The 72,089-nt window shown below is 40.6% G+C and overlaps 1 protein-coding gene across 2 annotated transcripts; it reads right to left on the bottom strand.

The window, feature by feature from the left end:
• Nucleotides 1-15,526: 15,526 nt before the first annotated feature.
• On the bottom strand, nt 15,527-59,096 carry LOC128572972 (zinc finger protein 91-like). 2 transcript variants are annotated; one of them, XM_053573142.1, is made up of 4 exons: nt 58,932-59,096; nt 23,762-23,888; nt 22,866-22,961; nt 15,527-20,241 (listed from the first exon to the last, which is right to left on the bottom strand). In XM_053573142.1, exons 1-4 carry the CDS (start codon nt 58,932-58,934, stop codon nt 17,288-17,290), a joined length of 3,180 nt encoding a protein of 1,059 aa, XP_053429117.1. In that variant the 5' UTR covers nt 58,935-59,096; the 3' UTR covers nt 15,527-17,287. The 2 variants fall into 2 exon arrangements, with proteins under 2 accessions (XP_053429117.1, XP_053429118.1); XM_053573143.1 differs by lacking the exons at nt 23,762-23,888; nt 58,932-59,096 and adding an exon at nt 21,060-21,134 and having other exon boundaries at nt 22,866-22,949.
• Nucleotides 59,097-72,089: the final 12,993 nt, after the last annotated feature.

Raw genomic sequence — 72,089 nt, 5'->3', positions numbered from 1 at the left:
GGTAATTATGACAATGTTACATAGGATGTGTTGGATATTCTGCAAAATCTTCTTTGTATTATTTGGAGTACACGTTTTATACATTTAACTTTTTTTTGTTTGTTTTTTTTGAGAAAGAGTCTCACTATATCACCCTCAGTAGAGTGCCATGGTGTCACAGCTCACATCAAATCAACCTCAAACTCTTTGGCTTAAGTGATTCTTTTTCCTCAGCTTCCCAAGTAGCTGGGCCTATGGTGCCTGCCACAATGCCTGGCTATTTGTTGCTGTTTAGCAGGCTTTGGCCAGGTTCGAACCCAACAGCCTTGGTACTTGTGGCCAGCAACTTAACTACTGAGCTACGGGCACCAAGCACATTTAACTTGTTTTTGATGAATTGGGAACTGTTAGATAAACTGAAACAGTATATATTTTGAATATTTTACATCTGTGATTGTGTTTTAATAATAAATAATAATGGCTACTTGACTTTTTGGTATACCTTCTTATAGTCGTTTTAATTCAATGCTCAGAGCGTTTATGGCTTAAGAAGTTGTATTAAGGGCCTTGACAATGGCACAGACCAATGGACTAATTTTCAGATTGAGTCCAATAGCTAGTGTTGGTATGACACAAATGGCTAAAGTGGTGTATTTACAGGGTTAAAAAGGTGTAGTTGGCTATGATAGTTTTCAGGGAGGTTAATATCTTAAGTTACTTTAGACGGGTTGGACTTACAGTTTTGTGCCCAGGGTAGAAAAGGGGTTAATCTTAGCAAACAAGGTTTCTCTGTGTTGTAGCAGGTATACAAAAAGCCTGCGTGCCATATAGTTAAGCGCTATCTTTGGGGTAGCTTGGTGTGTCTATTGGCTTAAGGTACAAAGGCAATTAAGTTACTTTTAAGTAGGGAGTTATTAAGGTTAGTGTATCAGAATGGGCACCTTTTAAACTTAATGTATTTATCACAGCTCACAGCAACCTCCAACTTTTGGGCTTAATCGATTCTCTTGCCTCAGCCTCCTCAGAAGCTGGGACTGCAGGAAAATTGACCTACTTTTAAAATGTAAAAAGAATTATCTCAAATTACAAAATAAAATTAAAAGAAAATTTCACCTCTACAATTCTGGAAGAAGATAGTACATTACTAAAGTATTCTAGATAACAGTCATGTTTTTCTTTTCTTTATTGTTAAGACATAGTCACACTCAGTTGCCCCAGGATAGAATACTGTGCCATTACAGCCCACAATAACCTCAAAATTCTGAGCTCAGGAGATCCTTTTCCCCAAGCATCCCAAGTAGCTGGGACTACAGGCTTGTATTATGGCACCCAGCTATTATATCCAGCGATGTCTCACTCTTGCTAATGCTGGTCTGGAATTCCTGAGTTCATGCTATCCACACACCTCCACTTCCAGAATGCTAGGATTACAGTCATGAGCCACCACACCCAGCCTGTAACTGCCACCTTCAAGGATGACTGTACATCCATAAGAAACACAAATTCTGAATCTTTAGCATACAGTTAGGGAAATAACACTTTACAAAAATACATGAAAATCTGATGAAAAGCTTTGATAAGAAAATATTAAGGACTAAGGACTTAAATGACACTAGAAAAACTTTCTTTTAATGTTATCAATATACTGGTGATCTCCTCTTACCAAAGAGAAAGGCTGTAATTCAGCTTTCAGAATTAAAGAAAAGCCTTCGTTCCTAAATACAGCAAGACATGGATATTGTAATAGATTCTGTGAAATTGATACATAAAATGAACAATTAGAAATAAATTATATTCTCATTCAGTTTAAGGTTGATAATAGTGAATGAAAATTCTATTTGCTTGCAATAAGCGAAAACATACAAAACCAATCATTTTAATAAATGTGGGGTACATGCTAATTATCTAATTCAGTTCTTACAAAGTATATACATTCAAGCATATTACTTTAGAACTTCTGAGATGTCTCTATGAATACATGCACAATATAAAATGATATAATTTATCATGTTAATAGGAAAATGGGAAATGTAAAGCGTTATGGGTTTTGCATTCAATTGAAGTTTGCTGGTTATGAGAGTGAATTATATTCTTATAATTTTAAGGTGTTTTTATAATTTCTATTTTTCAAGGTGTTCAGAGGGCAAATATCTATACAATTAGTGTGAAAGAAACTAAGGAAGTAATCAAAGGAAGTAAGTACAAAAATCCTAAAAACAGAAATGGAGGCAACAGGAGAAGAAATGAGGGATTATATATGTAGAAGAAATAAAGTAATAGTAAATTAATTATATTAAATATAAATGAGTTAAACTCCTTAATCTAAAAAGATAATATGGCTGGATCAATTTAGAATGAGTGAGTTTCTACAATAGTAGGTCTACAGAAGGCTGCTTGTAGCTTTAAGGACTTAAATAGGCTAAAAGTAAAAAGACAAAAAAATCTGTACGTCATGGAAAAAGTAACTAAAAGTCAGTAAAGTAGCTATAATTATATTACACAAATTATACATGAGGTCAAAATAGCCAGTAGAAAAATACTGAAATTATATAATGATAAAAAGGGCCCATCTACCCAGGATCTATAATATCTATATGTACTCACAAACACAGGTTAGATGTATAATATATGTTGAAAAGTGAATGTTGCCTAATTTTGTCACTTTTTATGGTCACTAGTTTGTACATGCTTGCACAGAGTGTAAATGGCTAAGGAACTCTTGAAGAACAATTGAGAAATATATATCAAGACTTGAAAGTTGCTTGCTCTTGTATATAGGATTCTACCTTTTATAAGGCATATGATAAGAACACTTGAAGTGAAATGCCCACACTGGCATACTTTTGGTTTATATGTGAACAACAGCAAAGAAGGAGAAGAAGAAGGGGAAGGAGAAGGCAGAGGAGGAGGAAGAGGAAGGAGAAGGGGAAGAAGAGAAAGAGGGTGAACAAAAGGAAGAAGGAAAAGAACAAAACACATGCATGTATATGTGAGAAATATTTTTGGTCATCTTGTGGTTTTAGGATAATTCCCCTCCCCAAAAAAGGTCTGAGAAATAAAAACAAATCAGAGAACCCATAAAGATCAAGAGTCCACTTTCCTTCTGTCTGCTGATGCCACAGTTGAGGTCCCCTGGGAATCTTCTGCAGTAGCATCTTTCTCTTTTCTGCAGCTCTTTCTGCCTGAAGAACAATCTATGTTAAATATCTAGATCTGTCTCAACTTGCTGTTTCACTTGGGGGATGGGAAACAAGGAGAGAGTCATGGATTATATTTTGGAATGAAGAAGGCATTGAAGATCTTGCAAATTTTTCCAAGGCTCCTCAACCCTCCTGGAGTATCCACCTTCAACTGCATGTAGCTCTTCAGCTTCTGATGTACAATCAAGATACTTACACTTAGGCTTCATTGTTACTCTACCTGCCATTCATAGTTTCAAGATAACCCCACACACCTGCCCAAAATCATCATCCAGGAGTGAGGAACACCTGAGTGAGAAACACTGACATCTACTTCACCCTCTGTGTACTTCCATTTGGTTCCTCCATCTATGCTTGGAGAAGGCTGTAGACACGGAGTAAATGGGAGATGCTGAAATTTTAATGTCCAATGATGGCTTCAACTCTGGAGATCTGTCACCTTTACCTTTGTTCCTTCTTTCAGTTTTGCTATAAGGCCCTGGAGTCAGAAGTTGCCAGGACTTCTTTGGTTGCATATTCTGTTTCTTCCCATTGTTTGAGCCCACCTACGGGACAGGGTCCTCTAATCACTTGAGTGGGGACCTTCTGATCTTCACCTTACCATTCTTCCACATTTCTTCCGAGTTCAAAGGAAGGAGGTCAGTGAATCTGTATCAATCACTGGCAGCTTCAGAAAATTCATGATAGAACAGGTTGTGTTTTAAATATGGTATTTTTATTATTATGATGATTTTATTATTTGGCATGACACAGGCAAGTGGCTCATTAGTGGCTCATTTCATGACTAGAAACTCATGATGAATACTTTTATCCAAAATACATTTTAAATGAAAATACAAGAAAAAATTATCAAAAGGCGTAAGAATGATGATAATGAACTAGATGAATTTATCTGCTGAGATTGTGTATGGAGCATAAATTCTACAGAACACAGTGGAGCTCTCAGGTTGACTGAGGGAAGCCCAATCTCTCCAGCTGAAGTTTTTCCTGCCTCTAGAATCAGCAATCACTGTGGTTTGCATTGGTTCTAATCACGTCAAAGCAATATCATGTGATCTAATCATCTCTGTTGGTTTCTAGATGGGTAAGGACATTTTATTTGTTTTCATTTTTTGCTCTATCTTTGTTTTCCTACATATGTGCATATGCAATATAATTTAATTTAATATTTGTCATTCCAAGCATTTGAAAATTATAACAGCTATGTAGACAACTTTTTTCTCTTTTAGAGGATCAAGCTGTCATCCTGGGTAGATTCCCATGATGTCATCATAGCTCACAACAACCTTCAACTCTTAGGGTCAAACAATCCTCTTGCCTCAGATTTTCTTTCTTTCTTTCTTTTTTAATTGTTTTCTTTTTTTTATTAAACCATAGCTGTGTACATTAGTATGATCATGGGGCACCATACACTTGGTTCATAGATCGTTTGACACATTTTCATCACATTAGTTAACATAGCTTTTGCAGCATTTTCTTAGTTATTTTGCTAAGACCTTTACATTCCACATTTACTAGGATTCACATATACCCTTGTAAGATGCACCGCAGGTGCAGATTTTCTATTTTTACTAGAGACGGGGTCTTGCTCTTGCTCACACTGGTCTCAAAACTGTGAGCAATCTACCAGCCTCGACCTCCCAGAGTGCTAGGATTACAGGCATGAACCACTGTGCCTGGCTTGTCTAGACAACTTTTAACACTAAATATTTGTTTCACATGCAATGTATATGCATGTGTCCATAGATAGGCTGCTTAATTCTGCATCTTGAAATCTGGGAAGTTCTTAAATACTTCTATGGGAGAACTGAGCCACCAATTTGATGGGAATGAATCCACAGATTTTTCCCCCTCTGTCTCATTGCTACTTTACAACACTGTAACAAAACCCCACAAAAAAATCAACCCTTTATGTTTGTAAGTCCTCACTGCAATCACAGTTGGTAACATTTTTTAATTGTTTTTATTGTGTTATGGTGAGTAAAGGAAAGGAAAAATGTCTCAAACAGACCTGCTTTCTTTTTGAGACAGTGTCTCACTATGTCACCCTCGCTAGATTGCTGTGGCATCACAGCTCACAGCAACCTCAAACTCTTGAGTTTAAGTGATTCTCATGCCTCAGCCTCCCAAGTAGCTGGGAGTACAGGTGCCTGTCACAACGCCTGGCTATTTTGTTGTTGTTGTTGCCATTGTTGTTTTTTAAGCTGGCCAGGGTGGGCTTCAAACCCACCAGCCTTGGTGTATGTGGCTGGTACCCTACCCACTGAGCTATGGTCGCCGCCCAAGATCTGCTTATTAAAGACCAAACCAGGAGAGCTGCCCACGCCCTGAATCTGGATGTGTAAAAGTAAGGATGTTTTACTTGAGCTTCTACATGAAATTGGGAGGTGAAGATCCAGATCCCTAATGACCCTTTTTAGCAGACTCGCTTTTGGAAGAAGGCCCAGATAAACACAATCAATCAATCAGTAAGACACGATTGAAGGGTGCAAGTGTGAAGACCTAAGGAAGGAGTTATATCTTGATATGCTTGCATTGCTAGTAATAATGACTTCATAAGTTTGAAACTAATACTCAATTATTAATTGTTAGTAGATTAGAAATATTATTAGGAATAGGGAACAAAATCTGCCTCTGAGCACAAAGTATGAGATCCTATCTCTTTAATATTTCTGCAGCCTGAAATGGTGTCTGTCCCCCATCCCCTTGCAGCTGTGGCACAGCAGCTGGCTGGAAGCTTCGAAGCTGCTTTCTGCCAGGGCAAGGCTGTGTGCTCTGAGGTAGTGGTTTTGGGGAGTTAAGAATGTGAATTCTTTACACTTTCTCCATCTCAGGAAGACTTTCTCCAGACCAGATAAGGAGAAGAAAGATTTATTTTCTTCTGTCACCTTGATTGGTCCAGAGGAGTCTGTTTGGACACAAGGCTGTCAGAGTATGAAAACATCACATCTGTGGTGTGTGACTGTGGGTCAGCTGGGATTTGATCCTTGAGTCGCCCTCTGATTGGCTTTCTTATCAAGACTTTGTTTACGTTAAGACCATTATACTTTGAAGCACTAAAAAGCAACAAGTAAATCCATGCAATTAACATTATCAGCTGTAGAGTTAGTCTAGTTAGTAGGAATGCAAGCCCAGCAAGAACCATGGTGGGATTGTTTGCCTTGCTTTCCTGAGATTTATGACTGTAACACTGCTGTATGAAATAAATACAGAGCTAGCCTGACACTCGAGGTGACATACTGGAAGCCTCACGAAGAAGTGTGTGCCGCCTCCCGAGACTTGTTGCTCTTAAAACTATCTCTTTGTCTGTGTCTATTATTTCTCTATATTAATATTCTATAACTCCTACTAATAATTCTCGGGTCTCCTCACCCCACCAGGCCACTAGGAAGTAAACCCATTGCATGTCGTGGCTGGTCCGTGACAACTATTATTATTCCAGTAAGAACCACATCCAAAGGCAAGATAAGGGCTTGGACTCTTCATATGGAGCCTGGAAGGAGAGTGGGAGTCAGGGATACTGGGTGTGTGTCTTTCATAGTGTTTCATTTTGAGATTGCAAATGGGAAATGGCCTACAGCCATCAGGGGGCTTTGAGGAATGCAGCAGTGATCCCCTGCATGAGTATTCTTCCTGTTTACTTTGATACAGCTGAACAGATTCAGTTGAGAGAATAACCCACAAATATGCCCTCAAGATAGACTATGGGGCTGGAGGCTTCATGACAGGGGAGTCTTCTAATCTTGCTTTTGCACAGGATCAGAGGACAATGCACAAGACAAAGAAAATTTTAAAAATATAAGCCCAAAGCCAAACCCAGCACTGCTAGACTCTATTAAATTTGATTGTTCCATGTGAGAGGTGACAGGGAGGGATTAACACAGTAAACCCTGGCAAGGGAACTGGGAGCTCTTTGACAGCCAGGACCTCTCAGACTCTGGACTCTGGAAAAGGAAGAATTATCTTTTGTTGACCAGAGCAGCTCCTTATTATCCAGGATGGACTAGGACTTCCCTTAGAGGTGCTCACTCAAACACTCATTTTATCCACAGAATCTGATTTCACCACAAATGTGGGAATTCCAGAAAAAACAAAATTATTTCCATGGGTAGCTTCCAAGATAAAGCAGGAGGTAGAATTTTGCTTCTTTGGCTTCAAAAACAGACAAATAGCTGACACAGGGCTTTGGCAGAAAGTATGTTCCTCAGTGATGAGAGGATTTTAGTATCCTGCACTCCAAGAGCATTGGCAGGGACCAGCCTTCTCGAGAATGAGGGGGTCAGAAAGGAGGAAGACAGACAAGTGTGGTTCACCTGAAGGTGCATGGGAAGGTTACAGAATGAGCAACCTTGGAAAAACTGTTATGGTGAGTCTCTTACTCACATGATTCCTACACAGAGTAGCATCTATAAGAGAAGCGCAGCTTGACTGTGGAAAAGAAACCAAAGGTCTCTGACATTATACACAGAGGTGACATGAAGAAGGCCTGAGAAGCCTGTGGCAGGGTCCCTTTTCAGGCCCACACTGGTTTCAGCAAGTGGCCTGGATTTCAGTTTCAAATGGCCTAGATTGCAGTTCCCAAAAGGTCACCTGCTATGCTGACAAAATAGCCTGGTGACCTCTCTCAATGCTACGTCTGAGGCAATTTATCAAGACATAGCCTGGGTATGGTCACAGCAGATACATTTTCTCCTAACCTGGGAGCAGCTCTCTGAGCTCACCTGGCTGCAGGGGCCTGTGAGCACAGCAGTGCAGACCTATGCCATGGACACCCACATGGACTTTCCCTTCTCTGCTGAGGGCTGTTCCCCTACACAGCTCCTCCTAGGAAGGACATGGGTACACTCTATCCCTGGACAGGAGGTCACAGCCTGTCAGTGGATCAGATGAGACTTGACCTGGGGGTTCCCGGGCCCTCTTCAGCAGAGGATGCAGCTCTGGGTGCAAAGTTAAAGACCTTCTTCTTCTAACGTTTTTCCAGATGATCAGCTGCACAATTTTGGACACATATTTAAGAATGACAGAAGTAGGCTCGGCACCTGTAGCTCAAGTGGCTAAGGTGCCAGCCACATACAAGAGAGCTGGTGGTTTCAAATCTGGCCCAAGTCTGCCAAACAACAACAAGTACAACCAAAAAATAGCCAGGTGTTGTGGTGGGCACCTGTAATCCCAGCTACTTGGGAGGCTGAGGCAAAAGAATCGCTTAAGCCCGAGAGTTAGAGGTTGCTGTGATATGTGACACCGTGGCACTCTACCAAGGGCAATAGCTTGAGACTCTATCTCAAAAAAAAAAGAAAAAAAAAAAGAATGACAGAATTAGTGGAGACCTTAGTAAAAGAATTGGAACAATATAATCAGAAAGTTGAACCCTGAGTTTCCTTGAGGGCTATGATGAGTGACAAATGTTATATTCATGTAACACAGTTTATGTCTTTTGGCTGTTTTATGACACTTATACCATTCTTTCTAATTAAAAACTTATGAGGGTTTCATTATTCATGCATTTCTGTATATTATTATAAGAAGCAACAAAGTAAATGCATGCTATTAACCTTGTTCTTTAATTCAGAAAATGATGAAGATTTTCACTTTTCTAGTCTCAGTACATGGAGGACCATTATCTACTAACCTTTGCTAGCACTTTTTTGGGAAAAATGTTTAAAGTTTTGTTTTTTTCTGTCTTAAGAATTCGTGGTGAAAGCAGTGCCTGTGGCTCCATGGGTAGGGCGCCGGCCCCATATACCAAGGGTGGCAGGTTCAAACCCAGCCCCGGCCAAAGAAAAAAATAGCCTGGCGTTGTGGGAGGCACTTTTCGTCCTAGCTACTCGGAAGGATAAGGCAAGAGAATTGCCTAAGCCAAACAGCTGGAGTTTGCAGTGACCTGTGACACCACGACACTTTACCATGGGCCATTAAATGAGACTCTTTCTCTAAAAATAAATAAGAAATAAATAAAAATTAAAAAAAGAATTCATGGTAAAAAAAGAATTTGTGGAGAAATAATGTTATCATCATTTACATTTTCTTTGTGTAAAATCTCAAAGTATATTAAATGCTTATTGATAATATGTATTCCCTCTATAATTTTAATATTGATTCCTAACAAAAAGAAAATATATTCTCTGCCTGGTTAATATTTTTACCTAATTTTTCAAATTTCTTTTATTTATTTTCATTGATCTCATTTTATTGTAGTATATTAAATCTAATATAAGTATTACTATCTGTAAGACATTTGCCATATATATTGCTTGGAGATAGAGTCTCACTCTGTCAGCCTGGCTAGAATGCTGTGGCATCATAGCTCTCAGTAAACTCACGTGGTTGAGCTAGAGCAATCCTCTTGCCTCAGCCTCCTGAGTATCTGTGACGACAGGGGAGCACCACCACCCTTGGGTAGTTTTTCTGTTTTTAGTAGAGAAAGGGTCTGGCTCTTGCTTTAGCTGGTCTTGAACTCCTGGGCTCAAGCAATCCACCTGCCTCAGGCTCCCAGAGTGCTAAGATTATAGAGACAAGCCACCATGAGTGGCCACATTAGTTTTATTTCATTTACATATTTTTATTGACATTTTACCCTGGGGTCATGCAATATTTCATCATATAAATGTACTGAATTTTTATGTAGGAAAAATAATAGTACTTGGCTTTCTTTTGTGCTTTGACAAATATTTTCATATCATTGACCATGAGATAAATGTTAATGGTTTTGAGCATTTTAAATTTTAGATAATTGTGAATTTTATCCAATAAAATTCAATTTAACTTCATGTGTGGGCTACAGGTCTGAGTTTTCTTTACTTCTTCATCCCCATCTTGAGCTTCTCAAACCCACAGCTCTCATTGCAGCTTTAACAGTGCATTTTGTCATCTCGGTAAATTAGAAAAATTTAATGATAAAGTAGAAATAAGTTTGAGAGCAGAACAGTATGTCCACTAAAACTTTTAATTTACATGTTACAGTTCTGTTTGGACAAGAAATTTAAAAGTAATAATTATTACGCTACAATATAGACCACGGCTGACATTTTATGAAATAGGCCTCAGTACTGATCTGAAACTGATATAGACATCAATTAAGTATAGCTTGGAAAACGTTAAATAAAAGACCCATGGAGAATGGTATAATCTATTCTTTAAAAAAATGTGTGTACTTATAAATTCATAGAAAATGAGTATGCTCCAGAATAATGAACACTAACTTAATTAATAGTTTCTTCTATGAATTAAGTGACATTGGAGGAAAGGGGAGATTTCTCCTCATGAAGACCTGTAGAACTTGACTTGTCTTGGTACCAGGACTGTGCTACACACCTCATTCCTGAATATCACTACAGTCACACTCAAAGCACTCCCCTGGGGAAGCTATGTACTGATGCCAGTGCCTAATCTACCCTTCAAAGCAGTTTTGGAACTCTTTACTTTTCTCAAATGCCCATCAAACTGTTGTATTAACGTTGACATTCTGCATGTCAGTAAAATGCCTTTGTTTTTTCAATTTTTCCTTTATCTTCAGGGAACAAAAATGTCATAGGGGGCCATATCAGGTGAGTAAGAAGCGTGTTCCAATACAGTAATTTGTCCTCTGGCTAAAGACTCCCTCACATACAATGTCACGTAAACCGGTGCATTGTCATGATGCTAGACCCATGAGGTGGTGGCCAGGATTTTAGGTTAAAATTATCCTAACTCTTTCCCTATTGACATTTCCATGGTTTGCTATGCTTCTCATAGTCAGCCAAAGATTTTGACAGCCCTTTACATGAGTTTTTGCCATGTTTTCATTAGTTCTGCTCACTACTGGCTGCCCTGACTAATCTTCATCAGTGATGTTTTCTCTCCTCTCAGAAAAATGTTCGATCCATTTGTAAACTGCCATTTTCTTTATGGCCTTAAGAACATAATCTTGTACTAACTTGTTCCTGATTTCACTTCTGCTCTTGTCAAGTTGAACAAGAAATTTCTGCAAGTTTGTTCATTACTCTAATTTAAGCCATGATATTCTCACAACAACACACAAAAGCACACACAAAAATAAACATCATCCAGCAAAACACCAACACATGTCAATGAGAACACCGCTGTGAGGAACTGATAAACCAAGGTTAGAAAAGCTTGCTGAGTTGTTTGTACAGTGCAACCACTGTAAGTGCACAGCGGCAAGTTCACAAACATAACTCTAAGATCTCAACTAAATTCCTTTATGATTAGAAAAAGATTAAAAAGTATTCTTACCACGCAGTATTTGGTTAATAAATTGGCTTTCATCTGTATTTGTAGCATTTATTATTTCACAACACAAATTCCTTGCAAGCCAAGCAAAAAAAATGAACACAACAAAATCACTACTGCTAAATATGAGACGATCATCTTTACAGGATAAGAAACATTATTGGTGAAAACTAGTCAGAACCCACCACTGCTTCAGCTTACTTTAGGAAACTTAGCGTCTGCCAAGTATTACTTCTCTACTCCCCCAAGCTCCTATTTGTGCAAGTTTGTAATCAAGTGGAAAATGGACTCAGAATGGAACATGTATCCCTGGGATACAGGCAGAGAGACACAGAGTACAACAAAAAGTAATTGTCCATTAAACATACAATAATCAAAAGAATATAAGGTTAAGTACCATCAGATAAATGTCCAATACTACTCCATTTACAACCCTTAGGTGTTGGACAAGTATTCATCTGTTCAAGGCTTTTCAATGAAAAGAATACAAGTGTTATTTGCAGATTGGCAGGGGCTTATTGGCCCAATCTCCTAAATTTGTTGATCAAGAGGGTGATGTCTATTAATGCTTCATGTTTAAGATGGTACATAATTTGTTCTGGTGGTTGAGCTTCTGTTTTGAAGTGGACCTCAGAGTGGTCCTGAGGCCCTTCCTAGTGGGACCTTCTTCCCAGATAGAGAAGTTTACCTGGGTATTGATTTCTGCTGGCCATTTGTCCTCATCCTGGACATGGAGTAACTCATGCTGGAGTAACACCTACCAGGCATGTTCTTGCAGTACCTTCTTTGCAACGCCATTGTTTTCTGGAGAAAGGTAATCTGAGTATATAATTTAGACATGTCTCTCCCCAGTAAGAATAAGGAAATCAGGCATCTAAAGGAACCAATGAATCATTTTTTTCCTGATCAGCATGTAAGAAGTTTAAGAAAGGATTTGTATTCCAGCTGTCCTGTTACTCCTGCTACAGAACTAGTTGTTCAGTAACAGGAGACAGTGGAGTATTAAGCATTAAGTACGTGGTCACAGCATTTATTACAAATTCTTGGTCTACAGCTTTCTGTAGGGAGAGGGTGTCAACTACCCATTGGACTGGGCATTTCTACAGACAGTGGGCCAAATTGTTGCTGTCCAGAAAGGCATCATTGTAATAGACTAAGTGTTACCTGCAAACAAAGCTGTGTGCATCTCAGGTGGACTGGACTCTGCATTTTCCCATCTAGAATTACAAGGTAAGAATCCAGGGCCAGGTTCATCCCTTAGCAAGCATGTACTGACCTTGTACCATCAATTCCTAGCTTCAATGCTTACATGTGTTTGGGTACCTCATTTTATCCTTTGTCTCACCAAGTCCTCTTGCTCAGATGACCTCCCTGTCTGCCCTGATTATTACCAATGACCACAGTGAAAGAGCTTCCCACTGATTTAGCCTGAACAGAGTCTGGAGTATATTCCCAGGTCTTTTTCAAGGAGTCTGTGAAGAGGTTTAATACAGACCATTCGCCTCCACTTGAGGGGTGGCTAACTAGAGCTTTCTTAAAGCCAGGAGCAGAGCAAGGCCATAAGTATATAAAAGATCATCCAGTGATGCAGCAGGTGAAAACTCAAGTGGAACCAGTTTCTTTGACTGAGGTCACAACCCAAGGGAACAGCAAGAAAGGCATGGAATGCCCAGTTTGTCCCACAACCAGAAATAGTCCAGTGTGACCAGACTTCACAGTAACAAAAAGCAAAGAGGTGTGAGGAGTGAAGGAAAGACCCAGAGGAAGGAGTGAAAATGTCAGTCAGCTGAGCAAAAGAGGCTGGTGGTTTTGTTTGTTTGAGATAGTCTCACTAAGTCGCCCTCAGTAGTGTCGTGGCATCAAGGCTCACGGCAACCTCAAATTTGTGGACTTAAGCCATTCTCTTGCTTCAGCCTCCCAAGTTATCTGGGACTACATCATCCTGCCACAATGCCAGGCTATTTTTTGTTGCTGTTATTATTGTTGTATTAGTTGCCCTGGGCTAGGTTTGAACCCGCCACCCTCGGTGAATGTGGCCAGCACTCTACCCACTGTACTACAGGCACTGAGCAGAGGCTGGCGTATTAAAGGACAAAGTTGGCTCCTTTTTCTCTTTACTTCAGTTTCAAGAGAATTGATGACCTTGAGTAGTGATAAAATTTTAATAATCTTGATGTCAATACCCATAACTAAGCAGATGCAGCTTCAGGCAGGCAGAAGAAAATCAGAGCTAGTTTCTTTTTATTTTAACCTCATAGTGGTTAAAATAAAAAGATTCATGTGGAATATTACAACAAATATACAAATAATCTGTAGAAGCATTAACAAAGTCTGGGGCAGCGCCTGTGGCTCAGTGGGTAGGGCGCTGGCCTCATATAAAAAAAGTGGCAGGTTGGAAGCTGTCCCTGCCCAAACGGCAACAAAAAAATAGGTGGGCATCTGTAGTCCCAGCTACTCAGGATGTTGAGGCAAGAGAATCGCCTAAGCCAAGAAGTTGGAGGTTGCTGTGATCTGTGACGCCACAGCAGTCTCTGAGGGTGATAGAATGAAACGCTTTCTCAAACAAACAAAAAAAAACAATGATAACAAAAAGACTTCGTTGTTTTAATTATAGATTCCCTTTTTAGTCAGGCCAACTTGTTCGCATGCAAAATGTTTATTAATTCACCTTTGTAAATATTATGCCTTACATGGACTACTTTAGACATACTGAAGCGCTACGTTTAACCCAAATTCTTAAACCATGACTTACTTTAGGACAAATATCCTTATATTAGATTTTGTTCTACAGAAAATCATTCTCTTTCCTCTTAATGTTCCTCACCACCTGTGTTTCTTCATGTTCATTTTTTCTTCACATCACTCTCCTACATATTGGTTCCTTCTTGCCTTAATTTTTCTCTTTTGACAGAAAATTCTATCCCACTTAAGTATTTTCTTTCTAAAGGACTAAAACAGGAGGCCTGTGGATTTAAAGACTTTAGGTCTCTAACCTAAAGTTAAGACTTTATCCAAACAGAGGTAGGGCAGTTGGCCTGCACTTTCCTGCAGTTGGAAAGCACTAAGAGGGATAAACAGAAACACCGTCAGCTAGTGATGGACTTTAGAACACACAGGGGGTTGGTATTTTACCTTCTGTTCTTATGACAGACTTAGGAGAGGGACACAGAGGCCCTGAGTATCCAGGGAGAGCATTAGAGTGGCTGTAATGTTATAAACATCGCTTCTTTTACTGTGACAGATGCAGACAGCTCCCAACAATCAGCCATCCCAGAATCAGAAAGTAGACCTGTACAGAAGCTAGAGAATATCCATCAGACTGAGCTCCAGATGGTAAATGCTGGTTCAGGGATTTCACAGGGTCTGGAAGAAGAGTGTGATGCCCTGTCTCGAGGAGAGGGCAATGTCATTATCAGTGCATCTCTCTAGAGGAGACTCCAACTCTCAGGCGGAATTAATGACAAATGCAATGAGAGGGCATGGTCCTAGCAGAGTCCCCTTCCTGAGCCTTTTCTTGCTCCAGGAACCCACATAGTGAGGGAGGGGTTAGGCCTGGTTTCTTCTCACCTGAGCCTCTAGAGGAACTCTGTCCCTGACAACCTTTTTCCCTAGTGGTGGCAACCATTTTAAAACTTCCTTCTGCTCTTGGGACCTGCTCCTGGCCTGGCTTTCTCTCACTGACTCTTCCTCCCCACTCTGGTTATCAAGACCTAAAAATCTGGTTGAACATTCTGGTTGTAGAGCCTCAGGCACTTTTTAAGCTTTTGAATATCAGGCCTAACTGGGGGATGAAGTGAATTGTGGAGATGAAGATAAAAAGAGATGAAGCAGGGGTAGGTAAGGAGCTACATTACCTGGAAAGCAAAGACAGTGTGAGACCTGTAGGTGTAATAAGTCATATGAGCCAGCAGAGTGGATCAACAATGGTTGTTGTTCTATTACCTTATTTGGCGAAGATGTGTATTTCCCTCCCAAATTTTGGCACCAAATATCACATATGGGGACCAGATGTCAGGTATATGTTCCCTGTGTTTTTGTTCCAGGAGCCAAAGAATGGTTACTGGTACCAAGACAGTGGAATAAATGAGCAGAATAAGGACATACATGTACACAAAAGATCAAACTTTATTAGAGCACAGTACACTCCACAGAATGAACACATCTTTCAATTGGAGAAAACTGTGGGTTTAGTAAGATGCTTTTTCTTTACATACACTTTCCAATTCTATGTTAAGTGGTGTGGGGGTAAATATTTATGATTTTTCCTGAAAGGAGGGAAAACTTCCAGAAAGGAGTGTCTTCCCATTTCCTATCCCAGTAAGGCAATTTTCAGCAGTTATCATTGTATTTGTGTAGTGTGATAGAACTGGTACAAATAATACTATGTTAATAAAAATAGATCACTTGAGCTTACAGTCACATTCCTTGAACCCATGATCCAAACATCCCTTTTTGTGGCTTTGGCTATATGTCCACAATGTGGCCTCTCAACCTCTGTGACTTATTTTTGTAGAGCAAACATCAGTTCCCTTTTTGGAAGCCTTCCTAAAATGCCAGCTTATCTTTCGTGGAAGCCCCCTCTGGTCATTTTTTTCCTCTTATGATAGACAAAGGATCTCCTAGTATTATCTGACCCTGTCTCTCCTCAGCCCTACCTAACAGGATAAACAGAACTTTAAGGCTTTGACACATGATTGACATTTGTAGAGTATTTCATTCATATGAATTGTGATTAGAAAAGCATGAGAAACATTTAAAGACATTGTCACATTCTTCACATATATACAATTTCTTTATGAATTCTGCTATGGACTGAAATGTGTGAGTAGTGGTTATAGGATTCAAAACTCTCCTCACATTTGTAGGAGATTTCTCTGTTATAAAGTTTTCATTTATACAATGGTTTGAGCAAAAGTTAAACATCTGTCAAGTTCTTCACATTTGTAGTTTCTCTTCCACATGAATTCTATTGTGTTCTGAAAACTTGAGTATTGGCATTAGGCTTTACCATGTCTTCATGTTGTTACATTTTTTCTCTGGGATGATTTCTCTTATGTCTAATAAGGGCTGAAGACGAGGAGAAACCTTTGCCACATTATTCACATCTGTAAGATTTCTCTACAGTATGAATTTTGTTATGTGTAGTAAGGTTTGAGTTCCAATTAAGGGTATTACCACACTGTTCACGGTTGTGGGATTTCTCACTAATGTGAATTCTTTTATGCCTAGCAAGTTATCAACACCAGGTAAAGGTACTACAACATTCTTCATATTCTGAAGATTTCTATCCTGTATGGTTTATTTTATGGGCAGTGAGGTTGAATGTGAGTTAAAGGGTTTGCCACACTGTTCATATTTATAAGGTTTCTTTCCAGAATAAATTATATTATGTACAGAAAGGTTCATATACTGATTAAAGGTTTTGCCACACTGTTATTTATATGGTTTCTCTCAAGAATGAATATTTTATGCACAAGAAAGGCCTGAGTATTGGTTAAAAACTTTGCCACATTCTTGGCATTTGTAGGGTTTGTCTCAAGAAAGAATTCATGTACAGAAATGTTTGAGTACTAATTAAAGGGTTTGCCACATTGTTGACATTTGCATGGTTTCTCTCCAGAATGAAGTCTTTGATGTTCAGAAAGGCACAAATACTGGGGAAAGGATTTGGCACATTCTTAACGTTTCTAGGGTTTCCCTCCAGAATGAAGTTTTTGATGTCTAGTAAGGGTTGAATTAACATGAAAGGCTTTGCCCCATTGTTGACATATGTAGGGCTTCTCTCCACAATGAATTCTTTTATGTACAGAAAGGCCTGAGTACTGGTTAAAGACTTTGCCACATCACTGACACTTGTAGGGTTTCTCTCCAGAATGAATTCATTTATGTTTAATAAGGGCTGAAATATCATTAAAGGCTTTGCCATATTCTTGACATTTGAAGGGTTTCTCTCCAGAATGAATTCTTTGATGTCTAGAAAGATTTGAGTACTGGTTAAAGGCTTTGCCACATTGTTGACATCTGAAGGGTTTCTCTCCAGAATGAATTCTTTCATGTTTAGTAAGGGATGACCTAAAAGTAAAGGCTTTGCCACATTCTTGACATTTGAAGGGTTTCTCTCCTGAATGAATTCTTTGATGTACAGAAAGATATGAGTTATGGTGAAAGGCTTTGCCACATTCTTGACATCTGAAGGGTTTCTCTCCAGAATGAATTCTTTGATGTCTAGAAAGGTGTGCATGACGGTTAAAGGCTTTGCCACATTCTTGACATTTGAAGGGTTTCACTCCAGAATGAATTCTTTTATGTTTAATAAAGGCTGAAATATCATTAAAGGCTTTGCCACATTCTTGACATTTGAAGGGTTTCTCTCCAGAATGAATTCTTTGATGTACAGAAAGGTGTGAGTGACGGTTAAAGGCTTTGCCACATTGTTGACATTTGTAGGGTTTCTCTCCAGAATGAATTCTTTGATGTACAGAAAGATATGAGTTTCGGTGAAAGGCTTTGCCACATTCTTGACATCTGAAGGGTTTCTCTCCAGAATGAATTATTTTATGTTTAGTAAGGGCTGAATTATTATTAAAAGCTTTGCCACATACTTGACATTTAAAGGGTTTCACTCCAGAATGAATTCTTTGATGTACAGAAAGGTCTGAATTATGATGATAGGCTCTGCCACATTCTTGACATTTGAAGGGTTTCTCTCCAGAATGAATTTGTTGATGTCTAGAAAGGTGTGAGTAACGGTTAAAGGCTTTGCCACAATGTTCACATTTGTAGGGTTTCTCTCCAGAATGAATTCTTTGATGTACAGAAAGGTATGAATTATGGTGAAAGGCTTTGCCACATTCTTGACATTTGTAGGATTTCTCTCCAGAATGAATTCTTTTATGTATAGAAAGGCGTGAATACCAAGGAAAATCTTTGCCACATTCTTGACATTTGTAGGGCTTCTCTCCAGAATGAATTCTTTGATGTATAGATAGGGTTGAGTACTGGTTAAAGGCTTTGCCACATTGTTGACATTTGTAGGGCTTCTCTCCAGAATGAATTTTTAGATGTCCAGAGAGGTTCGAGTATGTGTAAAAGGCTTTGCCACATTGTTGACATTTGTAGGGTTTCTCTCCAGAATGAATTCTTTTATGTGTAGTAAGGGCTGAACTATTATTAAAGGCTTTGTCACATTGTTGACATTTGTAGGGCTTCTCTCCAGAATGAATTCTTTTATGTGTAGTAAGAGCTGAACTATTATTAAAGGCTTTGCCACATTGTTGACATTTGTAGGGCTTCTCTCCAGAATGAATTCTTTTATGTTTAGTCAGAGCTGAATTATTATTAAAGGCTTTGCCACATTGTTGACATTTGTAGGGCTTCTCTCCAGAATGAATTCTTTCATGTATAGAAAGGGCTGAGTTCGTGTTAAAGGCTTTGCCACATTGTTGACATTTGTAGGGCTTCTCTCCTCCAGAATGAATTCTTTCATGTATACAAAGGGTTGAGTATGTGTTAAAGGCTTTGCCACATTGTTGACATTTGTAGGGTTTCTCTCCAGAATGAATTCTTAGATGTCCAGAGAGGTTTGAGTAGGTGTAAAAGGCTTTGCCACATTGTTGACATTTGTAGGGTTTCTCTCCAGAATGAATTCTTTTATGTTTAGTAAGGGCTGAATTATTATTAAAGGCTTTGCCACACTGTTGACATTTGTAGGGCTTCTCTCCAGAATGAATTCTTTCATGTATAGAAAGGGCTGAGTACGTGTTAAAGGCTTTGCCACATTGTTGACATTTGTACGGTTTTTCTCCAGAATGAATTCTTTCATGTATAGAAAGGGTTGAGTACTGGTTAAAGGCTTTGCCACATTGTTGACATTTGTAGGGTTTCTCTCCAGAATGAATTCTTTCATGTACAGAAAGGTTTGAGTACTGGTTAAAGGCTTTGCCACATTGTTGACACTTGTAGGGTTTCTCTCCAGAATGAATTCTTTTATGTTTAGTAAGGGCTGAATTATCATTAAAGGCTTTGCCACATTCTTGACATTTGTAGGGCTTCTCTCCAGAATGAATTCTTTGATGTACAGAAAGGGTTGAGTAGTGTTTAAAGGCTTTGCCACATTGTTGACATTTGTAGGGTTTCTCTCCAGAATGAATTCTTTGATGTACAGACAGGTTTGAGTACTTGTTAAAGGCTTTGCCACAATGTTGACATATGTAGGGCTTCTCTCCAGAATGAATTATTTTATGTCCAGAAAGGTGTGAGTATTGCTTGGTAAGTTTGTCACAGTGTTCATAGTTGTAGGGTTTTCCTCCACTATCAATACTCTTTTGTTTATGATATTTTGATCTGTGGCTAAGATTGCCCTCATTTTCACACTTGTACAGTTTCTCTCCATTATGACGTCTCTTATGCTTAGATAGGCTTGAACAAGATTTGAAGACTTTGCTACCTTCTTTACATTTGTATTGTTTTTCTCCAATATGAATTATCTCATGTGTAGCAACAGAGCATGGGTTAGAGGCGTTCCCATACTTTATACAGTGAAACGTTTTCCCTACGGTATATATCATCTTATGTCTTCTTAGATTTGACAATTGTGTGAAGACTTTCAAACATTTGCTACATTGGAAGATTTTGGTTTGGGTAGACATTAAACAGTGGTCAAGTCCACTGTCACATACTTTCTGGTGCTTACATGCAGACATACTCGCCCAGTCTTTTGTTGAGTTTAAACTGTCAGGTGCACAGCTTCGATATCTCTTCAGGATTATCTCTGGAAATAAAATATTTATGTCTAGATCTTGCAAATGGTCTTGGTCAGGATGGTTAGATATGGCTGAAAGAAATTTAAATAATAGCAATTTTAGCCACTGAGTTTTTATCAGAATTGAGTAAATACACATTACATGTTTTATCTGCAAAATCATGCCAAGAACATAGGAAGATGGCATAATACAGTACACAGGCATGAATTATCTCAAAGGTAAATAAATATTGCATGTAGAAACATGCAGCACAGCAGGTGAACAGAAGTTGTAGAGACACCACAGAGTCTGGGTGCATTGGCTCATGTTTGTAATCCTAGAACTCTGGGAGTCTGAGGTGAGTGAATCAAGAGAGCACAGGTTTTCAAGATCAGACTAAGCAAGTGGACACCATTTCTCCCATAAATACTAGTCAGGCATGGTGGAACATGCCTATAATCCCAGCAATTCGTGAGGCTGAGGCAAGAAGAAGTCTTGAGCCCAGAATATTGAGGATGCTGTGAGTGATGACAACACAGCACTCCACCCACAGTGACAGAAAGTCAGTTCCAAATAAATAAATAAATACATACATACATAGACAGATAAATAAATTTGTGTGTGTGCACATACATAATATAAAATATAAAAAAGAAAAAGATAGTAAATATTAACAATAACATAGCCAGGTGTTGCGGTGGGCACTTGTACTCCCAGCTACTCAGGAGACTGAGGCAAAAGAATCACCTTAAGCCTAGGAGTTAGAGGTTGCTGTGAGCTGTAACATCACAGCAGTCTAACATGGGGGACAAAGTAAGACTCTGTCTCAAAAAAAAAAAAATTACGGGAAAAAAATATATATATAAACAAAAAGAGACAAAGAGAGTAGAAAGAAGTTTGTCATATTTACCCACAACAGATTTTATACACCATCGTAATAGAGCATGATGAAAATGGAAGAAAACTCCCAAATCCCAGCTTTATCCTCAAAAGAAAAAGAGTGACACCAGTGTTAATTCTTCTTGTTTGCAGGGCCTTTCCAGAGAAGAGTTGTCATCTCCCATGACCTACTGGGGCTGGCGGGGCCTGCCAAGCAACAATGACAACTGCAACCAAAAAATAGCCAGAGCTGTGGCAGGCTCCTGTAGTTACCAACTAATTGGGAGGCTGAGGCAAGAGAATAGCTTAAGCCCAAGAGTTTGAAGTTGCTGTGAGCTGTGATGCCACAGCACCCTACTGAGGGCAACATAGTGAGACTGTTTCAAAAGGAAAAAAGAATTGCGAGACAGAAAGATATTTAATTGAAATATTCATCAAATGAGAGCAAGGGAGATTATAATAATAAGATATGTATTTTATATGTACATATATGTGTGTGTGTCTGTATATGTATATACACACGTGTTGAGACAGAGTCTCACCCTGTTGCCCAGGCTACAGTGCCATGGCATCAGCCTAGCTCACAGCAACCTGAAACTCCTGGGTTCAAGCAATCCTCCTGAATCAGCCTTCTGAGAAGCAGGGACTAATGGTGTCTGTAATGATAGTCAGCTAACTTTATCTTCTATTTTTAGTAGAGATGGGGTGTTGCTTACTCAGGCTGGTCTCCAACTCCTTAGCTTAAGACATCCTCTCATCTCAGCCTCCCAGATTGCTGTCCATATAGACATATGACCCTGTGCCCAGCCAGGGCACAATATATTTTGAGGCAAAACCTGTCTTATTTCATAAAATATAGTTTAAGTCAAAATTTCCAGGAAAGGTAAAGAATACAAAATAATTATATAAGGGCTTATTTGGTAGAAGCATATAATTCCTTTTAAATATTTTGTGTATATATAGAAAATACATAATGAAACAAAATTTAGGACAGATTTACAACCCTCACGTACACAGTCAAATGAAGAGCCATTTGCATACATTTATTGCAGCATTATTCACATAATTCATTAGGTGAAAGAAATCCACATCTGCCTCAAAATGCAAATGAGGAAATATAATTTAGTATATATAAATAATAGAGTATTACTCAGCTTCTGACAATCAGGAAATCTTATAACATCTCTAATAAAGATAAATTTTCACATTATGATAAATGAAATAATACAGGTTTTCTGCAAAAACAGATCCATTTGAATAAAATTATATAAAATAATGAAAGTAAGACCAGGCACAATGGCGCATGCTTCCAATACTACCACTCTAGGATGCTGAATCTGGTGGATTGTGTGCACTCAGGAGTTCAAGATCAGCCTAAGCAAGAGTGAGACCCTGTCTCTAAAAATAGCCAGGTATTGTGATGGGCGCCTAGTCCCAGCTACGTGGGAGGCTGAGGAAGAGGATTGCTTGAGCCCAAGAAACTGAGGTTGCTGTGAGCTATGATGCCACAGGAAAAGACTTAGGGTGACAAAGTGAAATACTGTCTCAAAAATAAAATAAAATAGGCCATCCCTGTGGCTCACTGAGTAGGGTGCCAGCCACATACACCCAGGGTGACAGGTTATAAAAACCAGTATAGAAGTGCCCTTATGTAAGAACAAGAGAAAGAAACCCAGGATTCTCAGAAATCATTCCCAATTAATCTGAAAGAAAACCAGGATTGGCAGAAATCATTCCCAATTAATCTGACCTTCCCTAATCATATTATATAGTATGTTTTTCTCTCTGAACTTTGGACCTCTGAACACTGTTATCTGTTGCATTCACTCCAACCTACCTGGGAGCTTGACTACTTTCTGGTGTGTCTTCACATTCCAGGGTTCTTTGCTTTTCTCCAGACAGGTGATGAGGTTGGGCTTAGGGAGTGTAAGACCTGTTTTATCGAAAAAAAAAAGGAACACGACTCTTTTTGAAATTCTTCAGTGGTCATCTACTACCTTGCTAAAGTAGAGAAAAGAACAGTTCAGAACATCCTGAAAGAATAATCACCAAATACACATTCCTTACAGAAATTTTAGAATCTTTGGAAGATTTTTAACTCCACGACCCAGTACTACTGAAATAAAAATTGGTGCTAGAAATCAGACTTAATGGTGTGGGCAAAAATCTATGCCACTACATTTCTGAAATTACCATTAATGTAGTGAAGATTATAAATCAGGCAGAAAAAGGGTAATATTAATGTCACTTTAAGTCATCTTCGATATTTTCTTTTCTATACCATGACATACCTAAATTTTCCATTAACAACAAGAAACTGAGCTCAGTGCCTATGGCTCAAGTGGCTAATGCGCCAGCCACATACACCTGAGCTGGTGGGTTCGAATCCAGCCCAGGCCAACAAACAATAATGATGGCTGCAACCAAAAAATAGCTATGAGCTGTGACGCCAAGGCACTCTACCCAGGGTGAGAGCTTGAGGCTATGTCTCAAAAAAAAAAAAAAAGAATCTGGGGCGGCACCTATGGTTCAAGGAGTAGGATGCCAGCTCCATATACCAGGGGTGGCAGGTTCAACCCTGGCCACGGCCAAAACTGCAAGAAAAAAAAAAAAAAAACCCTCCAAGAAACTGATACTCATGTAGCCAAAGAAGACTCAATAAAAACCTTCTACAAAGAGAGAATATGAATTGTGTAGTGTAGACCAGGAACTGTTTATTTCAGTAATACTCGCCTAGGAAGACCAGGTGCCTGTAATTCTCCAACATGACGTCCTGGTACAAAGTTTGCTGAGCAGGGTCCAGGCAGGCCCACTCATCCATAGAGAACTCTATAGACACGTCCTTGAATGTGAACAGTTCCTGAAAAACAAACATATTTACCAAGAAGCCAGGAGGAGTTGAAAAATCGCTTTTAGTTAAATGAGTGAAGAGAACTTATTCTGACTTATATGAAAGACTGGAGTCACCTAATAAGGTAAGTATAGAAGAGACATATTCCCTCAGGTGTTGTCTAACACGGAGGAAAGGGGACGGCATAACACCCACCAAACCAGTGGACACATTACACTTTTTTTGTTTGACACAATAGAAATGAAAGGTCACCAGTCCTGGCATGTATACTTTTGTGCTTGACACAATAGAAATGAAAGGTCACCAGTCCTGGCATGTATACTTTTGTGCCTTATTAACCTCATACAGTATAAGTTTTGTATGTTTTTTATATGAAAATGTCATGGTGAGGCTCAGCACCTGTAGCTCAGCGGCTAGGGCAACAGCCACATACACAGGGGCCAGAGGGTCGAACCTGGCCCAGGTCTGCCAAACAACAATGACAACTACATGAAAAATAGCCGGGACTCAACTGTAGCACAGTGCTTATGGTGCCAGCTACATACACTGCGGCTGGTGGGTTTGAACCAGGCCCAGGCCAACTAAACAACAATGATAACTGCAACAAAAAACAGCCGGGCATTGTGGCAGGTACCTGTAGTCTCAGCGACTTGGAAGGCTGAGCAAGAGAATCACTTGAGCACAAGAGTATGAGGTTGCTGTGAGCTGTGATGCCACAGCACTCTATGGAGGGTGATATAGTGAGACTCTGTCTCCCCCCTCCAGAAAAAAAGTCATGGTGAGTTAAATGGTACGTGTAAAGTTTAAACATGTGCAATAAAGAACTGGAGATCTTGAAGAAATGTAGAAATTTATTCAGAAGATAGGGAGTGAAGATTCAATTTCTAAATTTCAAACAAGCTGAACAGGAATGCCAATGCTCCTGGTCCCATGATAATATTTTTGTCAAACATGCAGTGAACTGTAGACACTGGATTTATCCCAGTTGATTTCTGAACCAATAAACAAAGATGGCACCAATTCACAAGTGCAGACAATATTACTGCTGTGATAGGGCAGAAAAAGTTAATCATAATCTGATAAAAAAACATTTTAAAACAAAAAACTAGTTTTGGGCAAAGTTCATGGTACAGATATCTGGCATATTTTCTAGTCTCTAATCATGTCTTTAAATATGTCCTTTTTAGCATTCTGGAAAGCCAGGCTTTTCTAATTATTCTGGTGTCCAGAACATTGAGTTACTTCAGGCAGTTAATGCTGTCTTCTGTACAAGTGCATGTGCTTCATCTTATTCTATGTAGAACTGATGGAACTTCCAGATGGAAGCTAAATAGCACATATTCTCCTTCTTTGTGAATATCCAATGACCCGAACTCATCCACAATGGGAATCTTGGGCATCCACATTTTCCCATTTCAGCAGAGAGAAAGGGAACATTTTCACCATTTCAGGATATAAAAGAGCATATGAGAAGCTTGGATGAAGAGAATAGGAAGAAGACTCTGCCATATATGTAGAGGAGAAAGATTTTTGGAACCCCTTGGTTCCAAGAAATAAACTTGCATTGGAAACAAACTCATTAGGCAGGAATATCACAAGAGACAGAAAGGTTTCCAAACTCTAAGAACAAGATACTGTAGGAGAAAAGGTGGGCACAGCACTAGACCTTGGACACGTTTACCCGAGGAGCAATCATTTCTTTCTCTTTCTACTCCTTGCCTTGACTTCCTTCCCAGGGGAGATTATCTGGACATATTACTCCTGCATCTTGATGACATGCCTTTAAGGTATCACCCTAACCCCTTCACTACTACCACCTACCATATCCACAGGCAGAGGGACCCTGAAGTACAGAAAATATTTCACCCTTTTCTGTTCTTTATCACAGGAGTCAGGGAGAAGGAGATTCCACATAAAGACCAAAATATACGTTTCTTATTTCTTAGCCTCCAGTGCCCTCCCCTGCCAGCAATTTCTGCTATGGGAATGAAAATATGGGCCCTGTGACCTCTTTCTGGAAAAAAAATAAACTCCACTCTCTTAAATGTATTGGAAACCCTCATGCTTGATACTTGCGTAACCTTAGCAGCACATGCGGACACTTAATAAAAACCATAGGATGACACATCTCAGACTCATAGAATGTGTGGGAAGGCAGAGTCACAGATGAGGTGCTTCTTCTGGCCATGAAATCCTGACTGGAAGCCTGGGCTGAGGACCACTTAGTTAAGCATCACTTCTCAAGGTTTAATATGCATACAAGTTATTTCCCATTATGCCCACTCTAAGTACCTGATTCTGCAACAGCAGCACCTACTCTATTTTCAAGCAAATACTCACTTTATATACACGATGCCTATTTATGTCCTTGCTTACAAATTTCAGGAAGAAGGCTGGGCCCCTGGCTCACACCTATAGTCCCAGCACTCAGGAGTTCCAGACCTGCCTGAGCAAGAGTGAGACCCTATCTCTAAAACTAAGCAGGTGTTTTGGTGGGCACCTCAATTATCAGCTACTCAGGAGGCTAAGGCAAGAAGTTGGCTTCAATCCAGGAGTTTGAAGTTGCTGTGAGCTGTGATGCCACACCATGCTATGGAGGGTGACAAAGTGAGACTCTGTCTCAAAAAAAGAAAAATTTCACCAATCATTTTGAGCCACTAACTAAAGAACGAAGATTGCAGAATCCCTATAGGAATTTCTTTTTTTTATTTGAGACAGAGTCTCACAATGTCGTACTTGGAAGAGTGTCGTGGCATTACAGGTCACAGTAACCTCCAATTCTTGGGCATAAGTGATGCTCTTGCCTCAGCCTCCCAAGTAGCTGGGACTATAGGTGACTGCCACAACACCGGGCTATTTTTTCATAGCAGTTGTGATCATTGCTTAGCTGGCCCTGGCTGGGTTCAAACCTGCCAGTCTCAGTGAATGTGGCTGGTGCCATGATTACTGTGCTATGGGTGTCAAGCTCCCATAGGAATTAAGGAAGGAAAATAGTGAACAGTTAACCCCTATTTCAGTTTTGGTCTAACTCAACCAGCCAGACTGCCAGATGGCAAGAAACTGTTTCTATGAGACATCTAGACCTGCACATACAAAGCTCCCACACAGTGTTTCCCAAGCTCCTTTCCCAATCATTTTCTATTGGGAAATCATTTTCACTACCTTCTGTCAGCTGAGGAACATCAGGTGGTTTTTCCAACATAATTCAGCCATCTCCCCATGTTGCTTTTTTTTTTTTTCAATCTTTTTTTTATTATTAAATCATAGCTGTGTACATTAATGCGATCATAGGGCACCATACACTGGTTTTATAAACATTTGACACATTTTCATCACACTGGTTAACATAGCCTTCCTGGCATTTTTCTTAGTTATTGCATTAAGACATTTACATTTTACATTTACTAAGTTTCACATGTACCCTTGTAAAGAATTTTGCAATCTTATGCAGGAAGGGACTTCAACAACAATCTAGTCCAACCTTTTTGTTGCTATGGAACTCTTTCTTCAAACAAAAGCTTCCTAAGAGCTCAAATATAAACTCCTTTGAAAGCAGGACTGTTCTGGTTGTAGGGTAGGAGCAAGGGGAGGCAAAAATTAAAATCATATTTATAAAATTAGTAAATTTGTAAAAAATCATTGTGGAAGAAAACCTTTTTATTTACATTTTTTAACATAGAGAGGCTAAAGCAACATTGATCGCCCCATGTTGCTCTTGAATAAACTGCTTCTTCTTTCGTCAACTCTTGCCTTGTGACTTTGACTTTTCAGGAAGGAATAGTCAATCTTGGGTTCAGTTAAAATTTTACAGTTTTTGAGTGGTGTATGTAGTGGCTTGTTTAACAATTCCCCCTATTGTTACTGTGACTCCTTTCAGACCATAGCAGCACTCAGGTGGAGAAAGCAAACACAGCACAGAGTCCACTCTACTTAACACTTTGTAACAACACAAATATCTCCTGTGCAAAGAAGACCACCAATCACAATCTTGATGTATGGCATAGTTTGCTGGCACTTTAAATACTCCAAAGGTGAGAGAAGGCAGCCGTGTCTAAGGACCTGGACTCAAATTTGGACCTGCAGATTTGGGTCTGGTACATCCAGTGCCCTGTGTACATTCATGAGAATTAAGGAAACAAAAAAACAGAAATGAGGACAGTCCCAGGCAGGGGTCCTCAAACTATGGCCCGTGGGCCACATGCGGCCCGCCGAGAACTTTTATCTTGTCCACCGGGTGTTTTTGCCACAACTGCCTGTCTTGCTTAGCAGCTGACTTGTCGGGAGCCACAGTGCGCATATGTGAACTGTGTACCAACTCTCTGATGCCACTTCTTTTCTCTCTCTCCCTGCCCCTCCTTCCTTCTTTCTGTCTCTCCCTGCTGGGTGTCTTTGCCATCCTACTTAGCAGCCCACTCCTTCCGGCCTGCAGTGCGCGTGTGTGGAATGTGCACCAACTCTCGGACTCCACTCTTTCTCTCTGTCTCTCCCCACATCTCCATCTATCTGTCTCTTGACTCTTCCTCTAAGTCTCTGGTGTAATTGGAGGAGTCACCAGGTTTCCTATGCAGAGCCTGGAGCTGCCTAAGGACCAAGATAAGAACAAGTTAGGATTTTAATTTTTTAAATTAGGAGATTTTTTTTTTTGTAGTCATAAGGGCCTTTTTTTTTGCAGTTAAGGGGGGCCTTTTTTCCTGAAATTAGGACGCCTGTTTTTTTGTTTTTTTTTTTTGCAGATAGGGATGACTTTTTTTGAAGTTAGAAGAGCCTTTTTGTGAAGTTTGGAGTCTTTTTTTTTTTTTTTTAAGTTGGTTAGTTGGTTGTGGGTGGTTTCTAGGGGAATTGCATCACAGTGATAATGGAAATAGTCAGCCCTCAGTGTTAATGCAAATTGTCAGTGCTCAGAGGTAATGCAAATGGTCAGAACTCAGAGGTAATGCAAATAGTCCTCAGTGATAATGATAATTGTAAGTGCTCAGTGGTAATGCAAATTGTTAGCGCTCAGTATTAAGGCAAATTGTCAGCAGTCAGTGTTATCACAAATGGTCAGTGGTCAGTGTTAATGCAAACGGTCAATGCTCAGTGTTATCACAAATGGTCAGCAGTCAGGGTTAATGCAAATGGTCAGTGCTCAGTGTCATCAAATGGGGGCCCCAAACTGGTAATCTGCCTAGGGCCTCATGGAAACTTAATCTGGCTCTGCAGACAGCCGAGAAGTAAGAAAACCAATTTAATTGACAGTAAGTGCATTCATATTCTGATTGCTATTCAGTTGTGTATGATGTTGAATGTTGTGTGCTGTATAAGCCCCGGTTCACACTGTTATGATCTCTGAGCAGTGAGAGTTCAGCCATACACTTGTGTGGCTGAACTCACATTAGATTGGGAAGAAAAAAAGGATAGGTGCCTTCTTTTTTCCTGCAGTGAAATCAGATAGCATGGCTGAGAAGACCCATGTGATCAGATTCCTGTGCAAGTTCACATATCACAGTGTGGTTCACACAGTGTAGTATGAACTGGAAAGGTGGTGTAGGAACTGGCTCTGTAATCATGCCTGTTCCCACACTGCACCAGTGTGAGCCTGTGGTAAAAGCAGAGCTCCATCACATGGGCACTGGCAAGGCCGAAATGATGTGGACTGGCAAGGCTGCATTGATGGACACTGATCAGACTGCACTGATGGGCAGTGCAGTCTATATGTCTCTGAGTGGGCAAATTTATTGCTGGTATATTGTTTTTGGAGCACTATGTAAATATCTAAAATATTGTATATAGATATGTATTTTACTAATAGCAATTTGGAATCCCTAGGAAACAATGATATCAAGAAAGAGAAAAATTGACTCAGAGTGTAGGATATTCAAAGAACAGTGGACTTATGATTACTTTTTCATGCAGTAAAAGGAAAGAGTGTGTGTTTCATATGCCAGAATATAGTGTCTGTGTTCAAAGAATACAATTTGCATCAACACTATCAAACACAACATAAAGATACATATGATTCTTTGGTTGGAGAAGTGAGAAAAGATAAAATATTAAAACTGAAATATACATTGACAACTCAGCAAAATACTTTTGTGAAGCAGAAACAGCTAAATACTTCATCACTGCGAGTAAGTTTTCAAGTTGCCAAGATAATAGCGTGCACTGGCAGACCATTCGTGGAGGGAGAATTTGTTAAAGCATGACTTCTTTCTGTTGCCAAAGCAATGTGTCCAGAGAAGGTCGATTTATTTAGTACAGTGAGTCTTTCAGGACCCTCAATTACACGAAGGATTGAAGAAATGGGAGACAATTTGCATCAGCATTTGTAAAACTCTGCAAAAAGCTTTCCTATATTTCCTTGGCAATCAACAAAAGTAATGATGTTCGTGAATGTGCACAACTTCTAATTTTTATTTGTGGGATGAATGACTATTTTGAAGTCACAGAAGAGCTTGCTGCACTGCAAAGCATCATAGGAACAACTACAGGAGAAGATATCTATGAAAAGGTTTGCCAAACTGTGAATAGTTTGGAGCTGGACTGGGCAAAACTAGCCAGTGTGAGAACTAATGGTGCTCCTAGCATGGTGGAGTCTAAGAAAGGAGTAATTGCTCGCATTAACCAAGAGATGGACAAACATAACCATTCTCATCCAATAGCCATACACTGCCTCATCCACCAACAAGCGCTGTGTAGTAAATCAATGAAGTGGGACTCTGTTATGAAAACTGTGGTATCTTGTGTATTACCTCTAACTTCATTAGAGGTAATACACTAAACCACAGACAATTTCAGAAATTTCTGTCTGAGCTAAATGTTGCCAGTGAAGATTTTCCGTACCACACAGAAGTCCATTGGCTGAGTCGAGGGAGAATATTGAAACATTTCTATGATCTACTTCCACAGATTACAGCTTTACTGTTTTCAAAAAACAAGTACCAGAGCTCAATGATGCAAAATGGAAACGGCACCTTGCCTTTCTGATGTTACAGAGCTACTCAACAATTTCAATGTGCAACTTCAAGGAAAGGGGAAGCTCATCTGTGATATGCAATCATATGTTAAAGCATTTGAAGTAAAACTAGGCCTCCTCATCAAACAAGTGAAGGAGAAAAATTTCTGCCATCTCCCTACAACAAAAAATCTGCTAGCGGAAAATCCATTGGTTGCATACCCAAATAAAACATGTGTGGATTCACTGGAAAAGTTGCAAAAGGAGTTCCGATTTAGATTTAAAGAGCTTCATCTGCATGAACAGGACATACAGCTTTTCCATAACCCATTTCATATTGACGTTGAACATGTGGATACAATTTACCAAATGGAACTGGCTGAACTGCAGAATTGTGACTCTCTGAAAGATGCATTCAAGTCAAGCAGCCTTCCTAATTTCTATCCTCTCCCCTCTGAGACATATCCTAATCTCAGGAACCATGCGCTCAAAATGGCAACCATCTTTGGCAGCACTTATGTCTGTGAACAGACATTTTCCAGAAAAGTGAAATCTGAAATCTCCAACCAGATCTGGACTGACTGATGCACACTTGCATCACTTGTTACAACTAGCAGTGACAAATATGGAACCGAACATTGACCATCTCATTAGCCAAAAGCAGGCCCATAGTTCCCACTGAAATACTGGTAAGTTTGTTGATTTAACTTTACTTGTTCTTCATTTTAAATATTGTATTTCTTCCTATTTATTTATTTACTTCAAAATAAGGTATGTAGTGTGCATAGGAATTTGTTCATAGTTTTTTCTTTTTTTTAAACTATAGTCTGGCCCTCCAACGGTCTGAGGGGCAGAGAACTGGCCCCCTGTTTAAAAAGTTTGAGGACTCCTTGTCTCAGATACAGTCAATCCATATCTGTCACCCAGGTTGCGCCTCTGGCCTCAGAGTCTCTGGGATAGTTTTAGGTCTGAAGATATCAGGGTAATTGAAACACAGAGACAAAATGGCTTACTGCTGCCAAATAAAAGTAGTTTCTAAAACTCTACAGGTTACCCCCAAAGCCACCATAAACAGGAAAAATGGAAAACTGTAGCTAAATATACCTTTACTAAATGTTCATTACAAACTTTTACAAAGAGATGGCAATACATAGAGAATAGTTTGTAAATGTTTTATAAGATTTTGTTGCAAGTGGTGCCTGTAGCTCAGTTGGCAAGGTTGCCGGTCACAATATACCTAGGGTGGCAGTTTGAACCCAGCCCAGGATCTGCTGAGCAACAATGACAACTGCAACCAACAAATATCCGGGCATTGTGGTGGGTGCCTGTAGTCCCACCTGCTTGGGAGGCTGAGGCAAGAGAATCACTTTAGCCCAAGAGTTGGAGGTTGCTGTAAGCTGTGATGCCAGGGCACTCTACCCAGGGAGACAGCTTGAGGCTCTGTCTCAAAAAAATAATAATAATTTTGTTATAAATAAAAGTACACATAGCTACGATTTTCCTTTTTCCCTGTGTATGGTGACTGTAGGGACACCATGTACTATAACTCTTCATGAAGGGAGATTGGAAATTGGCAGAGACCATTGCAGCTTCATTATTTGGGACAGCATGCACTTTGCTGTGCAATTATGCTTTGTGACTGGAAGGTTGAGATGGAAAGCATCCTCTGGAGTCACACTCAGTGGCCATAATCTATCTATCTAATCTATCTATCTATTTTTTTTTTTTGAGAGACAGTCTCATTTTGTCACCCTCAGTAGAGTATTGTGGCATCATAGCTCACAGCAACCTCAAACTCTTGGGCTCAAAGCGATTCTCTTGCCTCTGCCTTCCAAGTAGCTGGGACTATAGGGGCTTGCCACAATGCTTGACTGTTTTTGGAGATGGGGTCTTGGTCTGGCTGAGGCTGGTCTTGAACCCATGAGGTTAGGCAATCCACCTGGCTCAGCCTCCCAAAGTGTAGGATTACAGGTGTGAGCCACCGCGCCTGCCTTGGCATCATCTATGCTTATGTCATATGTGGTAATTCTGGATGGTGTGCAAAAATACTATATAATTATACAAAGAGTCATTTCAAACTCCAGAAGAACCCACCATAATTGTAGACAGAAAAAGAACTGTCATATTAAACCAAAATGTGATGCTCATCTCAAACAACCTAAGAGATTGCAAAGATGAATTTAATCACCATAAATAGTCCCCAGTAAGAAGACCTGACAGCACCATTGGTTATAGAGGGTATCCGTAAAGTTTGTGTGCAACTTAAAATAGTAAAACCAAGGGTGACAGAGTGAGACTCTGTCTCACAAAGAAAAAATAATAAAAGAAAACAAAAGACAAAAACAGAAAGAAAACATGTATAGGGGCAGGGGATAGTGGTGAGAGAGATTGGGGTACATAATTCAACAAAGAAAGGCACTCTGATTACAAAAATGTCCCAGGCTTTGTGTTCTCAAGAGCAGCTCACTGCAAAAAACAAAACTTCCCATGGTGACTCAGGTGATACTCCCTATTTTCCCTATGACAAGGCCAGGCACAGGCTCTGCAAATTCCCATTTCTTGCTCATAATCAATTACCCAAACAGTTCTTTCTTCACCACTCACAACAAAATACTTCTTCAAATTTTGCTGAAGTTACTTTTCTTCCCCCAGGATGCTGACTTTTGGCCAATTCTAAGTATGACTTCAGTATCTAACCCCTCTTTATGCTCCTCCTAAGAACTGTCTGACTGCAGAATGAAACATCTCCTGAGCTGGCAGATTATTTCTCCACCCTCCATTCTGCCCTAATCACCCATCGTTTCTACACTTGTGTGCTCCTCTCTATCAAAAGCCCTTGTGTGTGATACTTGCAGATTTTATACTTCATGCTTTTCCCCAAGCAATACTTCCTACAATAATGAAGAATTCATTTTATTGGACAATAAGACAGAATTTCAATTTTATTCTATTGGACAGTGTCTAGAAACACCACTAGAACAATACTAATTACACCTCAGGAAGTGCGTATCATCACCCTCCACTTCTATCAACTAAATCAGCTTGTGGGTTGTGAGCTTTCAAGGCTCTACACATCTGTCCCTATAAAGGGCTCTTCCATAGCTGCTGCGAACAGGCTGAAAACCTGCAGGGAAGAATTCCTGGGCCATCAGTGATCATCTTGTGGAGCACCAAGATTGATCTTGTCTTAGTAACTAGACTCAGACCTCTGGTTCCCAGTCAAGTTTGTTCACTTACTCATAGACAAGAAAATATCAAGTGTTTGAGAAATCCACCAAAATTCTGCAAACTCAGTGTAGATGTTTATACGATGGAAGGAAATTGTAAGACACTTTTCATTTCTTATGTGAACAGGAAAAGCAGGCTCGGCACCTGTGGCTCAAGCAGCTAAGGCACCAGACCCATACACCTGAGCTGGCAGGTTCAAATCCAGCCAGGAGCCTGCCAAACAACAACAACGGCTGCAATAAAAAAAAAAAAAAAAAAAATAGCCGAGTGTTGTGGCAGGCGCCTGTAGTCCCAGCTGCTTGGGAGGTGGAAGCAGGAGAATCACTTGAGCCCAGGAGGTGGAGGTTGCTGTGAGCTGTGATGCCACAGCACTCTTCCCAGGGTGACAAAAAAAAAGAAGAAGAAAAGCAAAATTACCTATTTTGTGAGACAATTGTGATGTCATTTAATTATTAATTCCATGAAAACAAATCATTTAGTAAACAATCATCGGAGACCATCTCTGCAAATTTACAAGTCTCCTTCCATAGCATTTAGCATTAAATTCCAACTTCCAGAAGATACAAAACGGAACAAAGTTACCTACTGTTACAAATTCTCCAGTCTGTGGAAGACAGAAACTGATATTTGGGAATATTCACAATTCACCAATTGATCTACCACACTTTCACATGGAAATGTATTCATTTATATGCAGCCATGAAGCAATCCAAACTTTGTCTCTTTCTTCTTGGTGTCATTGCAAAGCTAAGCCCTGGGCTCCCATCTGAAATCATCCTCAGACAGTAACATATCTCAAAATGTTACTATAGAAGGGATCATGGTGAAACTTGCCCTTTTCCCTTAGGTTGGGTCGCTGAAAAGATCAACTCAGTTACCATAGGGGCAGCATTTGGTTGCTAGGGGGAATGTGTGTTGATAGGTGGAAACAGACAGGTCTTGTGCTTCAAATGACTTTAGGGCCAGGTCTATGAGATAAGGAGTCCAGCAGCTCCTTTTCTGATTCTAAATCAGGTTACTCAGGTTTTATACAGGAGAAGCCTGTGCTTTCTGATCAAAAATGACCTTTTCATTGAAAATATTCTTTATACCAAGGAATCATATTTTGGTGTGAAATTTACTTAGCTCCATCACTATACTCACTCAAAGAAAAAAGATAAAAACCATTTTTTTTAATGATATGGAATGTATCACTACATATTTAATCCCTTTCCCGAATTCCAGTTCTGTCTTGCATTTTCAGGAAAATTTTCTTATTCTTTAAGGTATATTGATATATTTCATTTTACACTTAATGAAAAATTGAAGCTGAAATAAAGAAACAAAGCTTTTCAAGGTTCACTGTTGACTGAAATACAGAGATGCCTCAGTCAAGTAAGGTCACCCTATCTATCCCTGGAGACATCCTCCCACCCTCACCCTCAGCCTGCTCACAGAATTGCTCAAAGGCCACACTCCAAGGAGAAAATACACTCTAGCTCTCAATGCATATGAAGTGTGAACTGTGTTGCAGGTTTTTTGTTTTTTTTTTTGGTTGAGGCAGAGTCTTACTTTGTCATCCTTGATAGAGTGCACTGGCTTCATAGCTCACACCACCCTCAAACTCTTGGGCTCAAGCTCTTGCTTTAGCCTCTCTAATAGTTGGGACTAAAGGTGCCAACCAAACGCCCAGCTACTTTTTGTTTAGCAGGCCTGGTTCCGGTTCAAACCTACCAGCCCTGGAGCATGTGGCAGGTTCCCTAACCATTCCCTAACACCCAGGCTGTGTTGCAGGTTTTCAAAACACCTTGCTGGGGATTGGTTATCCTTATCTTTTGACATAATTTTCCTCCTTTGAAATATCTGAGAATCCGGAAGGTAAAAATAATTTGTACATTTCCTTCCGAATACCAGTACTTGGTATTTGTGAACACTCCAATGAACATGGATGTCATGGGCATCTTGGGTCATCCTCAGAAAAGTGTAATGACAGAAGGCTGGTTGAACACACATTATCATTTACAGTTACCAAGAGAGGATACCCAGGAAGGGTGATGTCTAGGAGAGCAGAGATCTTCTCAAGAAGACCACAAGGGTACACCTGCAAGGTCCTCTCCATGGTGACTCAGCTGTTAGGAATTTGTAGACTTAACTTCCTGGGACCTGGAAATGTCCACTTCTGTGAAATCCTGTATTTCTGTGGGGGTTGGAACCGCATCTCCCACTTGATTCAAAGGGACCAATGAGAAAGGTACCTGTGGGTTGGAACTGTTTTTCTTTTTATTTTTTGAGACAAAGTCTCACTGTGTCGCCCTTGGTAGAGTGCCGTAGCATCACAGCTCACAGCAACCTCAAACTCTTGGGCTTAAGCAATTCTCTTGCCTCAGCTTCCCAAGTAGCTGGGACTACAGGTGCCTGCCACAACACCCAGCTATCTTTTGGTTGTAGTTGTCATTGTTGTTTGGTAGGCCCAGGCTGGGTTCAAACCCTCCAGCTCTGGTGTATGTGGCTGGTACCCTAGATACTGAGCTACAGGCTCCGAGCCAAGGGCTGGAACTTTTTGACTGAACTTTTGAGACAGGGGTTCAGAGAGCAGCCCCAAGTGCTGACGAGTTCAGGTTTTTAAGACTTGGTCTGCATCCTGGTTGGCACACAAGATGCCCATATGCATCCAGGTAGGTTAGCAAGCATTGTACAGAAGCAGAATTTTTCAGTTAGTCAGTCACACATCTTTGTTTCAGTACATGATACTCCAGCTGGTATTTCTAAAGGTCAGTCCAGGGACAGTTGGTTCCTCCCAGTTCAACTGTCCTCCTGGAGATAAAAAGGGAAATACCAAATGAGTCAAGAGTGTGGCCATTGAATTCTTCTATGCCATAAGCTCCTCCACCTGAAAGAAAAGGCTTTTTCCTCTTAAATACAGTGTTTGGGTGCTCTTTCTCTCCATTGGGCCTTGTCTTCCTGCAACATTATCAATGGGGAACCTCAATGCAAAGACCTTCTGGCAAGGAGTATGTGCCTAGGCAAGATAGAAGGAGCAAAGGCACAATGATTTTGACCACAGACTGTCCTGGGATTATTGTCTGCTTTCTTTTTATGAGACATGTTCAGAAATTTATAAAAAACAAAAATTTAGAAAACAATCAGATAGAGAGGTGGAGCATGATGGCGGACGGGACGGATGTGTAGCCCACCTCTCCCAAGTCATCAGGTGAGAGGAAGGGGGGGGGGTCTGGACCTTTTTCCCACGTAGATTATTGGTGTGGACTTACAGCTAGAGACAGGCAGCAAATTGTCGGATTGCTGTACATAAGGTGTAATTTAAAAACCACGGACTCTGTTGTAGAGATTTTCCTTGTTTGGCAGTGCTAGCCGGCAGGCCCCTCCCTCACGGAGGACAGCAGTTTGCAATTCCTGGCAAAACCCAACTGACAAAAATTTATTCCTGAGCAGAGTTTGGCACCCGAAAGAGGAGCCACTCAGAATCACAAGGTACTAAGCAACCCGATGGAAAATTGAAAGGAAGGGATCCTGCGGATGAAACAGACATTTTGAATTGTCCAAAATGGCAGGCTCCTTCCCCCATAACAACATGAGTGATTAAATGGACTGGACCATTGCTGGTGGGGAATATTGGTGTGGGCTGGCAGTTCAGGCTGTGCAGCATACTGGCGGGTGGCTGGACTCAAAACTCCAGAGCCACAAAAACTGAGTATAAGGTTTTTGCATGCTGCAGCCGCAGCAGCAGCGAGACCCGGCAGCACCTGTGGGACCTGGCAGCAGCCCCAGTAGCCAGCAACAGCGAGACCCGGCGGGTGCCAGCACCCTCCCCTACAGCCCATTGAAGTTCCCAGTTTGCAGGAGAATGCAAGAGCAGAGTGGAAAGATTTGTGAAGCATGGACTCCTGCACTGAGTTTGGAGGTCAGATAGAAGCAGCTGAGGTTGCGCAACAATTTGGTAAAATACTTTTACAGAAACTCCAAAATTTCGATCGGCCAGGTAGGGTAGTTACTGTGGTAACAGTATAAACTGTGAATCAGGGATAAGCCTGGGAAGCACTCATAGCGCCACCTGCTGTCCAGAAAGTATATTTCATTATAAATATATTCCTACAAAAGTTGATCCCTACGTCATAAATATAGATGTATATTTCTACATATATACAAGAATAATATTTTTGTGGTTGGTGCCTTTTTTTTTCCTCATCATTTTCTTGGAGGAACTATCGCCAATTTTTATTATTCTTTATATATTTTTTACATTTATTTTCTCTATTTTTAATTTTATCTTTCTTCCTTTTTAACTTTTTTATGAACACTTTTTTTTCTCCCTTCTGTCTTCCTCTTCTTCCCTTCCTATGGTTTCTGAGTGTTAACATCAGATGTCTAGAGGGTTTTTTGTTTGTTCGTTTTGTTTGTCTGTTTTTTACCCTTTTTTTGTTTTTCTCAATTATTTTATGATTATCATTATTTTATTGTAGTTGTTTTTGTTGGTGTCGTATGTTGATGTGTTTCTGATTGTTTGTGCATCTGTGGGCTTGTGTGTCTGGTAGCCTTTTTATCTGTTTATTTGCTCACTTGGTCTCAATGAGTTTGGTGTTTCGACCTACAATTCTGAGTTCCCAGCACTCCCCTACACTCTCACTCTTAGGTCTGGAGGCCTGTCCCCCATGAGTCCAGATTCTTGAGTGATTTCTCAAGGGGTGTGGACAGGGCCTGGACTGCAGCTGGTCAGTGCTGATTCTGTGGCACGGGAGTGAGGAGACGACAGTCAGCTGACAGGGAACCACACGGGAGCGGCAGTGCCCTGAGGCGCAGAGCACCCACCATTTTTGGCAACAATATGGCCCACCCACGGATATCCCGAAGCCACAACCCCTGTCTCCCTGGGCAACCAGAGGAGGCTGGGCATCTTCTCAGAAGGCAACCACCACGAAACAGATCTGGGTCTGAAACACAGGCCTCGTGAGTAAAGGGTATGCCTGTGGTGGTACCGGCCTGGGTGGAGCGTGGGGACTAGAAAACCCACGCCCAGAGTTGGAAAATTCCCAGGGCGGGGCTGACCCAGAGGACCACTTTACTAAGCCTAAGACGCACCAGACCCTCAGGGGATCATCAGCATATAGACAAAGGAAGGCAAGAGGCTAGAGCTGACCGTGTTATGAATATAAACCTGCAGAAGTAAAGACAGGGCCTGAGGCACAGGTTCTGGGAACTCAAAACAGCTTCTCTTCTGCACAGAAATGTACCAGGGATGGAAACAAATTCCCACAGAGTTGTTCTGTTCTGTCAGTAACATCAATCAGGGGCAGGACTGGAACTGAGTGAACACTCCCCAGCCTCCATCAAGCGCCCGAAGTTGTCAGGCCTCACCACACCCTGCTGGATAGAGGCATAGAGCAGTGGCCTGGCTGAGCAGATACAGATGTCCTTGTGATTGAGGCAGGTGCAAAGCCAGGACTATCTACTCATGGGAGGCAACTGAGTCACAGCCCTGCGGGGCTATCAGTGACTGGGTGTGACAAAGGTGTAAGGTGGGGAAGGAGGCAATAACCTTTCCAGACTACTCTATTTGCGGGGTGGGTCCTCCGAACTTCATGGAACACCAGAGTAAGTCATATTTGAGTTGTCACCAGACCCCTGCAATCTAGTTCCCAGAGACCTTTGAAACTCTCACACCTGAGACACGTGCTGACTGAGACAATTGATTTGGACCTTTTCAACTGAGCTAATCGCCTGAGGACTATTCAAGTGGTGCCGTGGGTGTGTGGTTGTAGGAAAGTTTGATTTTCCTTTTCCAATTGTTGCCGGTGGGGCGCGGGGTGACTTAATTGCTGGTATTTCTCCAGAGTAACTGTTTCACTCTGTTCAAACAGAGACCAGCTGAAATCAAGACAGAACCACTTAGCCCCACCACACCAAATAGGTCCCCAGTCTCTCAGGCCGTAGCACTGTATGGGTCATCAACAAAGCTTCAGGGGAAAAGTCAAACGGTGTAAAAGAATCATGGGGTGGAATCAGCAGAAAAACTCTGGTAACATGAAGAACCAGAATAGATCAACCTCCCCAAGGAAAGATATGGTAGATATAACTGAAGATCCCATTCATAAACGGCTGGCCGAGATGTCAGAAATCGAATTCAGAATTTGGATTGCAAACAAGATTAATAGAATAGAGGAAAATTTGGAAGTAGAAATTCGAAGACCAATTCAAAAGTCAGAATTAGAAATTCGAGGAGAAATTCAAAAGTTGTCTCAAGAATTAAATGAAGTTAAAGACAAAACCACAAAAGATATCAATGTACTGAAGCAAGAATTTGCAGCCCTCAAAGATCTGAAAATATAGTAGAATCCCTCAGTAACAGAGTGGAGCAAGTAGAAGAAAGGATTTCTGACATTGAAGACAAAGCTTTTGAATGCTCCCAAACTCTCAAAGAGGAAGAGAAATGGAGAGCAAAAAAAGATCAGTCTCTCAGAGAGCTCTGGGATAATTGAAAGAAGGCTAATATCCACCTCATTGGAATCCCTGAAAGTGATGAAGTGGCCTCGCTGGGCACAGAGGCCCTTCTACATGAAATTCTGAAAGAGAATTTTCCAGACATGCCTAGAGATTCTGAAATTCAGATAGCGGACAGCTTCACAAGACCTGCACGACTCAACCCCAATAAGATATCCCCCAGGCATATCATACCTAACTTCACTAAAGTTAATATGAAGGAGAAAATCCTCAAAGCTGCCAGGAGAAAGAAAACCATTACCTTCAAAGGGAAGAATATTAGAATGACTGCAGATCTCTCTGCTGAAACTTTTCAAGCCAGAAGAGGGTGGTCACCGACTTTTAATCTCCTAAAGCAAAATAACTTTCAATCCCGGATCTTGTATCCAGCTAAACTGAGCTTCATTTATGACGGAGAAATTAAATACTTTAATGACACTCATGTATTGAAGAAATTTGCCATAACCAAAACAGCTCTTCAGGATATTCTCAGACCTATCCTCCATAATGACCAACCCAATTCTATACCACAAAAGTAAACTCACTCAGAAACTTTGGATCAAACTCCAATTTCCACACTGGCGAAAGGATTAAAAATGCCCACTGCACTTTTGAAAAACTCGATACCCAAAACTTCACCAGACTTATCAATATTCTCCATTAATGTGAATGGCTTAAACTGTCCTCTAAAGAGGCATAGGTTAGCTGATTGGATACAAAAACTCAGGCCAGATATTCGTTGCATACAAGAGTCACATCTTAACTTAAAAGACAAATACAGACTCAGGGTGAAAGGATGGTCATTCATATTTCAGGCAAATGGTAATCAGAAAAAAGCAGGTGTTGCAATTTTATTTGCAGATACAATAGGCTTTAAACCAACAAAAGTAAGGAAGGACAAGAACGGTCACTTCATATTTGTTAAGGGTAATACTCCCTATGATGAGATCTCAATGATTAATATCTATGCACCCAACCAGAATGCACCTCAATTTATAAGAGAAACTCTAACAGACATGAGCAACTTGATTTCCTCAAGCTCCATAATAGTTGGAGATTTCAACACTCCTTTGGCAGTGTTGGATCGATCCTCCCACAAGAAGCTGAGCAAAGAAATCTTAGATTTAAACCTAACCATCCAACATTTGGATTTAGCGGACATCTACAGAACATTTCATCCCAACAAAACTGAATACACATACTTCTCATCAGCCCACAGAACTTACTCCAAAATCGATCACATCTTATGTCACAAGTCTAACCTCAGTAAATTTAAAGGAATAGAACTTATTCCATGCATCTTCTAGGACCATCATGGAATAAAACTTGAGCTGAGTAACAACAGGAATCTGCATACTCATACAAAAACATGGAAGTTAAATAACCTTATGCTGAATGATAGCTGGGTCAGAGACGAGATTAAGAAAGAAATCGCCAGTTTTTTGGAACAAAACAACAATGAAGACACAAACTATCAGAACCTCTGGGACACCGCAAAGGCAGTTCTAAGAGGGAAATTTATAGCACTTCAAGCCTTCCTCAAGAGAACGGAAAGAGAGGAAGTTAACAACTTAATGGGACATCTCAAGCAACTGGAAAAGGAAGAACATTCCAACCCCAAACCCAGTAGAAGAAAAGAAATAACCAAAATTAGAGCAGAATTAAATGAAATTGAAAACAAAAGAATAATACAACAGATCAATAAATCAAAAAGCTGGTTTTTCGAAAAGGTCAATAAAATACATAAACCTTTGGCCAACCTAATCAGGAAAAAAAGAGTAAAATCTCTAAACTCATCAATCAGAAACAACAAAGATGAAATAACAACAGACTCCTCAGAAATCAAAAAAATCCTTAATGAATATTACCAGAAACTGTATTCTCAGAAATACGAAAATATGAAGGAAATTGACCGATACTTGGAAGCATGTCACCTTCCAAGACTTAGCCAGAATCAAGTGGAAATGTTGAACAGGCCCATATGAAGTTGGGAAATAGCATCAACCATACAAAACCTCCCTAAAAAGAAAAGCCCGGGACCAGATGGTTTTACGTTAGAATTCTACCAAATATATATATATATTTTTTGGTGGTTTTTGGTTTGAAAAAAACCAAAGGTTTGAACCCGCCACCTCAGGCATATGGGACTGGTGCCCTACTCCTTGAGCCATAGGTGCCGCCAATTCTACCAAACTTTTAAAGAGGAATTAGTACCTATAATACTCAACCTGTTCCAAAAGGTAGAAAAAGAAGGAAGACTACCCAACATGTTCTATGAAGCAAACATCACCCTGATCTCCAAACCAGGAAAAGACCCAACAAGAAAAGAAAATTATAGACCAATATCACTAATGAATATAGATGCAAACATATTCAACAAGATCCTAACAAACAGAATCCAGCAACACATCAAACAAATTATACAACATGACCAAGTCGGTTTTTTCTCAAGGCTGGCTCAATATACATAAATCTATAAATGTAATCCAGCACATAAACAAATTAGAAAACAAACATCATATAATTCTCTCAATCGATGCAGAAAAAGCTTTTGATAATATCCAGCATCCCTTCATGATCAGAACACTTAAGAAAATTGGTATAGAAGGGACATTTCTTAAACTGATACAGACCATCTACAGCAAACCCACAGCCAATATCATATTGAATGGAGTTAAATTGGAATCATTTCCACTCAGATCAGGAACCAGACAAGGCTGCCCATTGTCTGCCCAGTGCTTTTTAACATTGCAATGGAAGTTTTAGCCACCGCAATTAGGGAAGAAAAGGCGATCAAGGGTACCCATATAGGGTCAGAAGAGATCAAACTTTCGCTCTTCGCAGATGATATGATAGTATATCTGGAAAACACTAGGGACTCTACTACAAAACTCTTAGAAGTGATCAAGAAACACAGCAGAAACTCAGGTAAGAAAATCAACATTCATAAATCAGTAGCCTTTATATATACCAACAATAGTCAAGTTGAAAAAACAGTTAAGGACTCTATCACATTCAAGTAGTGCCAAAGAAGATGAACTATTTGGGAATTTATCTAACAAAGGACGTGAAAGATGTCTCTAAAGAGAACTATGAAACTCTAAGAAAAGAAATAGCTGAAAATATTAACAAATGGAAAAATACCATGCTCATGGCTTGGAAGAATCAACATTGTTATAATGTCCATACTATCCAAAGCAATATACAATTTCAATGCAATCCCTATTAAGGCTCCACTGTCATACTTTAACGATCTTGAAATAACAATACTTCATTTTATATGGAATCAGAAAAAACCTCGATAGCCAAGACATTACTCAGAAATAAAAACAAAGCAGGAGGAATTACGCTACCAGACCTCAGACTATACTACAAATCGATAGTGATCAAAACATCATGGTATTGGCACAAAAACAGAGAAGTAGATGTCTGGAACAGAATAGAGAACCAAGAGATGAATCCAGCTACTTACCGTTATTTAATCTTTGGCAAGCCAAATAAAAAGATTCAGTGGGGAAAAGATTCCCTATTTAACAAATGGTGCTGGGTGAACTGGCTGGCAACATGTAGAAGACTGAAACTAGACCCACACCTTTCACCATTAACTAAGATAGACTCTCACTGCATCAAAGATTTAAACTTAAGATATGAAACTATAAGAATACTAGAGGAGAGTGCAGGGAAAACCCTTGAGGAAATCGGTCTGGGCGAGTATTTTATGAGGAGGACCCCCCAGGCAATTGAAGCAGCTTCAAAAATACACTACTGGGACTTGATCAAACTAAAAAGCTTCTGCACAGCCAAGAACACAGTAAGTAAAGCAAGCAAACAGCCCTCAGAATGGGAGAAGATATTTGCAGGTTATGTCTCCGACAAAGTTTTAATAACTAGAATCCACAGAGAACTCAAACGCATTAGCAAGAATAGAACAAGGGAACCCATCGCAGGCTGGGCAAGGGATTTGAAGAGAAACTTCTCTGAAGAAGACAGGCACGCGGCCTTCAGACATAAGAAAAAATGCTCATCATCTTTAATCATCAGAGAAATGCAAATCAAAACTACTTTGAGATATCATCTAACTCCAGTGAGACTAGCCTGTATCACAAAATCCCAAGACCACAGATGTTGGTGTGGATGTGGAGAAAAGCGAACACTTTTGCACTGCTGGTGGGAATGCAAATTAATACATTCCTCTTGGAAAGAGATATGGAGAACACTTAGAGATCTAAAAATAGATCTGCCGTTCAATCCTGTAATCCCTCTACTGGGCATATACCCAGAAGACCAAAAATCACATCATAACAAAGATATTTGTACCAGAATGTTTATTGCAGCCCAATTCATAATTGCTAAGTCATGGAAGAAGCCCAAGTGCCCATCGATCCACGAATGGATTAATCAATTGTGGTATATGTACACCATGGAATATTATGCAGCCTTAAAGAAAGATGGAGACTTTACCTCTTTCATGTTTACATGGATGGAGCTGGAACATATTCTTCTTAGTAAAGTATCTCAAGAATGGAAGAAAAAAGTACCCAATGTACTCAGCCCTACTATGAAACTAATTCAGGGTTTTCACATGAAAACTATAAGCCAGTTACAACCTAAGAATAGGGGGAAGGGGGAAAGGGAGGGGAGGGAGGGGGGAGGTGGGTAGAGGGAAGGAGATTGGTGGGATTACACCAGCGGTGCATCTTACAAGGGTATATGTGAAACTTTGTAAATGGTCTGTGAAACTAGTGAATGATGCCCCATGATTATATCAATGTACACTTATGATTTAATAAAAAAAATGAAATAAATAAAATAAAAATAGATCTGCCATTCAATCCTATAATTCCTCTACTAGTATATACCCAGAAGACCAAAAATCACATTATAACAAAGGTATTTGCACCAGAATGTTTATTGCAGCCCAATTCACAACTGCTGAGTCATGGAAAAAGCCTAAGTGCCCATCGATCCACTAATGGATTAATAAATTGTGGTATATGTACACCATGGAATATTATGCAGCCTTAAAGAAAGATGGAGACTTTACCTCTTTCATGTTTACATGGATGGAGCAGGAACATATTCTTCTTAGTAAAGTATCTCAAGAATGGAAGAAAAAGTATCCAATGTACTCACCCCTACTATGAAACTAATTTATAGCTTTCATATGAAAGCTATAACTCAGTTATAACTTAAGAATATGGGGAAGGGAGAGAGGGAGAGGAGGGAGGGGGAGAATGGGCAGAAGGAGGGTGATTGGTGGGATTACACCTGTGGTGCATCTTACAAGGGTACATCTGAAACTTAGTAAATGTAGAATATAATTGTCTTAATACAATAACTAAGAAAATTCCAGGAAGGATATGTTAACCAGTGTGATGAAAATGTGTCAAACTGTTTATAAAACCAGTGTATGGTGCCCCATGATCGCATTAATGTCCACAGCTATGATGTATATTAATGAAAAAAAAGCAAACAATCACCCACTGTTATATAAATAACAAATAACAAAAATATTGCATCTTTTGAAAAGGAAAATAAAGGAAAAGAAAACAACTGATAATGTAAGTTGGATGGAAAGTTGGCATTTCAAAAAAAGAGAAAGAAACCAAAAATTTAGGATTTTACTGCAAGGCCTTGTTGTGCCCAGGAGTTCCACAAAGACAACACTGCCAAAGAACTAAATTCACAGCAGAGTGAAGAGCTGGCCTTTACCAAGGAGCCTGAAGGCCACTGCCTTGAGCCCAATACATGGGTTCAGAGAGCAGCCCTGAGTGCTTAAGGGGTAGGGATTTTAAGGCTTGGTCTGCATCCTGTTTAGCACACAAGCTGCCCAGGTACGTTCAGGTAGGTTAGCAAGCATTGTACAAAAGCAGAATTTTACGGTTAGTCATACTTCTTTGTTTCAGTACTTTCCCCATGTGGTATTTCTTTCTTTTTTTTTTTTTTTTTTGAGATATCTCAAGCTATCATCCTAGGTAGTAGAGTGCCGTGGCGTCACAGCTCACAGCAACCTCCAACTCTTGCACTTAAGCGATTTTCTTGCCTCAGCTTCCCAAGCAGCTGGGACTATGGGTGCTTGCTACAACGTCCGACTATTTTTTGGTTGTAGTTGTCATTGTTGTTTGGCGGGTGCGGGCTGGATTCGAACCAGCCAGCTCTGGTGTATGTGGCTGGCGCTCTAGCCACTTAAGCTACAGGCACTGAACCTCCACTGGTATTTCTTAAGGGTCAGTCTGGGGACAACTGGTTCCTCCCGGTCCATTTCTCAGGAAGTTAGTCAAGCAAGAAGTCACTGAATACTTTCCCATCTATCTTGGGAGTTAACGAGACTTACTCCATTTTGTTGAGGACTTGTGGTCCAGAAATTTGCCAGGAGTTAATTGGTATTTTTCCACCTTAGTCTAGGTCTAACAACCTAGAAGAAGTTAGGCTGAGGAAACAAGAGTTATACATTTAGATTCAGTGTGCCATACTTTTGGAAAATGTGGGGAAAATGAAAGTCTCCCTGTAAAGTGTTAAAATATACAGGAGGCAACGGGGCTAAAGGGTTCTAGAGCTTTTAATTCCTAAGTTAGGAAACCAAAATCCAATTAACATTTATTCTTATAAATTATTAAGTGCAGCCTCGGTGCCTGTGGCTCAAGCAGCTAAGGAGCCAGCCACATACACCTGAGCTGGCGGGTTGGAATCCACTCTGGGCCGGCCAAACAACAATGACGGTTGCAACCAAAAAACAGCTAGGCATTGTGACAGGCACCTGTAGTCCCAGCTACTTGGGAAGAGGAGGCAGGAGAATCGCTTGAGCCCAGGAGTTGGAGGTTGCTGTGAGCTGTTAAACCACAGCACTCTACCTAGGGGGACATAGTGAGACTCTGTCTCAACAACAACAAAAATGCTATAATCACAAGGAGTACGTGGTCAGTAACTTACATCAGTAACAATTTTAGCTAAAGGCATTTACAATTACAATGGGGAGGGCAAACAAGGGGAACCAGTTTTGAAGGTAAAAGGGAGTAAATAGTTATTCTTTTTACATTTCAATATCATATGAGGATGGTATGAAGACCACCCTAACATAATCACAAAGGGTGTTGTCATAAGGGTAGTTAGCGACTTTCTACACCAGGGGTCCTCAAACTTTTTAAACAAGGGGCCAGTTCACTGTCCCTTAGACCGTTGGAGAGCCAGACTATAGTTTAAAAAAAAAAAAACTATGAACAAATCCCTATGCACACTGCACATATCTTATTTTGAGGTAAAAAAATAAAACAGGAACAAATACAATCACACTGTTGCATGTGGCCCACAGGACGTAGTTTGAGGACCCCTATAATCTACACAATACTAATAATTCTAACAGTTCTAACCAGAACTCATTATAAAATAACATGCAAGGGGCAGAGAGGCAAGTGGAACCGATTTTTTTTTAAGGCAATAAAATATAATAAAACAGAATGGAATCAGGCCTGCTTTCCCTTGCTATTTTTGTTTCAGTTGTCATTGCTTAGCTGGCCTAGGCTGGATTCAAACCTGCCAGCCTCAGTGTATGTGGCTAGCACTGTAACTACTGTGCTATGGGCGCCGAGCTGTGATTATAGCTTTTTATGATCAGCCCTTATGTAACCCTTACCTGTAAACATTCCCCTTAGGACACTGTGGTTTGTTTCTGTTTTGTTAGGAAGAAAAAAAATTACAAATCACTCCCGTGATCATAGTATTGTGTAAAATGACTAACCATCTTATCCTTGTGATCCCCCTACACCTTTAACTGCTGTTTTCACTTCTGTAATAACATTTACTTGCCCCCTGGAAAAGTTTTGCCCTATAAAAACCAAAGCCACAGACAACTTGGGGCTACTCTTAGAAACTCCATCCTGGGACACTGAGGCAGTCACTGGCCAGCTCTTCAATAAAAGGGACTCCTCTTGAAATTCGACTTGTCTGGTGGTGTGGTCTTTGAGAGGCTCACGGCATTACACTACAAAAGGGAATTCACCACACAAACACAAACAATGTAAGATAATCATTTCTACCCTCATAATAACCTGAAATTTACAAAAAAAGTGGACATGCAAAAATAAAACAATGATAAGTATTTTTATTGTTTAAATATATATTTTGAAGCCACTGTCTCCCATTAACCCGGGATAGAGTGCAGGAATGTCATAGCTCACAGCAACCTCAAACTCCTGGGCTCAAGCAATCCTAATCCTCAGCCTCCCAAGTGGCTGGGACTACAGGCCTGCCCCAACACCACCACGATACCATGCTAATTTATCTATTCTTAGTAGAGATAGGATCTTGCTCTTACTCAGGCTGATCTCCAACTCCTGAGCTCAAGCAATCCACCACCTCAGCCTCCCAGAGTGCAGGGATGGTAGACATGACCCTGGGCACTCAGCCTCTTTGAATATATATTATCATTTTCAATTCTCCAAAAGTGTGTATGTATATATATAGAGAGAGACATATATGCATATAAATTCATGGTTTTTCAGTAAGGACTAAAATCTCTCAGCCTGCCTCCTTTCTCTTGCCTCCAGCTCCCTCAGCTCAGTAGATTTCTCTTTATGCAAACTATTAAAAAACCTAACAAATCAACCAAAAGAAAATGTAAATTCTCTTTACATTTCCTGAGCAATTCTCTCCCAGTATTTGTTCCTGTAAGCCTCTAGTGACTCCTGAGAGTCCCACATGAAACAGGAGAGTATCAACAATCATGCTGACAGAGGATACCTGAGAAGGGTGAGGTCTAGGAGAACAAGTCTTCTCCAGGAGACCACAAGGATACACCTGCGGGGGTCTTCTCCACAGTGACTCAGTTCTTGGGAATTTGTAAACTTAACTTCCTGGAATTTCCAAGTTCCATTAAATCCTATAGTTCTGTAGGACTGGAATAGCATCTCCCTCTTGATTCAAACTGGCCATTGAGAGGGGTACCTGTGGGTTGGAACTTTTTGACTGTCACTAAAAGGGAAAGACCGAGCCAGTCTGGGAATGTGGCCATTTAGAATTCTTCTATGCCATAAGATCCCGACCAGTAAATAAAGCCTTGCTTCTTATAAACATATAGTGTTTGGATGTTATTTCTCTCCCTTGGGCCTCGTTCCTGCAACAGTGCCAAAGGATTGGAAACACCCAGAAAAATGTTTGTCTTCAAATTTTGCTGAGAAAAAATGAATCCACCATTCACAATCACAATAATTTGTGAATTAGGATACAATGACTCCCCACTCTCCTTAAATCCAGCTACTCATTGGATTTCAGTCTGGGCATTCCTTTCTTTCTTTGGGATACTAAGCTTTCTCTTTCCACTGCTATCTTCCCTCCTTTCATCACCTGCTCTCTGCTATTTCTTATGGCTTCCACCCACTCTCTAATATAAAATAAATTTACACATTTACATTCTAATCCGGACCTAAAGAAAGTCTTTTCTCAAACTATGTGTAAGACGAACTGAGCAACTGAGCTTTTTCACACAGCTTGAAATCACATGTAGTGAGAAGAAGATGGAGTCAGCCAGGACAGAGCCTACAGGACACAGCCGGTCTGGTGGTTTAGGTCCTACAAGACCTTCCCACCTGTCTCCCATGATTATTGTTTTGGAAATTTAGCTCCCACCCTGAAGATGTCCATCTTGAATCTTTGGGAAATTAACTTTTGAATTGGAAATGTCAGAGATTGTCACTGAGTTGTGCTGTTTATTACTTAGTTAATATGCCCTCTGCTATGAACCATTATGCATAAATCTGTGATTCTAAATGTTAGAAGAGAACAACAGTCTTGGAGAAGCTACTCTCACCTTTCTCCAAAATCGCTCACCTTCTGACAAAGTTGGAGAACCTCTCCCTGTCTCTGCATATTGGCTGACAGTGACAGGCAGCCAGACTCTCTTCCTCCAGTAACAGTCTCTCTCACTAATGCAGAGGCCAAGGGAAAACCTTCCCCTTAATTCCTTGATGCTTTCCTGGATACCAACTCACACATGGCAAATTAATAAGAGAAAAGGCATACAAACTTATTAACGTACTACATATGTGGGGAAATCATAGGGAGATTACCCCAACCTCCCACTGGGGTACAGAAGCTTAAATACTCTTTTTCATAAAAGAAGAAAGACATGAGAAAGTAGACCATTCTCTTGAAAGACAAGAAATGATTAGAGAGAATGAAGGGAACAGGGAGAAAGAAACCATCTGTACATGATTCTTTTAGGGATCTGAGTGAACTTGAGAGGTAGAAATCATGTTGAAGCGGCGCCATAGCTCAGTGGGTAAGGCGTCAGCCACAACACGAGGCTGGCAGGCTCAAACCTCCCTGGGCCAGCTAAAATTAACAATGACAACTGCAACCAAACAAATAGCTGGGCGTTGTGGCGGGAGCCTGTAGTCCCAGCTACATGGGACGCTGAGGAAAGAGAATCCCTTAAGCCCAAGAGTTTTAGACTGCTGTGAGCTGCAACAACACTTCACTCTATCGAGGGTAGCATAGTGAAACTCTGTCTCAAAAAAAAAAAAATTATGTTGAGGAAAAAGCCATTCTCCAAGAGTGGTTGGATTTTCGAACTACAGCAGATAAGGAGAAAACAGAAAAAATATAGAAGGCAGAAGGCAACTGTTTTTATTTTGGGAAGACGCTTTCTTTGTTACCTAAGGACATTTTAGAGAGTCCATCTCTTATAGAATCAGGTGTACCCGCCCAAATAGACCTACCCCAGCCCACGTAGGACTGACCTGCCCAGGTAGAGTCAGACTCACGTCCATCCCAGGAAATAGGAATGCTGCCAATTGCTCCCACCCTGACCCTTTAAATCCCCATCGCCATAACTCACATGTGGAATTCCTTTCCTGATTTCACCCCACCTGCATCCAGGTGGAATAAAAGCCACACTGACCACATACACTGGGCCTCCGCTTTCCTTTCATCTCACGCCTCAGGATAATCTTTCATCTTCAGGTCCCTAACCTCTCAATCCCTCCTCTTGTGGTGAGGGGAGCAAGACTAGGTTATAAGGGAGTTAATAGTCAGGCTTACTTCCAAAAAGCTTTCCATTTTCAAAAGCACTCAGCATAACTAAACTACCATTTTTGGAAGAATTATTTTTTGCTGCCCAACATTAACTTAGCAGGAAACAAAATTTAGGCTTAACCCATCACAAACTGCCAATTCTCTCCTGATTACTAAACCAGGACTTTCACCTAGATAGTCCAAATAAGGCCAATACATAATTGTAACCAATCAGTTCTTGAATTTGGTTACAGTTCACTTTTTTTCTTGAGACATCGTCTCACTTTGTCACCCTCAATACAGTGTCATGGTGTCACAGTTCACAGCAACCTCAAACTCTTGGACTCACGGAATCCTCTTGCCTCAGTCTCCCAAGTCAGTGGGACTACAGGCACCTGCCACTGCCACGATGCCGGCTACTTTATTTCTTTTTGTTTTTTTTGTTTTTAAGAGACTGGATTTCCCTCTGGTTCAGGCTGGTCTCCAACTCCTGAGCTAAAATGATCCACCCAACTCAGCCTTCCAGAATGCTGGGATTACAGGCCTGAGCCACCATGCCTGGCCAAGTTTGCTTTCTTATGTACCTTTTGAAAGCTTTTCCTTCAATCACCCCCCAACACAACCTACCCTGGAATCTCCAAACTACAACTCATGGCTGAGAATCCATGAATTGATATTTGTTTGTTACATAGACATTTTAGAGAGTCCACCTCTACTCTTGTGGTGAGGAGAGCAAGACGAGGTTTTAAGAGACTTAATATTCAGGCTTTGGTTCATCTTTATTAACTGGAATTTAATGGGCTTGGATGGTGGTTCTAAAAGCAATCAATGAGTATTGTTGGAAAGAGAAGAAAAATAAAGAGCTTCTACATCATTGTTTGTCATTTTTATTGGAAACTTCAATCCTCGGCCAGGCGCAGCTGCTCATCCCTGTAATCCTAGTGCTCTGGGAGGCCAAGGGGAGGGTATTGCTTGAGCTCAGGAGTTGGAGATCAGCCCCAGTGGGAAGTTGGGGTAATCTCTATGATTTCACCGCATATGTAGTACATTAATAAGTTTGTGTGCCTTTTCTCTTATTAATTTGGTTAGTATTAGTTATTAGTTGGTATCCAGAAAACCTTGAAACAATTAAGCGGAAGGTTTTCCCTTGGCCTCTGCATTAGTGAGAGAGACTGTTATTGGAGGAACAGGGTCTGGCTGACTGTCACTGTTAGGGAGAGGTTCTCAAACTTGCAAAGGCAACACCCTGTCTCTACTAAAAACAGAAAAACTGAGGCAAGAGGACCACTTGAGCCCAAGAGTTTGAGGTTGCTGTGAGCTATGATGCCACAGTACTCTACCCAGGACAACAGCTTAGACTCTGTCAGAAGAATAAAAATTCAGTCATCATCGCTTATTTCGTCATCACTTCCCATAATATATGAAGAACTACTACCAGAAAAGAAATCTTGATTTTCATCAGCATGTGCTGAGAGCTGTAAAAATATTTCTGATTTAATTATGGTTTCTTCCAGACTATGATTCCCAAAAAACTTTCCATTTCCAAAAGCACTCAGCATACCTAAGCTACAATTTGTTCTTACAATTATTAATTTTTACAATTATTTCCAATAAATTAAACTCTTTAACCTTTTAAAGAGTTACCTGAATTTATTTTTATTTTGGGGGGTGACAGAATGTCACTCTGTTGCCCCAGGCTAGAGTGCCATGGGCATCACAGCTCCCAGCAATTTCAAACTCCTGGGTTCAAGCAATTCTCCTCTCTGGAGTAACTGTGATTACAGGTGTCCTCCATGACCTCCCACTAATTTTTCTACTCTTAACTAGAGATGGGTGTTCAACTCTTGCTCAGGCTGGTCTCCAACTTCTGAGCCCTAGCAATCCACCCATCTCGGCCTCCCAGAGTACTAGGATTATAGGTATTATGGTAGAGACAGACACCCCCACAATCTTTTTTAGCTATTTGTGAATTTAGAATGCAATTGAAAACGTGTAAATGAATTGTTAATCACTGGTCCAGACTTTCAGCAATGCCTAAACAACAATACATAACACCGAACCATTTAGGTAAATAGGGTTATTGGGTATCAAAGTAAAAAGCTCAAATGTAGGCTTGGCACCTGTGGCTCAAGCGGCTAAGGCACCAACCACATACACCTGAGCTGGCGGGTTAAAATCCAGCCTGGGCCGGCCAAACAAAAATGACGGCTGCACCCAATAAATAAGCCAGGCATTGTGGCAGGCACCTGTAGTTCCAGCTACTTGGGAGGCCGAGGGAGAAGAATCGCTTGCGCCCAGGAGTTGGAGGTGGCTGTGATCTGTGATGCTACAGCACTCTACTGGGCCGACATCTTGAGGCTCTGTCTCAAAAAAAAAAAAAAGGCTTAGCGCTCCTAGCACAGTGGTTTCAGGGCCTGCCACATGCCCTGAGACTGGCAGTTTCAAGCCCAGGGCAGCTAAACAATGACAACTGTAACAAAAAAAATAGCCAGATGTTGTGGCGGGTGTCTGTAGTCCCAGCTACTTCAGGGGCTGAGGCAAGAGAATCGCTTGAGCCCAAGAGTACGAGGTTGCTGTGAACCGCAATGCCACTGCACTCTACCGAGGGCAAGATAATAAGACTGTCTCAAAACAAACAAACAAACAAACAAAACACCACAGGTATTGCCCCTCCAATCGCTGTGAATGAATAGCCCCTAAAAGCTGACTCCAATTAAATCTTTATAAAGTTATTTATAAGAAACCCTTCCAGGCAGTTTCAATTCAAATGTCCAGGCAAGCCGAATATAATCTTGAAATAAAAAAGTGTGTACAACAAATGCAGCAAGTGGTGTCCCTTATTCACAAGTTCTCTCTTCTCAGACCCCAGTCAACCCCTACAGAAAATTTATATCTCTTTTATTCTGGTAACAAAGTCCAGCTCAAAGCCTGGAAAGATCGGCCTGAGAAAAACAGCTGATGTATAAGTAGGCTAGTCCAGAAGATGTTCTGCTGAGGACACCACAGCAGTGAAACTCGCAGGACTGGAAGCCTGGGCCCACCACTCTCCTTAAGCTGTATCTCACTCCAGAAGCAGCTGAGGCCCACAAAAACTACATGGCCTCTCCCGGAGGAAGCACCAAGATGAGACTGAAAAAACACAATCCCCTGTCATCTTCCTCTTGAGACTACACATGGCTGTGTGCTCACCCCACGACATTGTCCAACTTTGATGAAATAAAAATGTAGAGATTGATTTAGCCCAAAATGTCACAAATATGTCTGATTTCTCTTACTACAAGTCCTTATGCAGAACAGCTATTTACTTTATGCCTAATGGAGTTGTGCACCAGCTAGAACTCATCAGATATTTCACACTTTTCCCATATATCCACAAGGTTATCACATACTCAGATTATTTATACTTAAAAGACAACTACTGTGAAGAAAGGATATATTTGTCTGACAACTGAAAACTGTAACTACTAGTCATAAATATATTAAGTTTAAAAGGTGACCATTCTGATACACTAACCTGAATGATTCCTTACTTAGGCTCGGCGCCCATACCACAATGCTTACGGGGCTGGACACACACACCAGCGCTGGTGGGTTTGAACCCAGACAGGACCAGCTAAACAACAATGACAACTGCAACAAAAAATTAGCTGGGCATTGGGCGGGCGCCTGTAGTCCCGGCTTACTTGGGAGGCTGAGGCAAGAGAATTGCTTAAGCCCAAGAGTTTGAGGTTGCTGTGAGCTGTGATGCCACAAAACTGTATGGAGGGTAACATAGTGAGGCTCTGTCTCAAAAAAAGAAACAAAGAATAATTCCTTACTTAAATGTAACTTAACCACCTTGGTACCTTATGCCAATAGGTACCCTGAAGCTACCCCAAAGATAGTTCTTATTATATGAAGATAGTTGTTACTATATGGCATCAGGCCCTTTCATATATCCCTGCTACAACACAGGGAAACCTTGTTTGCTAAGATTAACCCCTTTTCTACCCTGGATACAAAACTGTAAGTCCAACCAGTCTAAAGTAACTTAAGATATTAACCTCCCGTAGGGCGGTGCCTGTGGTTCGAAAGAGTAGGGCACTTGCCCCATATGCCGGAGGTGGTGGGTTCAAACCCACCCCTGGCCAAAACTGCAAAAAATAAAAAGAAAAAAAAAAGATAATAACCTCCCTGAAAACTATCATAGCCAACTACACCTTTTTAGCCCTGCTAAATACACCACTCGAGCCATTTGTGTCATATTAACACTAGGTTTGGACTCGATCTGAAAATTAGTCCATTGGCCTGTGCCATTGTCAAGGCCCTTCACACCACTTCTCAAGCCATAAATGCTCTGAGCATTGAATTAAAACAAAAAGGAGAAGCTATACTAGAAAAATCAAGCAGCCATTAATTACTTATTAAAACACAACCATAACTGATGTGACCTACCAGATTTCAGAATATGTGTTAAATAGTATATATGCCACTGAAAACCTGGTCCTGTATCATATTTTTTCTTTAAGACTTTTTAAGAAACATTACCTGAACATGTGGCTTGCTTTAGTGTTTAATAGCAAGTTTTCATTCTTGGACTTTGAAAACAGGATAAAACGTTAGTATTTGTGGGAATCAGACTAAGTGGGATTCCATTTTTACAACTCTGCTATACTTAGACTTTGGAATTAGAAGTAAAAATAAAGTATCTCTGACATTCTGTTAAAAAAAAAAAAAAAAAACACATACGGGCGGCGCCTGTGGCTCAGTGAGTAGGGCGCCAGCCCCATATGCCGAGGGTGGCGGGTTCAAACCCAGCCCCGGCCAAACTGCAACCAAAAAATAGCCGGGCATTGTGGCGGGCACCTGTAGTCCCAGCTGCTCGGGAGGCTGAGGCAAGAGAATCACGTAAGCCCAAGAGTTAAGAGGTTGCTGTGAGCCATGTGACGCCACGGCACTCTACCTGAGGGCGGTACAGTGAGACTCGGTCTCTACAAAAAAAATAAAAAACAAAAACACATAGATGTAAATTATTCAAAAATATGTATAATTTTTTTTGAATTATACATTCTAAAAAAATGTATAACATTTTTATCTAACAGTTCCCAATTCATTGAAAACAAGTTAAATGGGCTTGGCGCTTGTAGTTCAGTCGTTATGGCGCTGGCCACATGTACACAGGTTCAAACCCAGCCAGGGCCTGCTAAACAACAATAACAACAACAAAAACAAAACATAGCTGGGCATTGTTGTGGACGAATGTAGTCCTAGCTACTTGGGAGGCTGAAGCAAGAGAATCTCTGAAGCCCAAGAGTTTGAGGTTGCTGTGAGTTGTGATGCCACAGCACTCTACCGAGGGTGACATAGTGAGACTGTCTCATAAAAAAATAAAAAAATTTTAATGTATAAAACACGTACTTCAAACAATACAATGAACAAGATTTTGCAGAATATCCAACACTTCCTATGTAACATATTGTCATAATTACCTAAATCCAAACCTTAATAGTTATTCTTATGTTATACATCTTAAACTTCTTAATGTTACAAAACAAAATGTATTCCATTCATATGTACCTGCTGTTTCACAAGTTTCAAAAAACAACAGCACAGCCTACATGTCAATTTAACTATCCATAACAATTATTTCCATTTGAAATGAATTTAAAAGACAGGAAAATAAAATACATAAAAGTGGAGAAATGTGATAGACACAGACACCCCCCACAACCTTTCTCAGCTATTTGTGAACTTAGAATGCACTTTAAAATACAGGTAAAAGGGCCCGGTGCAGCCACTCATACCTGTAATCTTAGCACTCTGGGAGGCCAAGCCTGCTTGAGCTCAGGGATTTGAGACCAGCCTGAGCAAAAAGCGAGACCCCCACCACAACCCCCATCCCCACCTCTACTAAAAATAGAAAATCAGAGACAAGAGGATGTCTTGAGCTCAAGAGTTGTAAGTTGCTGTGAGCTATGAAGCCATGACACTCTACCCTGGGCCACAGCTTGAGACTGTCTCAAAAATAAAATGAAATAAATAATTTTTTAAAAATTAAAAAAAACAAACAAACAGGTACAATAAGTGAGTCAAACAGGCCAAACCAGAAATAGGCAAGATAATCTTTTAAAAAAACCGAGGAAGTCATCAGGCACTATAGAACAAGTTAATAGCATGTTTAATGGTTTTTTTGTTTGATGATTTTGTTTCATTAGCTTTTTAATTGTTGTATATATTTAACTTGCCTACATGTTGTTAATCACATAAGTATAATATATTTTTAGTTCACTTTTGAAATTATCCCCTATATAAACTATTAAAATTTGCTCCATTGACAAAAACAACATTTAAAAAATTACTGTCGCTGTTCTCCAGAATTGCTAGCCTTTCCGATAGTAAAGCCTTCCCACAATCGTCTCCCTGTCTCCTTGTTTAACTACGACAGGCAACGGAGCCACCTTCTGTTCAGGGACACCGTGAGACAACGCGCGACACCGCACCCCGCCCTAAGTTTACGTTTAATAGGAGAATGGAGGGACTGGGGGGCCCCAGGGACTACAGTCCCTCCCATGAACAAGCCTCACACACCCAGCTGGGATTCTTCCCTGAGGACTCTTCCACCGTCACCACCCGGGAGGGTCGCAGGCACACAGTGAAAGGCCAGACGGACCCCAGTTTGCACTCTTTTCCCTCATCCCCTTCAGCACGTAGGCCTTGCAGAAATGGGCTGTTAAACAAACATATCAGGCGGAGACAGGGGATTAGCCCAGAGTTGCAGCAGACCCTAGTAAAACCGCATTTCAATCCTGCGTTCCCCTGGTAACTAACCAACCCCCAACCCTGCAGACCTTGCAAAGCCTCGCTTCACCTAAGGATTCCATTCCTCTCCCCCACCCCAACTGCAAGAAAGGCAAGAAAACTCCCTTCCTTTGTCATGCGGGTGAAAAGAAATCTGAGGTGTGAAAAGGCTTCTAGGTGGGCTAGCCCATAAAGGACCCCATACCTAATTTGAACTCAGTATACCAGTTGGGGTCAACAACAGCAGCTGAAAGTTTTATGTTTAACAGGACAATACAGGGACTGGGGCCCCACCGACTACAGCCCCTCCCAGGAACAAGCCCCACCCTCTCAATTGGGATTCTTCCCTGAGGACCCTTCCATTGTCCCCACGTGGGAGGGACTCACAGCAGCTCACGGAGAGCTCTGGGCCTGGGTCCAAGTAACCACTCTAGGAAGGGGCGGAGCAACAGAGTCCCAGCTGCCTGCCCCACTCCACCCTTTGCTCACAGGAGTCTGAGAGCCAAGGGGTACCAGTAGCAAACTTCACTCTGAAGACTAAAACTGAACTGAAATTGCCCGGTCCGCCTCAGCCACTTCCGGCTCCAACATCGCCCCTCCCCCTCTCAGGATACCCAGGCTCCTAGTCTCACCATTTCCCAGCTTCCGGGATGTCCCAGTGTCCTCCCTACAAATCTCTGAGTACTTGCAGGTCACAGGGTGACAGAGGATGCTGCAGAGACGCTTAGATGGTCCTAGAGTAGGAAGAGTTGAACAGGGAACCGCAGATCAGCACCCAGTTCAAGAGACAAGGACTGTTCTGGATCTCAAGGCCTGCCTCCTTCCTTCCGGTTGTGCCTCTCATTGGACGGTTCATATTAGAGCATTTCTGATTGGATAAGCTCTCAGGCCCCACCTCTCTATCCTTGAGTGACAGCACTGCCATCCACAAAGGTCTGAATGAAGCCAGAATGCAAACAGCTTCTTGACCACAGCGCTTTTTTTTTTCCTTTTATTGATTAAGGACAGGGACCATGACTTTATTCATCTTGATATTCCAGGGCCACCGGATGTACTCTTGCCAAAGAGTGTCTATTTCACAAATTTTGACTAAAGGAATGAAAGTCTCTTCACTGAGTGTTCAGTTGTGCTAGGCTTGGGCACCTATTTAAATAGGAGTTAGACTCTGCTTTGAAGGCATTTTGAATGTACATCATGAAGTCTAGCTAAAAGCATGCACAGAAATAAGTTAGTCACCTGATAGCTGAACTGCATTGGGAGTTCCAAACGAAGGCTATGGCAGTTCAGAGAAGGGTGAAATTAGGTCCAGTCTCCAGTGAGGGGGTTGGCATTGCAGGAGGCTTCATGCAGGAGGTGGTATTTAAGCTCCCAACTAACAGGCACAACGTAGGGGTAAATGGTGCAGCTCCGAGGTGAAGGACTCAGCTACGACGTGGGCTTTATCTAACAGACTCTGTAACTCTTTTTACACATGGCTTGGTGCCTTCTCTGGGATGCAGCTCTGCCTGAGAAATATTTGTAGTTAACGGTGAATATAAATTACATCCTTTTATTAATTTTAACAATATTACATACATGTATGTTCGTATATAGACACACAGTAAATACATGTTTTCCACTCATGGAAACAACATATTAACAATTATATGTATTCTTTTTGATGAAAAGTTATATGCAGGGTGGACATAAAGTTCACGTACCATTTTTTTTTTTTTTTAGAGACAAAGTCTCACTTTGCGCCTCAGTAGAATGCAGTGGTGTCACAGCTCACAGCAACCTCCAGCTCTTGGGCTTAGGCGATTCTCTTGCCTCAGCCTCCCAGTACAGGCGCCTGCCACAATGTCCCCTGCTATTTTTTTGTTGCAGTTTGGCCAGGGCTGGGTTTGAACCAGCCACCCTCCGATATATGGGGCCAGTGCCCTACTCATTCGCTGCCCAAGTTCCTGTACAAATTTAAACAGTTCACCATTTAAATTTAAATTGTTTGCTATTTAAATTTAAATTTAGTGTACTTTACTATTCAAATTGCACGTGAACTTTATGTCCACTCTATATTTAGAATTAGTGGAGTGGGTGGGACTACAGGGGACCTCCCCGACGCCTGGCTTTTTTTCTATTGCAGTTTGGGCAGGGCAGGGGTTGAATCCACCACCCTCAGTGTATGGGGCCCAGTGCCGTAACTCACTGAGCCACAGGTGCCACCTTACATAAGTACTTTTAGTGAGAGAGAAATCAGACATATTTATGACTTTTGAGCTAAATCAATTTACATGTTCTTTTTAATATTTTTTTTTTTTTTTTTTTTTTTGCAGTTTTTAGCCGGGGCTGGGTTTGAACCTGCCACCTCCGGTATATGGGGACAGCGCCCTACCCCTCTGAGCCACAGGCGCCACCCCAATTTACATGTTTTTGTTTCATCAAAATGGGACAAGTTTCTGGGGTGAGCACACAGCCGTGTATAGTCTCAAGAAGAATATGACTGGGGATTGTATTTCTCCAGTCTTAAAGTGGAGCTTCCTCCAGGAGAGGCTGTCTAGTTTTTGTGGGCCTTCTCAGCTACTTCTGGAGTGAGGTATGGCTTGAGTGGAGTGTGGTGGGCCCAGGGCTCTAGTCCTGCGAGTTTCACTGCTGTGGTGTCCCCAGAAGAACATCTTCTGGACTAGTCTACTTTTCTTTCAGCTGTTTTTCTCAGGCCCGTCTTTCCAGGCTTTGAGCTGGACTTGGTTACCAGAATATAAGAGATGTAAATTTTCTGTGGGGTTGACTGGGGTCTGGGAAGAGAGAACTTGTGAATAAGGGATACCACTTGCTGCGTTTGTTGTACACATTTTTTTACTTTAAGATTATATTTGGCTTGCTCGGACATTTGCATTGAGACTGCCTGGAGGGGTTTCTTATAAATAACTTTGTAAACATTTAATTTGAGCCTGCTTTTAGGGGCTACATTTATTCACAGTAATTGGAGGGGCAATACCTGATTTTAATGTAAATGGCTCTCTTGGCATAGTTTTGGCAATATTTTTTTTTTGTATATGATTTATTTTCTTTTTATGTTTTCCAGATGATTGAAGTCTCCAGGCTATGGGCAATTTCTAGTGAATTTTGAAAAATTTGCTTACCTGGTGTGTCTGCAGTAAAAGACAGACCATTATTACTTTGAAGGCTTCTGGGGAACTCGTAATGGGGGATATTGCTTTTCAGAAAGACATTTATTACTTCTGCAGTTTTCTTTGTTTTCATGGGAAAGGCTTTTTCTTATCTTGAACAAGTATCCATTAATACCAGTAAATATTTCAGCTTTTGGATGAGTGTATTTGAGTGAATTCTATCATGTAGTTTTGTGTTGTTTTCTTTTGTTTTTATTGAGATGGAGTCTCACTTTGTCACCTTTGGTGGAGGGCTGAATGCCATGGTGTCATAGCTCATTGCGTCCTCCAACTCTTGGGCTCAAGCGATTTCTTGCCTCAGCCTCCTCAGTAGCTAGGTCTACGGGTGCCCACCATGATGCCTGGCTATTTTTCTTTTTGTTTAGCAGGCCCGGGCCAGGTTCGAACCCACCAGCCTGGAGCATGTGTCCCACACTCTAACCGCTGAAGTATGGGTGCCAAGCCAGATCAGCTAGTGGTCAGAGTGTTTTTTTGATCTGTTGTCTGTTTGGGGGTTGCTTCTTATACAGAGCAATACTGGGTATTTATTTTTGATTATCTGGGTGAGTTGCCTGTTTACAACTTATGGAGGAAGGAACTCATTTAAGGCTTTTTTTGGAGGAATGCATCTTCTCATGGAGTCCTTTAATTAACTGAGGTCTTAGCGTTCTGGGTAGCATGATCCATCCTTGGTTGTTGATGAGTCAACTTTGTTTTTAGCATAGAATTTTTCTGTTTTCTTTTTTATTTCTTTTCTTATAGGTGGGATGGAAATCAGATCAATTTAGAGGCTGCATTGAGGTGGCCTGCTTGCCTTACCGCAGTGTTGCCCCTGATTTTCTGTTGGCACAGAATGAAGTCTTTTGTGGTGTCCTGGGACATGCATGACTGCCACTTTGTGGACAGCTTTAAATAGTTGTAAAACTTCTGAACTCTGGGGAGGAGAGCAAGATGGCGGCCGAGTAACAGCTTCCTTGCATCTGGGCACCGTGAGTCTGGGGAGATAGGACTCCAGGCATCTCTGAATGGTGGGATCAGCCTGTCATCACCGCTGTGAGGATACAGGGAGTCAGCGAGAGACTTCTGGACACCAAGAGGAGTACTAAAACAGTGGAAAACTGGCAAGTGGTCGCGTGTGTTCAATCGGTCTAAACCCTCCCGCAACTGTAAGTTCAGTAGCAGCCAGCCTGTAAACCGGAAAGGCCTTACCTGTGAACTGTTTTGGTGTCTTTGGACTTGGCACTCAGTTGAACTGCCTTAGGGACAGCCTGAGCAGAAGTGTAGAGAACTTTGGCTGTTGTCTAGGGCCCCAGTCTGAGCCGCTGAGCCAGATGGAGCTAGTAGTGTTTGGCTGTGGGCCACAGGGAGCCACTGTGAGTGATCTGCCCCGGTAAGCTCTGCCCTCAGGGTCACATAGCTAGAATCAGGTGGGAGCTGGTAACCTACAACTGAGTAGCCTAAGGGTGGGGTCTGAGCCGCCTTGCAGCCCTAACCCTCAGGGGCAGAATGAGACCGGTTTTGGCACACTGGGTAAGTGGATAGGACTTCAGCAGTGATTCCAGCGACAAGCACTTTCCTGGGAAAGCTTCTGCTCAGCAAGTTTACAAGTTCAAAGTGCCTTTAAGTGGGCTAAAGAGAGATTTAGGATGTCTACCTGCTGGGGTTTGAGAAATCAGCAGCCTCCAGTTGTATCAGAACCATGATTAACATCTCATACCCCAGAAGACCACGTATTGCCAAGACAATATTCAACAACATATACATACTGCTTTGGTTTTGGTTGTGTGTGTTTTTTTTTTCTTGTTGGTTTGTTTGTATGTTTTTTTGTTTGTTTACTTTGACGTTGTTCATGTTGTTTTGTTTTTTAATTTCAACCTTTTCCGTATAGATCTTTTTTCTTTCTCAATTTTTCTAGTTTAATTATAATTTCCCATTGCTGCCTTTTTCAATAACTAGAACTTCATTTTTGCTAGTGTTTCTACCGATATTATTTGGTATTTTCACCCAATTTTATCCTGTAAAGTTTTCTGTTTGCTTGTTTTGGTTTGATTTATAGCATTTTTGTCTTCCCTCTCTACTTGGTGAAGGTGGGGTACTGTGTCCGATCAGGTTAGCAAAGAGCTGCTGACCTCAAGGGAAACACCCAACTGGGCACCTCCAGAAGGTGGGTTTTTTTTTAAGGTTGTGTCAAAGTACCCTACGGTATACCTATATTGCTCTCTCTTCCTCTTTCTGTGACTCTCTTCTTTTTGTCAATATTCCTTTGACCCACCCCCTCTCCTTTCTCCATTTTTTTCTTTTCACTCGGTCCTCTTTTCTTTCATCTCTCTTTTTTTTTTTTTTTTTTTTTATTGTTGGGGATTCATTGAGGGTACAATAAGCCAGGTTACACTGATTGCAATTGTTAGGTAAAGTTCCTCTTGCAATCATGTCTTGCCCCCATAAAGTGTCTTTCATCTCTTTCTTGCTCTTCAACTTTCTCACCCTTCTGGTCCTGTAACAAAAGGACTCATCGAACCCTTAGTCCACAGGCATGAGAACTTAAAGAGCAAGAGGAAGTGAAAGGAAAATTAGGGCAAGGAAACAGATAAAAGAAATCACACATGAGGAAGAATCAGCAGAAAACTCCAGGCAACATGAAGAACCAGTCCAGAACAACCCTGCCAAGGGACCATGAGGTAGCTACTGCAGAGGATTCCACCTATAAAGAAATGTTAGGAATGACAGAAAGGGAATTTAGAATACTCAGATGAAAACAAGGAAAGAAATGATGGAAACAATGAAGGAAACTGCTAATAAAGTGGAAAATAACCAAAAGGAAGTCCAAAAAACAGAATCAAATAAGAGATGAATGATATGAAGAATATAAAAAGGATATAGCAGAACCGAAGGAACTGAAACAGTCAATTAGGGAACTCAAAGATGCAATGGAAAGTATCAGCAACAGGTTAGACCATACAGAAGAAAGAATTTCAGAGGTAGAAGACAAAGTTCTTGAGATAACTCAGAAAGTAAAAGAGGCAGAAAAGAAGAGAGAGAAAGCAGAATGTTCACTGTCAGAGTTATGGGACTTTATGAAGTGTTCCAACATACAAGTTATAGGAATCCCAGAAGGGGAAGAAGAATGCCCCAGAGGAATGGAAGCCATACTAGAGAATATTATAAAAGAAAATTTCCCAAATATCACCAAAGATTCTGACACACTCCTTTCAGAGGGATATCAGACCCCATGTCGCCTCAACTCTAACCAAGCTTCTCCAAGACACATTGTGATGAACCTGTCCAAAGTCAAGACAAAAGAAAAGATTCTGCAAGCTGCCAGGAATAAGCGCCAGTTGACCTACAGGGGCAAATCCATCAGAGTGACCACAGACTTCTCTAATGAAACTTTCCAAGCAAGAAGACAATGGTCATCTACCTTTAATCTACTTAAACAGAACAATTTCCAGCCCAGAATTCTGTACCCTGCTAAGCTAAGCTTCAAAATTGACAGAGAAATCAAATCATTTACGGATATACAAACATTGAGGAAATTCGCCACAACAAGACCAGCTCTACAGGAAATACTTCAACCTGTTCTGCACACTGACCACCACAATGGATCAGCAGCAAAGTAAGAACTCAGAAATTAAAGGACATCCACACTGATGCAAAAGATAAAACTAAGCAATGGACTCTCACAAAATAAGATGAATAGAATACTACCACACCTATCAATTATCTCAATAAATGTTAATGGCTTGAATTCCCCTCGGAAGAGACATAGATTGGCTGACTGGATTAAAAAACAAAAGCCATCCATTTGCTGTCTACAAGAAACACACCTGGCTTCAAAAGACAAATTAAGCTCCGAGTCAAGGGTTAGAAGACAATTTTTCAGGCAAATGGAATTCAGAAGAAAAGAGGAGTTGCAATCTTATTTTCAGATTCATTTAAAGCAACTAAAGTCAAAAAAGACAAAGATGGTCACTTTATATTGGTCAAGGGGAAAATACAACAAGAAGATGTTTCAATTCTAAATATTTATGCACCCAATTTAAATGCTCCCAGATTCTTGAAGCAGACCTTACTCAGTCTGAGCAATATGATATCTGATAATACCATAATAACAGGGGACTTTAACACTCCTCTTAAAGAGCTGAACAGATCCTCTAAACAGAAATTAAACAAACATATAAGAGATTTAAATGAGACCCTAGAACAAATGTTCTTGATAGACGCATATAGAATACTCCATCCCAAAGATAAAGAATTTACATTCTTCTCATCACCCCATGGAACATTCTTTAAAATTGATCATATCCTGGGATACAAAACAAATATCAACAGAATCAAAAGAATTGAAATTTTACCTTGTATCTTCTCAGACCACAAGGGACTAAAGGTGGAACTCAACTCTAACAAAAACGCTCGACCCCACAAAAAGGCATGGAAATTAAACAATCTTCTGTTGAATAACAGATGGGTGCAGGAAGAAATAAAACAGGAAATAATTAACTTCCTTGAGCATAACAACAATGACGACACAAGCTACCAAAACCTGTGGGATACTGCAAAAGCAGTTTTGAGAGGAAAATTTATTGCTTTAGATGCCTACATTCGAAAAACAGAAAGAGAGCGCATCAACAATCTCACAAGCCATCTTATGGAATTGGAAAAAGAAGAATAATCTAAGCCTAAACTCAGTAGAAGAAAAGAAATATCCAAAATCAAATCAGAGATTAATGAAATTGAAAACAAAAGAATCATTCAGAAAATTAATGAAACAAGGAGTTGGATTTTTGAAAAAATTAATAAAATAGATAAACCATTGGCCAGACTAATGAGAAATAGAAAAATAAAATCTCTAGTAACCTCAATCAGAAATGATAAAGGGGAAATAACAACTGATCCCACAGAGATACAAGAGATCATCTCTGAATACTACCAGAAACTCTATGCCCAGAAATTTGAATATGTGAACGAAATGGATCAATATTTGGAATCACACCCTGTCCCTAGACTTAGCTTGGAAGAAATACAGCTCCTTAACAGATCAATTTCAAGCCCTGAGATCAAAGAATCAATAAAAAATCTTCCAAACAAAAAATGCCCTGGTCCAGATGGCTTCACACCAGAAATCTATCAAACCTTCAAGGAAGAGCTTATTCCTGCACTGCAGAAATTATTCCAAAAAATCTTCCCCAACACATTCTATGAAGCAAACATCACCCTGATACCAAAACCAGGAAAAGACCCAAACAAAAAGGAGAATTTCAGACCAATCGCACTCATGAATATAGATGCAAAAATTCTCAACAAAATCCTAGCCAATAGATTACAGCTTATCATCAAAAAAGTCATTCATCATGATCAAGTAGGCTTCATCCCAGGGATGCAAGGCTGGTTTAACATATGCAAGTCCATAAACGTTATCCACCATATTAACAGAGGCAAAAATAAAGATCACATGATCCTCACAATAGATGCAGAAAAAGCATTTGATAAAATCCAGCATCCTTTTCTAATTAGAACACTGAAGAATATAGGCATAGGTGGCACATTTCTAAAATTGATTGAAGCTATCTATGACAAACCCACAGCTAATATTTTACTGAATGGTGTAAAACTGAAAGCTTTTCCTCTTAGAACTGGAACCAGACCAGGTTGACCTCTGTCACCTTTACTATTCAACGTAGTGCTGGAAGTTCTAGCCAATACAATTAGGCAAGACAAGGAAATAAAGGGAATCCAAATGGGAGCAGAGGAGGTCAAACTCTCCCTCTTTGCTGACGACACGATCTTATACTTAGAGAACCCCAAAGACTCAACCACAAGACTCCTAGAAGTCATCAAAAAATACAGTAATGTTTCAGGATATAAAATCAATGTCCACAAGTCAGTAGCCTTTGTATACACCAATAACAGTCAAGATAAGAAGCTAATTAAGGACACAACTCCCTTCACCATAGTTTCAAAGAAAATGAAATACCTAGGAATATACCTAACGAAGGAGGTGAAGAACCTCTATAAAGAAAATTATGAAATCCTCATAAAGGAAATAGCAGAGGATATTAACAAATGGAAGAACATACCATGCTCATGGATGGGAAGAATCAACATTGTTAAAATGTCTATACTTCCCAAAGCAATCTACCTATTCAATGCCATTCCTATCAAAATACCAACATCGTACTTTCAAGATTTTGAAAAAATGATTCTGCGTTTTGTATGGAACCAGAAAAAACCACGTATAGCTAAGGTAGTTCTTAGTAATAAAAATAAAGCTGGGGGCATCAGCACACCAGATTTTACTCTGTACTACAAAGCCATACTTGTCAAGGCAGCATGGAACTGGCAAAAAAATAGAGACATAGACACTTGGAATCGAATAGAAAACCAAGAAATGAAACTAACATCTTACAACCACCTAATCTTCGATAGACCAAACAAGAACATACCTTGGGGGAAAGACTGCCTATTCAATAAATGGTGCTGGGAGAACTGGATGTCTACATGTAAAAGACTGAAACTGGACCCACACCTTTCCCCACTCACAAAAATTGATTCATGACGGATCAAGTACTTAAATTTAAGGCATGAAAGAATAAAAATCCTCAAAGAAAGCATAGGAAAAACACTGGAAGATATCGGCCTGGGCAATGACTTCATGAAGAAGACTGCCATGGCAATTGCAACAACAACAAAAATAAACAAATGGGACTTCATTAAACTGAAAAGCTTCTGTACAGCTAAGGAGACAATAACCAAAGCAAAGAGACAACCTACACAATGGGAAAGGATATTTACATGTTTTCCATCAGACAAAAGCTTGATAACTAGGATCTATAGAGAACTCAAATTAATCCACATGAAAAAAGCCAACAATCCCATATATCAATGGGCAAGAGACATGAATAGAACATTCTCTAAAGATGACAGATGAATGGCCAACAAACACATGAAAAAATGTTCATCATCTCTATATATTAGAGAAATGCAAATCAAAACCATCCTGAGAGAATGACCCCAGTGAGAATGACCCACATCACAAAATCTCAAAACTACAGATGCTGGCATGGATGTGGAGAGAAGGGAACACTTTTACTCTGCTGGTGGGACTGCAAACTAGTACAACCTTTCTGGAAGGAAGTATGGAGAAACCTCAAAGCACTCAAGCTAGACCTCCCATTTGATCCTGCAGTCCCATTACTGGGCAACTACCCAGAAGGAAAAAAATCCTTTTGTCATAAGGACACTTGTACTAGACTGTTTATTGCAGCTCAATTTACAATCGCCAAAATGTGGAAACAGCCTAAATGCCCACCAACCCAGGAATGGATTACAAGATGTGGTATATGTATACCATGGAATACTATTCAGCTACTAAAAAAAATGGAGACTTTACATCCTTCATATTAACTCGAATGGAAGTGGAAGACATTATTCTTAGTAAAGCATCACAAGAATGGAGAAGCATGAATCCTACATACTCAATTTTGATATGAGGACAATTAATGACAATTAAGGTTACGGGGCGGGGAGGAAAAGCAGAAAGAGGGACGGAGGGAGGGGGGTGGGGCCTTGGTGTGTGTCACACTTTATGGCGGCAAGACATGATTGCAAGAAGGACTTTACCTAACAATTGCAATCAGTGTCACCTGGCTTATTGTACCCTCAATGAATCCCCAACAATAAAAAAAAAAAGAAAACTTCCGAACTCCTTTTAACATCTTTTTTTCTGTTGGTAGTAATCTTCTTTTTTTAATATGGTATTTTGAGTATGAGGAATTAGCTAAGAAAATTTGGAGGCTATATAAATGTTTACTGTTTTCCTTTTTGACATTGTTAATGTCCTGGTTCGGACAATTAGTTCGGTTTGGTGACTGGAGTTCCTGGTGGAAGGGTTTTCATTTCTACTGGCCTTTCTGCAGTCACTGCTGTGTAACGTGCCCTTTGCGTTCCTTTTTCAATATAACTGCTTCCATCTGTAAATGGAGTCCAGTCTACGTCTTCAAAAGGGTTTTCTGACAGGTCTCCTAGGCTGGAAAAGACTTTTTCAATTATCTTTTAAACATTGCTATTCTTTTGAGTCTAAATTAAGGTTAGGAAATACAGTGGCTGCATTCAGTCCAGGTATCACTTATAACAGTATTTCAGGGTTATTTAGTAATATAGTTTGATATTTTCTCATCTCACCTACAGTGAACTAGAAGTTTCTATTTTGCTAACGTAGGGACAAAATATGAGAGACATAAACTGTAGTTGGTTATCCCAAGGTGAATTTTTCATTTTTTATTTTTTAAAGATCACAAGTTGGCTCAGTGCCTGTGGCTCAAGTTGCTAAGGTGCCAGCCACCTATGCCTGAGCTGGCAGGATCGAATCCAGCCCGGCCCACTAAACAACAATGACAACTACAACCAAAAAATAGCCGGACATTGTGGCAGGCGCCTATAGTCCCAGCTACTTGGAAGGTGGAGGCAGGAGAATCACTTGAGCCCAGGAGTTGGAGGTTGCCGTGAGCTGTGATGCCATAGCACCCTACCCCGGGTGACAGCTTGAGGCTCTGTCTCAAAAAAAAAGAAAAAAGATCACAAGTTGCCACCCAGTAGCTGTAAAGTCTAATAATTTAGACAAATATGTGACTGGTCTGGGAATAATGCCAATTTTTTGTATCACTACTCCAAGGCCAAACTCTTGTCCCCTGTCTTTCATGCACATATAGAAGTAAGTTAGGCAGGCTAAGAACACAGGCCTTAACTTAAACTTTGTTTAAGTTTCTGCAGAGCTTTTTTGCACCTCTTAGTTTATTACAGGGATGCATTTTTATGAATTTTCAAGGCCTCCTACAAGGGTTTAAGGATTAAACCATAGTTAGAAATCTATACCTGGCAGAAACTTGCCATATGTAGAAATCCCCGAAGCTGTTGCAGGAATTGGAAAATATAAAACTCTATTTTTTTCTATTTTTTAACAGGCTACCTTGTCTAGGCTCTAGCTGAAAACCAAGAAATTTCACTTTCAGCATTCACTTTTGAGCTTTTTACTTTGATACCAAATAGCTCCATTCACCTAAATGGTTCAGTGTTATATTGTGTTGTTTAGGCATTACTGAAAGTTTGGACTAGTGATTAACAATTCATTTACACGTTTTCAAGGGCATTCTAAGTTCACAAATATCTAAAAAGAGTGTGGGGGTTTCTGTCTCTACCACAATGCCTGTAATTCTAGGCCTCGGTGGGTGGATTGTTTGGGGTCAGAAGTTGGAGACCAGGGCAGCACCTGTGGCTCAAGGAGTAGGGTGCTGGTCCCATATGCTGGAGGTGGCAGGTTCAAACCCAGCCCTGGCCAAAAACCACACACACACACACACACACACACACACACACACACACACACACACACACAAAAGAAGTTGGAGACCAGACTGAGCAAGAGCTGAACACCCATCTCTAGTTAAAAATAGAAAAATTACTGAGCGGTCATGGAGGAGACTTGTAATCCCAGCTAGTTGGGAGGCTAAGAGAGAAGAATTGCTTGAACCCAGGAGTTTGAAATTACTGGGAGCTATGACACCCATGGCACTCTAGCCTTGGGCAACAGAGTGACACTCTGTGCCCCACCCCCACCAAAAAGAAAAAGAAAAAGAAACTTAGGTACTATTAAAAGGTTGAAGAGTTTAATTTTTTGGAAGCAGTTGTAAAAATTAATAATTGTTGGCGATGTCCATACCTCAGTGGGTAGGATGCAGGCCACATACAGAGGCTGGCAAGTTCAAACCCAGGCCCGGCCAGCTAAAACAACAATAACAAGTCCAACAACAACAAAAAATAGCCAGGCATTGTGGCGGGCACCTATAATCCCAGCTACTCTGGAGGCTGAGGCAAGAGAATCTCTTAAGCCCAAGAGTCTAAAGTTGCTGTGAGCTGTGATGTTACAGCACTCTACTGAGGGTGACATAGTGACACTCAGTCTCAAAAATAAATATATAAATTAATTAATTAAATAGTCTTTATGTAACAAACAAACAGCAATTCATGGATCTTCAGCCATATGTTGTAGTTTGGAGATTCCAGATAGGTTTGGTTGGAGAGTGATTGGAAAAAAAGCTCTCACTAGGTGCCTAAGAAAGCAAACTTGTCCAGGCATGGTGGATCAGGCCTGTAATCCTAGCATTCTGGAAAGCTGTGTTGGGTGGATCACTTTAGCTCAGGAGTTGGAGACCAGCCTGAACTAGAGGGAGACCCAGTCTCTTAAAAAATAAAAAGAGAAAGAAAGAAAATAGCCGGGTATAGTGGAAGTGGGAGACGCCTGTAGTCCCATTTACTTGGGAGGCTGAGGTAAGAGGATCACAAGAGTCCAAGAGTTTGAGGTTGCTGTGAACTGTGACACCACAACACGCTATTGAGGGTGACAAACTGAGACTGTCTCAAAAAAAAAAAAAAAGTGAAATGAAACCAAATTCAATAACTGATTGGTGGGTGGTGCCTGTGGCTCAGTGGGTAGGGTGCTGGCCCCATGTATGGAGGGTGACGGGTTCAAACCTGGCCCCGGCCAAAACTGCAACAACAAAAAAATAGCTGGGCATTGTGGCAGGCACCTGTAGTCCCTGCTAGGAGTCACTCTACCAAGGGTGATAAAGTGAGGCTCTGTCTCTACAGAAA

Source organism: Nycticebus coucang, chromosome 20 (assembly GCF_027406575.1).
Source record: "Nycticebus coucang isolate mNycCou1 chromosome 20, mNycCou1.pri, whole genome shotgun sequence".
NCBI lineage: Eukaryota > Metazoa > Chordata > Mammalia > Primates > Lorisidae > Nycticebus > Nycticebus coucang.
The sequence above is the reverse complement of the archived record's forward strand: the minus strand, read 5'-3'. Positions and strand labels throughout refer to the sequence as shown.

Coding starts and splice junctions, on each gene's coding strand:
- LOC128572972 (XM_053573142.1), bottom strand. Junction 22,962..23,761: donor CAGGCACCTGGTCTTCCTAG/GCGAGTATTACT, acceptor TCGATAAAACAG/GTCTTACACTCCCTAAGCCC. Junction 20,242..22,865: donor GAAAGTAGTCAAGCTCCCAG/GTAGGTTGGAGT, acceptor AATTTCTTTCAG/CCATATCTAACCATCCTGAC.